Genomic DNA, 72,089 nt, shown 5'->3' with positions numbered 1-72,089 from the left:
TTCATTTCTTTTTTGCAAAAGCAGCCTTCCTTTTTATAAAATAGAATCAATATAGATTAAAAAAAAATTAACTAATTAATCTCACAAATCTCTAAAATGAATCGCGATTAATCTATCAATTGCATTTTTCTACTTAAGACTGAAGCTTAGCGAATATTTATCTATGTAAAATCATCAAATTAATGTAGAATAAACACAAAGACAGTATATTTAAATTCAAAAACTATTTTAATGGCTTAAAGTGCACATATGCACAATGCAAATACAAAAAAAACCAGGAACTATCCTGTAGAAAGTTCAAAACCATGAACATTTTTCACTCCATTGTTAATTCAGCTTAGTCCTCCTTTACACTCAGCCAGTTACACATATGCACAGTGCAAGTAAAAAAACAAGGAACTATCCTGTAGAAAGTTCAAAACCATGAACATTTTTCACTCCATAGAGTTAATTTGGCCTCCTCCGCTGTGCCCTCTCATCCGCATACAAAGTGTGTATTCTTGACACGACGGTTCCTCTCGAGGGTAAATTATAAGAGGTATCTCCCGATGCAACACGAATTACTTCTCTCAGTCCGTCATCCTCTACTGCGCTAACTGGGCGGCAGTTTTTAACAATCCAAGTAACCAAAGAATTGGTCAATTTTTCACTTACGGATTTAGTTATTCGCCCACGAGTGCCACACTCCCGTAGTGTAGACTGCCGAGTTCCCGTGGATGTAACTTCAGCAGGGTGTTTTGCTTTGAAGTGATACGCTAAAGACGTACTACTTCTGTGGTAATTAAATTCGCCTTTGCAAACTGTGCAAATTGCTTTGGTTTTGTCCGTTAAATTTTTTTAACGCGTTCAATTTTTAATATTAATCTCCAAAATTAACGCGTTAACTTTGACAGCACTAAATAAAATGTAATAATATTACATTTGCTTAGATTCAAATTTTGGCATGGGACAGGAAGTCTATTTGAGCATTAGCTCAAAGGTGGATTTACAGTTCTGCAAAGCTCTTAATGTTGTGAATGTTTCTGTGGATCTTTTTCTATGTAAAGCTTTTTTTCTTTTTAATAAAATGATAGGCTTGGACACCTGTCATTCATGTAAACATCTATCTTTAATCCTTTAAGCCATCTCTGTTTTTGGGCAGTAGAACAAGGTCTTAATGCAACACATCATTACATGTTTAGGGTGAAACATGAGCATATAGTGCTAGACAAAGGTCTGGCTGCACCAATTGTCGTTCTGGTATAGGGGGCCTGTTTGCATTTCTTTAAACCAATCACAGTTGTCTTGGGCGGCACTAACCCCAGGATGATGCAACCGTACACACTTTATTGTTGTTTTGAATGTGTGGTGGTGGGCCCTGGCATTAAAATGGCTAAATATCAAGTAGTAATAAGTAACAGCTGCTAGCTTGTTAAGGATCTTACCATTAGTGACCAGGTTAGGGTTCTAGTAACTTGCCATTTATAGCATTTGGTTGCTAGCTCGGAGGTTGTTGTTCTTTCAAGTAGAGAGGGGGATTTTAAAAACAGTAACCTGACTCGCAAATAGTTGTGTTTTAACAAATCCCACTGACATAGAGACACATTAGCATCTGTGATCAACTGATGATTGTGGGCCCTGACACACCAGGCCGACATCCAGCCATTGACTATCTGTCCCTCTAGTTGTTGCGATGAGTCCCACACTGTTGGCAATCATCGGTCCTTGTCGGTCCTTGTTGGCAGCTTTTAAACTGACTAAGCACAATGAGCCAGCAGTGGCCCTAGTCAGTGAGAGGAATTACTCTAATTGGCTGTTCAACTAAGCAAATCAATACATGAAAGGAGAAACGGAAAGAGAAAGGGAAGTAGTAGTAGTATTCATGATTTCACCCATTTAGTTACTTACTACGGTAAGCGTGTTACGTCATTGCTTCACTGCGTCATTTCCTGTTGTTGTGTTACTGATAGTGATAGCGTACCTGTGCTGCTCCGGCTCGTCCGAGCAGATTATTGTTATATTCCTTACTGCAGCGGCCGAATTCCCGCTTCCAATTAAGCACGTACTAGTCCACGAAAGCTTTCAACAGTACTCTGTGTTTATAGCTTAGTCGCTAAACTTGCTGCTGTTTGTAGCTCTCTTAGCTCTGCTAGCTAATCTATCGTATCCTAGCTTAGCCGCTATCAGCTAGCGATGGCTTCTCTCTCTCCCTCTCGCTCTCCTCTTTTCTCTTGCTCAGTGTGCCAGATGTTTAGTTACACCTCTGCCTCCCTTAGTGATACTGGTACATGTATTAAGTGTAGTTTATTTGTAGTGTTGGAGGCGAGGCTCAGTGAGTTGGAGCCTCACTGAGTGAGATCATAATACATGTCGGCGGTAATGACTCCCGGCTACGCCAGTCGGAAGTCACTAAGATTAATGTTGAGTCGGTGTGTACCTATGCCAAAACAATGTCGGACTCTGTAGTTTTCTCTGGGCCCCTGCCAAATCTAACCAGTGATGACATGTTTAGCCGCATGTCATCATTCAACCGCTGGCTGTCGCGGTGGTGTCCAGCAAACGATGTGGGCTTTGTTGATAATTGGCGGCCTTTCTGGGGAAAACCTGGTCTGATTAGGAGAGACAACATCCATCCCACTTTGGACGGAGCGGCTCTCATCTCTGGAAATCTGACCCATTTTATTAGCCAACCATCAACCTGACAACCCAGAGTTGAGAGGCAGAGCTGCAGTCTTACACGCTTCTCTGAGCTTCCATTAGATCAGTTGCACACCCAAAACTTTATTGAGACTGTGTCTGCCCCCCGACCACCTAAATTAATCAAATCAAAAGTCAGCAGAAGAGGAGTTGTGCATGAAAATCTAATAAAAATTAACAGCAACTCTGCAATTTCAAAACAAGACAAGAGAATTAAATGTGGACTCCTAAACATCAGATCCCTGTCGTCGAAAGCTGTATTAGTAAATGACTTAATGTCAGATTGTAATATTGATTTATTCTGTCTTACTGAAACCTGGCTGCATCCTGAAGAATATGTCAGCCTGAATGAATCCACTCCCCCTAGTCATATTAATACTCACATTCCTCAAGGCTCCGGCCGAGGAGGTGGTGTTGCAGCTATTTATGACTTAAGTCTGTCAATCAATCCTAAACCTAAATTAAATTATAACTCATTTGAAAGCCTTGCTCTTAGTCTTTCACATCCAACGTGGAAAACTTTACAGCCAGTTCTATTTGTTGTAGTGTATCGAGCACCTGGTCCTTACTCAGAATTTTTATCTGAATTCTCTGAGTTTTTATCAAGTCTAGTCCTCAAATCAGATAAAGTAATTATTGTAGGTGATTTTAATATACATGTGGATGTCGTTAATGATAGCCTTAGTACTGCATTTATCTCATTATTAGACTCCATTGGCTTCTCTCAGTGTGTACATAAACCAACTCACTGTTTTGACCACACCCTTGACCTTGTTCTAGCTTATGGTATCGAGATTGAAAATCTAACAGTTTCTCCACAGAATCCTCTTTTATCAGACCATCACTTAATAACTTTTGAAGTTCTATTACTGGACTACACACCATTAGGCAAAAACTCCTTCACTAGATGTCTTTCTGATAGTGCTGTAGCTAAATTTAAGGAAATTATACCGCTGGCACTTAATTCAATGCCGTGTCTTAATATAATAGAGGACTCCTCCGCTAACCTCAGTTCCTCACAAATTAATCATCTTGTTGATAGCACTGCAGGCTCATTGCGAACAACACTGGACTCTATTGCCCCTCTGAAAAAGAAACCCATAAAACACAGGAGGTTGGCACCTTGGTATAACTCGGATACCCGCAAATTGAAGCAAACATCATGGAAATTTGAAAGGAAATGGCGTTCCACCAATTTGGAAGAATCTCGCTTAGCCTGGAAAGATAGCCTTAAAATATATAGGAAGGTCCTCCGCAATGCCAGAGCAAGCTATTACTCGTCATTAATAGAGGAAAATAAAAACACCAGGTTTCTTTTCAGCACTGTAGCCAGGCTGACAGAGAGTCACAGCTCTACTGAACCATGTATTCCTACAACGCTCAGTAGCAATGACTTCATGAGCTTCTTTAATGATAAAATTTTAACTATTAGAGACAAAATCCATCATCGCTTGCCCTCAACTGGCACTATTGTATCTTTAAACACAGGAACCTCAGAAACAGTTGCAAATTCTGACTTATATTTAGACTGCTTCTCTCCCATTGACCTCCACCAACTAACTTCGATGATCTCTTCATCTAGACCAACAACTTGTCTCCTAGACCCCATCCCAACTAGGTTGCTGAAAGAAACTTTACCTTTAATTAGCTCATCTCTACTAGAAATGATCAACCTGTCTCTATTAACAGGATACGTACCACAGTCCTTTAGACTAGCTGTAATTAGACCGCTTCTTAAAAAGCCTAATCTTGATCCAGAAGCTTTAGCCAACTATAGACCTATATCCAACCTCCCTTTCCTCTCCAAGATCCTTGAGAAAGCAGTCGCCAACCAGCTATGTGACTTTCTTCATAACAATAGTTTATATGAGGATTTTCAATCAGGTTTTAGAGCACATCATAGCACAGAGATGGCACTGGTCAAAGTTACAAATGACCTCCTAATCGCTTCTGACAAAGGACTTGTCTCTGTCCTGGTCTTGCTAGATCTTAGTGTTGCATTTGATACCATTGATCATCACATTCTACTACAGAGACTGGAACACTTAATTGGCATTAAAGGACCCGCATTAAACTGGTTTAAGTCCTATTTATCGGATTGATTTCAGTTTGTACATGTTAATGATGAGTCATCCCTGTATACCAAGGTTAGTCATGGTGTTCCTCAAGGCTCCGTGCTTGGACCCATACTATTCACCTTATATATGCTCCCTCTAGGAAATATAATTCGGAAACACTCCATAAACTTTCATTGTTATGCAGATGATACCCAGTTATACTTATCAATAAAGCCAGATGAAACTAATCAGCTAACTAAACTCCATGCATGTCTCAAGGACATTAAGACCTGGATGACCTGCAATTTTCTGCTGTTAAATTCAGATAAAACCGAAGTTATAGTACTTGGTCCTAAACACCTTAGAGATGCATTATCTAATTTTATAGCTAGTTTGGATGGCATTAACTTGGCCTCCAGCACCACCGTCAGGAATCTGGGAGTTATCTTTGATCAAGATATGTCCTTCAACTCCCACATAAAACAAATTTCAAGGTCTGCATTTTTTCATCTACGTAACATTGCAAAAATCAGGCCCATCCTGTCTCAAAAAGACGCAGAAAAGCTAGTCCATGCATTTGTTACTTCCAGGCTGGACTATTGTAATTCTCTATTATCAGGCTGCCCTAACAAGTCTCTAAAGAGTCTCCAGCTGGTCCAGAATGCTGCAGCACGTGTACTGACAGGAACTAAGAAAAGAGATCATATTACTCCTGTATTGGCCTCTCTGCACTGGCTCCCTGTAAAATCAAGAATAGAGTTTAAAATCCTTCTCCTCACTTACAAAGCTTTTAATGGTCAGGCACCATCATATCTCAAGGAGCTCATCATACTACCCTATTACCCAACTAGAGCATTATGCTCCCAGAATGCAGGATTACTTGTAGTTCCTAAAGTCTCCAAAAGCAGAATGGGAGCCAGAGCCTTCAGTTACCAAGCTCCTCTTCTGTGGAACCATCTTCCTGTTTTGGTCCGGGAGGCGGTCACCCTCTCTACCTTTAAGATTAGACTTAAGACCTTCCTTTTTGATATAGCTTATAGTTAGGGCTGGCCCAGGCCTGTCTTGGACCAGCTCTTAGTTATGCTGCTATAGGCCCAGTCCGGGGGACAAATGATACACTGAGCTTCTCTCTCCTCCTCTCCTCTCCATCTGTATACATTATGCTTGTATACATGCCCCATCTCTGCATGTCACTGACTTCACTTCTTCCCCGGAGTCCTTGTGCTTTCTAGTCCTACAGGCTCTCATGGATCCTGACCGCGCCCGGGTCGTGGATCGTGGATGCGCCTACTGCCATGGCCCTGCCTGACACCCACCACTACTGTTGCTAATATTAGTCATATCTCTGTTACATACGTTTCACTACTATTATTGTAATGCATGAAAGTACTACATGATATCCTTACCGTTAACCACTACTACTGTTATTACTAGTAGTCACATTTCCATTATGTGCATTTCATTATTATTGTTGTAATACCTCTTTATGTACTTTCATTCCTGTCAACCATCTATTATAATTGTATACATTGTGATCTCGTTGATCTGCTCTGTACATGCGACATCTATTGCACGTCTATCCGTCCTGGGAGAGGGATCCCTCCTCTGTGGGATCAGGTTTCTTCCGCATTTTTTCCCTGTTAAAAGGGTTTTTTTGGGGGCAAGTTTTTCCTCACTCGAATCGAGGGTCGAAGGACAGAGGGTGTCGTCTCTGTACAGATTGTAAAGCCCTCTGAGGCAAACTGTGATTTGTGAATTTGGGCTATAAAAATAAAATTTGATTTGATTTGATTTGATTTGATTTAGTACAGTCTCTATTCTTGGCCTCTTTTTGGCCAACTTTTAATCAGATATAGTCTCAATTAAAAGGCTATTTTAGCATTGAGAGGTGAGAAAATGTTAGACAAATGCTACGTCATCATAGCAACACTTTGTATATCCGCAGCCCTGAGTCTTCTGGTTTTACTCTTTGAGTGACAAATGCATACTACCGGCAACTCATGGTATGAAGACTTATTTCCTTTCTGCTTTTAGCTCTTCTTTGGTGTCCAACAACTTCTCTGGGAAATATTTTGCACTTTAGTCGTAGACCACATTGTTTACTATTAAGGTGCTAACTTTAACTGTCTGCCATTTCGTGCTTGGCGGCTCATGCTTTCGAATGAGCAGTGAGTTCATCAGGGCTTTTTAACAAAGAACGCCGCAATAAAGTTGCCACCGTCTGCTAAAGGAAGCTAAAACACTGTAGAGCTGAGATAAAAACTCTGATCAGGTAATAATCATTAGTAGTCATTATTCTTGTCTTGTATTTATAAGTGCAGCTTTAAAAATGGAGCAGTCGACTGTAAAATTGCCATCTAGACGCGTTACAAATAGTTGAGACTTCCTGCTCGAAAACAAAAAATGCAATGATTTTGTGCTTCACTCAGTCTGAAGTTTACTCCTGCAACTGAAACACCCAAAAAGTGTATTTCTAGTACATATTTTATATAAACTGTTATATACAAATACTATAACAGTAAAATACGCAGTTACATAAAGACATTAAAACGCTACACATATCCTGGCTTTTTGACTTGTCTGACTATCCTGTTCATTTTGACCTGTGAGTGATATTCTGAAGTACTTCTTCTCTTTCATGTGGTTTTCAGGCTCCTCAGTCACTCTAGAAGATATTTATTTTTTCATCCACACCACCTTGCTGTAACATAGTGTAAACTGTCATCCTTGGTGCAGCATCTGGGTGGTTTGAGAGGGCGCGGCATAAACAATGTTTTAGAGGGATTCAGTTTGATTTGATTCCCTCCACGCTGGGATGACTGCTGCACAAGGGTGGACAGAGTGTTTTGAGTTCTGAAGCCAAATTGAAGAGATGGTTTGGCGAAGCCGCACGAACAACAGAGCAACTATAGACACTAACATTTATGCAGAGAAACCACACACAAGGATGCACATGTACTGGGTTACATGGTTACATCACATGAACAAACCACATACACACATCCACAAGAATATATATGGATTTGCGTACATTTACAACACAGGAAAGGAGAGATGCCAACATTTAGAAGGGAGAAAATTAATGCAAATGCACACACACAGATGTTGGTAGCAGGGCAGACCCCCTAGTCTGTCCACATATGGCTGCAATTGACCGGTAGGGTGGGTGGATAAATGGCAGCCGACCAACCGGTGGTATAATTATCTGACCAGCCTCTTTGTGTAGCCTTAAATAGCAGTCTTGTTTGCACTAAAAATAAACTGTCATTTCAGCCGACATTTGACCCCTGACACCTGACCCCGGGTCATAGAGGACAAAGGTCTGCCATCTTGGACTTGGCGCTAAAAATAGCAGATGGATCTCTTTTCACCCTTGAACCTGAGTCCTAAAGAAAGGTGTTTTGTTTTTCTTTTTAGCCCAAAAGAAGCAACCCACCATTTCAAAAATGTGTCACCTCCTCTTACACATTATCTGAAAACACAATGCTAAAAAAAAAGCTCTTTTAGCTCTTTTGGTAGATTACTTAAAAGAAATTTCTGTGAAATTACAGTGATCTGACAGCACCCTCGAAAAATCCAATATTCTCTGGTTGTGTCTATGTTTTTGCGGCAGCTGGTTTGTATTACAAACAGCCAGCTGTGGTGGTGATACAGCGGATTGCCAGATTGTACTGTCCCAAGAGAACATTTTGCTTCCTCAGCTAGCAAGCAGTGAGCTGCAAGCTCACTCAGCCTTGTCTGTGGCCCACAGACACCAGCCGACCCCAGCCTGTCCACTCTGCCCAGCCCACAGACTGTGGGCTGGGCAGAGTGGACAGGCTGGTGTCGGCATGGCGTACTGTCCCTCCACACGCACCGAGCTTGGACGCACGAAACTGGGCCTACCCTTCGGATGCTTGGCCTGTCTTCTCTCTCTAGTCCAGAGACATTCCAGCAGCTAAGAGTGGCTTCAGAGGAAGAGTGTAACCCAAGAAGAGCAGGTCGTTCAGGAGGGACTGGCATGTTTACTGGGGAAACTACAGATCATAATCCCTGTATTAGTACATCATAAATTCATAGGCTTAATTAACAACCAATCACAGCAGAGCACACAGCAGAATGCCTCTCCCCCTGTCCATCCATTCTAGCATTCCATTCACATTGGACACTGCTGTTGTCGAATCATCTGCCCCCTCGTGGTTGCCAGTTTGTTCAGTAGCTAACATTGGAATCGCCAGACAACGCTGCTAACTGGCAGTATAGTATGCTGTAAAGTAGAACTCAGAATTCTTACGTTTTTTTACGAAAAACCTGCTACTATCAAGTTGATTGCTGATAAAAACAGAGATACCACAACAAGACGTCCAACAATCCCTATGGACTTCACTCTTGAGGAGCCACCATTGTTGTTTTTTAAACAAACAGTTCTCTCGCTGGTTGTGTCGATGTAACACCTGTAGTTGCTAGTAGTTTGTCACTGGACGCCGATTGGTTCCAACCACCATGGGTCAGCCACGTAGCTTAAAGCCTGGCAAAATGGATTCTGCCGATCACATGATCTCCTGAATCTAGTTGCCTGAAGACTCTCCTGTGCATTGAAGCCATTTTTTTAACCAGAGCAAGTTGTACTCGTTTTTTCTCTTTCTACTCTGTCTTTCTGTCTTTGAACAGCAATTCACCACCTGTTCACCCTCAAAGTCCCCTCCTTCTCCGAGTCGCACTCACTCTCTCTCTCTCTCACACACACACACACACACACACACACAAAAGAGTTAATGACCATGACATGTGATTATGATAGCCTGTGGCATTCACCTGCAGCTCCGCTCCAGACACACACACACAAGCAGCGGCTGCAGAGAGCCAGTAGACCCCTGACCTCTGCAATAACACACCGCGCCAGATGTGGTGGCAAAAACTCATTCTTCATGCACACACAAATACGATGCATTGGATGGAGGATGTAAGTGTCAGTCTCACATGTAAACCTATGTTTTTTCAGGTTTTTTTTTAGTCATTTTCGGAATGGTGTTTTAGTTTGTATGGAACTCTATTGATCAGCAATGATTAAGACAATGAACTGATCAAATGTTGATGGGTTTTGTTTGCCTTGGGGTTTGTCCTAACCACAGCATTGACAGGAGAAACACAAAGGTGCAACATAAAGAAATGTTTCGTTTCAGCAGTGGTGTTGAAGATGCATACATTGCCAACTTTTGTCCTGCCAGTTTGTATGAGCATTTGGTTGAAATTGTGTTTCTGTCCAGCTGCCGGGTGGAGGTCCAAATATATGCCTTCTCTAAGCTCTGTTTAGGTCTTTGCGTATTTCTGAGATAAAATATCTGGATCTTTAGCTGCTACATTCTCCACTACGTCTACCAACTAGTTGCTATCTTTGTGCCTGGGTGTTGGGTACTGATCAAGCAGTGTACAATATATTTAACTTTTTTTTTTTTTTTTTTTTTACTGAGAGCTGTTTACAGAGTCATTATGAGAAATGCCTTTACCATTACAGTCATTTGATTTATTGATGCTATAAAGATAATTGTTAGTGCAGCTTTGATTGTTAACAAATCGACTGCTACCAGTTGTGCAGTCAATCATTATGTGACGAACTTAAGTTAATGCTTGCCTCCTTTTTGGTACTGTACACTTTTCTTGAGCCTTTGTATTTTCAGATGGCCCAAATCAAAATGGATGTAATAGCAACATGGTATGTGCACCAGAGCAGCAGAAGGAGGACCATTCTGTGTGTGCATAGTTCCAGCTAGGTCATGGAAGTGTACTGTATGTAGGGAAGTTTTACTAGCATATCGTCTGGGTAATAAACATATATGGTTTTTGGCGTGTGTCTCGTCTGTTTGATTTTCTTTGAGGAAACTGTTGCACACAATGTAAAGCAGCCCAGACAGAAGGGAGTGTGGGGTAAAGTACTCTTTCAACAACGTCACATTTGATCATATATGACATGGAAATTGCTCTTTACAATATCGCCGACCGGGCAAAGAGTTCATTACTCTACCACAACTCTGTTCTAAGGTTAAATATTTCTCTTCTTGCTCCTCTTCGCGAAGCCTTCTCGTATTTCACATAACCACACTCAGGTACACCCATATGCAATGTATATCTGAGAATCAATAACTTCTCCTTAGAATATGAAATATATATATAAATGTGTGTGTGTGTGTGTATTCTAAGTATTGTTTGTTAACAAAGTGTATACATACCAACATACCACTTGCTTTAGAGGAGAAAATAGCCTTCTAATCATCAGAAAAAGTCAGCTTAGTTTAGGACTTAAAATAAAATAAAAATGCGTTTTGGGCGCAACTTAATCTGTGAGTGAAATTATTTTTTTTTGTCTGCCCAGTTGTCTTCATTGGAAAAATTACCATGACGGTCAAAGCAGCTTATAACGACCCATATTTACGCATCTTGTTTGATGCCAACCTCTAGTGGCAGTCGTAATTATTACAGCAACAAATGAGGAAGTCAGACGCAGTAGTATAAAGAGTGACAAGGGGAGGAGGTCAGGGACTGATGGTTGGGTGAGACAAGCACAGAACCTTCACAGTAGTCTCATGGTGAAGTGTGAAAGAAAAAGTCAATGGTATGTTACATAACTGAAGTAATTCTAAGTGCTGTATCGTAGGCAGCTGGACTTGTTTCAGTGTCTTGAAGATGTTTCACCTCTCATCCAAGAGGTTAGTCAGAACTGAAGAGCCTCTTGGATGAGAGGTGAAACATCTTCAAGAAACTGAAACAAGTCCAGCTGCCTACGATACAGCACTTAGAATCACCATGACCTGGATGACTGAGAACCTTCATCAACATAACTGAAGTAACGAATGTAACCTAGTAACAAAGTTATTTTCAGCCAAATCACAGTGTTTTCCCCGAATCTAACAGAGTAATTTTAGTGCCTTAACATATCCAAGCTGCGAGCATGCACAAAGGTCTATATGGAACTGCTGATAACAAAGACTGTGCCTTATCTTTCATAACAGGGTCGTGATTTCTGGAAAGAGACATTGCTGTTGAGTTTTTCAACTCTTTTGGGCACCACAAGCCAAGTGGCATCTAGTTCCATAGAACAAAACTCAGACATCTAACGGACTGGACTGTAGATTTTCTTTTTTGTTTTTCATCATCATCATTCAGTGGGTCCAATTCCATGCAGCGTGCAGAAAATCAGGTTGAAAAGCTTCAGTTTTGGGACACAACTCTGACACTAAAGGACAGATGTCAACACACACACACACACACACACACACACACACACACACACAAACACACACACACACACACACACACAGACAGAGGAAGCTGGAAAACTAAAGGAAGCTATGGTGACAAACCATTTCCCCTGTTCAGCAATTACCAACCATTCAACTCTGCACTGAGACTCATTACATCCAGGCCTGGAATGACATTTGGAAACGGTTGAAGGGGGCCCATCGAGCGCTGCACTTTCTTGTTATTATTATTATTGTCTGTGCTGAGAGCAGCCCATTAGCACACACTCCGGTCCTCCCTCTGCCTTTCACCACCTGCACTTGTTAAAGAAGCTGATCAAACTGTTGACCCACATCAGATACAAATGTATTTGCTGTATTAACTGGGGATATCACAGCCCTGCAGAAACTGACAATATGTTTCGTGATATCTTTAAAAAGCAAAGAAATGGCCAGTGACAATTCAGTAAAAAAAAAAAAATATATTCACAGTATTTTAATACATTTTGAAAGGAACTCACTAGGCATATTAAGACTTAGTTCAAATTGTATTTATTAAATAATATTGAGTGTGATTAACCCACAATTTATCCAAGTGTGTCCAAGTCATTTGTCTATTTTTTTCCCCCAACAGTTTAATATTTTTACAAATGTTTTAACCCCCAAATTTTTTAGGATGCCTCATAATCATAATAGAGGAGGAATTAACTACAAATTAACATAGCTACAGGATACAGGATAGACATTTTTAAAGATCATTTCACAATTCCAGTGTGAACCCAAAATATGGGGACTAATTTAGTTTTGTTCTTTCTTACTGATCAGTCTAGGAAATACATTTTAAAACATCTATGGATTTTCTTCTTTCTAAATGTGAAACAATATTGCTGTGATATACACATATGTGTATGAAAAGACAAATGATCGGTGACGTTTGGTACAAAGCTAAATAACAAGCATATTTTCACTTGAAAAGCAGTGTTGCGTTCAGGTAAATTAGCATTAGCTTTAGTAACAGGCAGATTTAACAGTATCCTTGAAACTGTTATGATATTTAAGCAAGACTGAAAACAGTCCATTTAATGTTTAATTGCTTGATTAATGCTGACTTAAGGACTACAGTTTTCAATAAAAGTCCTTGGTAACACGTTATAATAATAATCATTATTAATAAGTAGTACATTATATTTAATTAAACTTTAGTTAATAGTTATTTGACTGTTAATAAACATTGACATGCTTTACAAACCATTAATTAAGAAATTGTGAAGGTTTATAAACATCAGTTGTGACTTATAAGCATTAGTTGCAAATTTACAATTATCAATTAAGTAAAGTTCAATAAAAAATTAATTTACCATTTGTTAAAGATGATTATTATAAAGTGTTACTAAGTCCTTCATTACTGTTTTTTGTAGCAGATTTCATGTCGGTTTGTGTCTTTGAGTAATATGAAGAGCACTATCCAGTTTTTATTTCAATTTTTTTAGACTTAAACTTTATTATACCCAGGGGAAATTCTTCTTCACAGCTACGTACCCAATCGGACAGACAGTACATAGAACAGACACACCATAAAAACACGCAGTACCGCACAGCCACACTTGGGTCAGTTCAGCGAGGCCTGTTATTTAGGGCAATTACAGCTGAGAGGATCCGACTCTTCCCAAAGTGAGCTCTTCTGCACCTCAGTGCTCTGTTCCTCCACCCTGAAGGCAGTGGGGTTTATCCAATTTTACTTGTTTCACCTCGTCAATCAGTGTTTTCCTGAAATAAAAAAATTAATTTGGTTCCAAGCAGTGACAGAATACGTCTTCAGATTCTGCATTCAAATTAAGTAAAACTGCTCGTTCTGCAGGAGATGATCGACTGGAGAGGGAAGAGAAAAAGTTTTGCTGCACATGCCAAGAAAACTTAAATCTTGGAATACCTTGTATTTTATAGGTTATCATGTGTTTTTTAAGGCTGCAATAATAATTGTCTTTTTTAAATGTATTTTATTTTTTATATATCTTCTGATCAATGTAATCTATGAAAACATAAAAAATGCCGACACATATTCCTAAAACCCAAAGTGACAACAAATTGACAACTAGCTTGCTTTACCCTAAATGCTAAAATTTTAAAATATAATAAGAGGAGACAAAAGCAGCAAATCCATTAAATTGAAAAAATGTTTGGCATTTAAATTGCCAAAATGATTGATCAATTATTAAAATTGACTATAAAACTCTGTTTATTGACTAATTGATTCAGCTCTAATCTGTTTGAAAGTACAATCTTAGTTTGAAAATTAACTACAGCCGTCAAATGTTCAGTGGATTCAAATGTTTCCACCTGAAACGCAGTGGAGTATAAAGCAGCATTGAATGAAAATACTCAGTTAAAGTACAAGTACCTTAATATAGCCCTAACATGTATTCAGTTGTTTTATATTGTGTCTTCCTCTTTCTGTAGCGTGAACTCACTACAAGACACGCAGCTGCAGATATCCAGCTGTGGTATAGTCGGGGTACAAACACTCTGGCACTGACTACTAATGACTTTCCCAACTGTTGAACTGTTGCCTCTGTTGGTGATAATTGATTTGTGTGGACAGCCTCTTGTTGGCTCTGATGTGCACATCACAAAAACACACTATTTTTTCAAACAGGTTAAAACCCAGGACTGGGTATTAACTATTTGTTTGCAGTCATCATACATGTAAACACCTTGACCTTCCTCCACTTCTTGTCTGTGCACCAAATATTAAATCGTATATTTGAGTCATGGTAAAATGTGTTCCTGGTGAAACCTTTTGTCACAGGAACTAATACTGAAATTGTTTTGAATATTTCGCCAGGTGTTCATGTGTGTCCGTCCGTGGACAGATTTTGTCACTATGATAGTGCCACATAGGTCAGAGCGTGATCATGTTGATGGGTGTCGCAGCTGGTGTGCAAGTCTAGTTTTTTTTTAATAATTGCTAATTCCAAAAACATTTCCATCCATCTGTATTACGTCAGCCTATTTTACCTACCCCTTTTTTTTAATTCAAAAATGTTTAAAAAGCACACTGTGACAGAATTGAGCTTTATTACTTATTTTAGTCTTCCTGAGATCAAGATCTCAGTGCCCCTCCAGCTCAGCCTGTATGTTTCAATGGGAGCTGGAGTTTAGTAGGTGCTAAAAAAGCAAACATTGTTGACATTTAAAAAAAATAAAAATAAACCTCTGGACCACTGATGAAAAGAGAGACAGCTACCACTAGTTAGATCCATTCATTTTTGTAGTGCATGACGACACTGAGGGCCCTAGACCTGATCTGACCTGATCGTGTTTGCTGAAGGAAAGGGATGTGGTCCTCAGCTGCTGGACCCTCTGCCCCACCGTTTCACAATCATCATCTCAACAACTATCATCCTGATCAATAACGGATGGGATGAGAGGGGTGAAAGACATCCTTAATGAGAAAAATATTAATAAAATTAATGGCATTCCGACATCCCAAAACTCCGACATACCGCCTTTCCGACATGTCACCATTCCAACATACCACTATTCCGACATGCAAACGTCCCGGCATTCCGACAAAGTTCAACCATAATCCGCAACCCATAACCCTAACCCTAACCCTTTTAAAAGATGTGTCGGAATGGCAAGACATTTAAAAAAGAAATAAATACCACCATTCCAACCTTAGGAGGCAAAAAATGTCGGAATGATGGGATGTTTCATTAAAGGTTTAAGTGTTGCCTTTCCGACAATTAGGGCCTAATGTCGGAATGGCATTATGTCAGAATGGCGGTTGCCTCCCGCACATTTGTGCACGCAGAACAGCTGATAAACTTCAAAGATTATTTAAAACTCCAGACTCGCCGACAGGATCGGTTATTGTTTAATGTTAATTAATGTTCTATGTTCTTCTAAACAAAGAATGGTCACACACAGTCCAGATTCATACAGTAAAATGGTTTGGCGTGAAGCAGCTGTCCTGATAAAGCCTGAGATTCTGTCCACATATCTATTTTAGAATCTAAAAGTTGAGTTCTGTTTCCTTTGGAGAGTTTATAACTACAGCTTTTAGTTTTGCTGATTAAATGTGCCATGATATTTGTTTCAGTGGCATTACTATGTGCATGGAAATGTTTAAAATAACTGAAAGCAGCCTCTCAAATCATATAATTCAGAGCATATGTAGGTGTGAACCCGCCTGTGTAGGCGCTTGTTACTGTTTGAATAATGCCCTCTTTAAATAGCAGGAAACAGACTGCACCTTTCACTTTAGACCAGCTTTTTGTTGGTCTATGGCGCTGTCCGCTGCCTTAAGATAGCAATCGGCCATCAGTGCGCCTGACCACACCTCACCTTAAGACCAACACGCCCAGGGGCGCACAGATGGGCGCAAGTACATTTGCTATTTACACAACGTGGGTACTGGGCTGCGTCCGTCTGAAACTAGCAATGACACTTGCACTGTGCTAGGAGCAGCTGAGGAATTAGACCATATTCACATGGCAGCCATTTTCCTCTGACATTACGCTCAGGGTGGGAAGATCAAATGATATACTGCTGCATTCTAGGTCGCAACTCATATAAACATATAGGGAATCTGACAAATTGTTGTCATTTCATTGCTTCTTGATTGATCTACAACTGAAAAGTGATGGGCAGTGATAATCCTGAGGGACATCGGGCCATATTTCAATGTAAAACAAATATGTAACAACCCAACAGACATTTACATTAGCATTCAACCACTTCATAGCTAACATGATTGATAGTGTAACACAATAAAGTCATATAACTAAACATGGATGTGATTAAATGTTAATGTTAACTAGGGAGAGGTTGCGTGTAACATTAGCTAATGGGCTATCAGTGTTAGGGTTAGCTTTCCACCCTGAGCCTGATGTCAGAGGAAAATGGCTGACATGTGAATAAAGTCTATGCTGTTGAAAAACCTGAGAGAAAATGTACATTCAGGGGCATCAGTGTGAGTGTGAGCAAGCTGGGTTAGCTACCTTCCACTTTCTGATGGTAAGCTAGTTAGCCTAGCTGGTCAGCTTCCACCCTCCAAGTGGACTGCAATCTCGACAGCACAAGGGGGCATAAGTCTTCCCAAAGGTTTAATGATATAAAGTGACAGATTACTTAAAATGCTAACAATACATTACCAACACTATGTGGTTATGTATTGTCTCCTAACATCACCAGCTGTTTGACGTCAGTCAGCAGCTGCCATAGAAACACTCACCCACTGGCCTGGAGCTTAGACCCCTTTATACAAAAATGGTACGATCCTCTAAAAAAAAAACTAAAAAAAACACCCCAGAAGTATTTCTGTAGCTTACGTATATCCTTGCGCAAGAAGTGTGAAGAACATTAAAACTTTCTACCAAAGAAAATAAATTTAATGAAAACTGCTGACACTGTGTTCTGTGGATCATTAGGAGTAACAGGGTTGCTGTGTCTGGGATGTTGCTGATGAGAATTTGGAAAAACAAATAAAAGTTTGTGGCAGCAGAATCCTCCATGGCAGATATAACCCCCCGCATGGCCAGATTCCACCAGAGGTAAGTGAGAAAATATGTTTTTGTTATTTGGGTGAACCGACCCTTTATAAGACAGACACACTCAGCATAACCTCAGGAGGGAGGTAGAGGCTTCCAGGTCTCACAGCCTCTTTTATGGAAGGAAAAGTGTCAAAATTTCCCCCAGCTCTTTCCACTGCAGACGCACTGCAACCAGAGCAACCACAGACACTCACACACACACACACACACACACACACACACACACACACACACGCCTGTTAGAGCTTCTCGAGAATGTTGTCAAAGACACTGAAAAATCTCAACAGCAGTTGTTTGTGAAGACAATGAGGAGGGCAAGGCAGAGGTTGGAACAGCCAATATGGCTCTCCATGTGAGCATGCCAACGTGTGTGTGTGTGTGTGTGTGTGTGTGTGTGCTGGGGGATGGTAGAGACCGTGAAGCTTTGGCGAGGAATAAAGACCAGTGTTTACATCATGGTAATATACATAACAGCTCGGCTTTGTTTGCTAATTCTGTGAGATTATAAATGAATTCACTTTGTTGTGTGATTGTTGGTGAATTTAAATTTTTAAGTCAGGCGTATTCGGACCGCCACAAACAACCATCAAAGTCCCACAAGTTAAGTCAGGGCCTGTGTCCTGGGGCCTCATCCAGAAAAAGGATCTCATTTTGTTGATCCTGAGATGAGGAAAACTCAACTGTGTGATCCTGGTCGACCTTCAGTGAGGATGTTTACATCACAATAAGGGTCACGAGCAAGGAGGCTCACAGCAGCACCAATCTGACCCAAATCTGTTTGTGATTGGTTAAATGGTCTTTTCTGTAAATGATATTGCACGATTTTGTACCAATGTAGATTAAATACACTTTTAATTTTCTCTTGTTGCTGGCTGGTGTCTTGTCATTTGGACTGCTACGGTTGCCCCTCCTGGTCTCATCCTGTCACTCTCTTGTTCTTCCCACCTCAGCATATCATGTTCTTCTCCTTCATCGCATCTCTGCACATTTCTCAGTTCCCCTCCTGCCAACTCCTTGCTTCCTGTGTCTCTTTTTGTTCAGTATTTTGGCTCTTCCCGTCCCTCCTCTCAGCCGCACATTGGATCCCTGCAGTATCTTTTTTGCATCTGAGTGGTTTATGGCATCATGAAGGGCAGAGCTCAACAGGTGCAGGTGATTTGGGTCACATCACTGGCAGGAAGTTAACAAAAACGGGGACACAAACCTCAAGCATTGACTAAAAACCCAACACAGCAACGATAACACTAAGTTATTAAACACAAGATAAAGTCATGCACATAAAAAACACCAATGGATAAAAACATGCACAAAAAGATTTAGAATAAGAGTGAGAATTTAAATTTGTAGATTATTTGGTTTATGGCCAAAGAGGTGAGTCCCATTTTTAATTTCCCTCTGGTTTCGTCACAACACTCCAGTATTTCTCCACCTTTCCCCTCTCCTGTACAGCATGCAGTCTTTACAAAATACAAAATATATAATAAAATTCAGGACTCATAAGAGAGTGTCAACTAAACAGAACTTTTTTTCAACCTGGTGTCTATTTTCTCTTGTCAAAATAGACAGCTATTTTTGAATTGGTCCAGTATTAAGCGAGACTGCATTTATTTTCCATTTTACACTCAAATCAGCCGTGTGGACAACATTTTTTAATATGCAGTAAACAGAGGAGGGAGGTCTGCCTTTTGTGTGTCAAATAAGTGAAGCTGATTACCTGAAGTCACCAGTTTCACCAAGTAGCACCTAATTTATCATCAGTGACAAACCAGCTCCATCATGTATGAGTCAATATCCAGATGTGTTTGGAAGCTGCATCGGAGCGTTCTTCTGATAGCTGAGGCTTTATGTAAATGATGTGAAAAGCTACCTTAACATATACCCTCCTATAATCAGCTGATAGTATCCTATTCAGACTGACAGTTTTCAGACTGAAGGAATCAAATCATAGTTCTGAGAACTTAATTCTAAGAACCCCCCTTTTTATCACATTCGCACAGATGGAACTGTGAACAATCGTAGTTCTTAGAGCTCTGTTTAGAGGAACTTCTTTAGCTACTACTACAGAGCAGGTACTCTCCGAGCATCATAGGAACTTGACAACAGCTCATAAAGCGGTGCAAAAGACATCAGAATAAACGCCCTTAAATGTGTATAGTTCCTGGGGAAGTCCCCAGTGGACAATCTCAGGGAGTCCCCAGAACTGTTTATGCCTACAGGTTAGTAAAACACTACTCTATAATAGAGGTGAAGAACCAGAACTATTTTTAAAAAGCACCTAATCATCTCACCATGGTGTGGTTTATTGTCCTCCAGTACAGTACAGCACAGAGAGAGACAGTCCATACTCACACACATACACAGAGCTGTAGGCAGCAGAATCAGCGCGCCACATCAGGAGTGTACTCTCAGATCTGATCTCAGCTCTGCAGTGTAGTTCTGGTCTGCTGACTTTATGGAGAGGGGGGGACATGTCTGTGTATGTGTGTGTGTGTCTGTGTGTGTGTGTGTGTGTGTCTGTGTGATCCATCTGGGTGGTCAGCCAATACATTAACCAGCGCAGATATAAACAGCAACCAGCTAATGAGGCACAGTGGCCGTGAACCTGATGTTTATTTTAATAGTGATACACCAAAAAAATGATGTAGCTGCAGAATCATATTTTATTTTGTTTTGTTTTTTTGGTCTGCAACCCAAATGTTATGGGTTTTTACTGCCTGAGAAATAACTGAAAAAATGATTTGCTCTCTCCCGTAACTGTACAATGAAAATAACTTTTTTTCATTATACGGTCGCGTGCAGTGGTCATGCCCAAGAGCATTTAGTTTTTCGGGTTTTACGGTCCATGCTTAACTTCTGTATGTCCCGTGATATCTCAGGAAAACCGTGAGGGAGTTTCATCAAATTTGGCACAAACATCCATTTGGACTTAAGGATGAACTGATTAGAATTCACAGGTCAAAGGTTACTGTGACCTCACAGAACACGTAGTTGTACACTTTGACATGTATCGTAATGTTTTCTGGTAATTATTCAATGCCAAAACTCTGGAACAGAAGGGGAGATTGTGAAAGAATGTCACATTTGCTCTGATACTAACTTTCGTGCTGCTAATCTTTGCTGTCCACCTTGAAAACTGTGGTGATTGTCGAGATCTTCTGTGCTGTCAGGTTGAACACGTGTGTGAAATATCCACGTTTTTAGAATTTGTTGTTTCCAGTGAGCAACCGTGATTTGGTGACCTCAATTTCGTGTATTAAAGCTCTGGTCTACGATCTGAGAAAGGTTTGAAAAAAGCATCCCCCCCACACACACTCCTCCAAGCTCGTATCGCTCTCCCCTCGGAGCCCCGCGACACACCCCCTCCCGCAACAAGCATTTTTTTTTTTTTTTTTTTTCTCTTCAACGAACTTTATACCGCAACCAGCACCAAGAGCAACAAGCTGGCAGAAACCAAATACAGCCCAGCTTTGAATGCGGAGTAACGATGTCGGATTCACAGGTAAAGTTACTACAATGCACGTTGAAACTCACGTAAATCTTGTAAGTCGTTACAATGTCCACAGCTAAGCTCCACAGCCAAGCTACAAACGTGTCCGTAAACCGTAATCTCTTGTTTATGACAGATAAGACACACAAATACACACATCATAACGCCTATATGATAATCCATCATATTGATTTAGCAAAGGCTTCGTTGAAAACAAACGGACAAGACCGGGAGAAGGGTTAGCAAAACAGCTGAGTAGTGACCGGCGAGAGGTAGTTATGGAGACATAAATCTGGACAAATAAGATAAAAATCTGGAAATAAATGCGAAACTCCTCCGCTTCGCGTTGGGATTTCATCCATCCCTTCATTCATCTTACTTGCTGCTTCATTTAGCTGCCACGAGCAAATACATAGGCTAATTTGGTGTAAACATGTTAGCAATGTTAGCTTGTTGTTAGCTTACAATGCTAGCATAGAGGCTAACGTCTCCGTCGAACAAGTAAACAAGTGTTGACAATACTGCAGAGACAGACACCGTCTAATAACACAGAAACAAACTAACGGCAGCTTTCACAGTCATCAGCCAGCATCGGCATGAAAGTTATCTGTCACAACGTCCACAATAGAGACGAAGGTTACCTGCTCAACAGAAACGCCGCTGTATCAGCATCGGGTCCATATCTTCACGGACCTTTCGCCACCGTTGATGTGATGACCCGATGTTTATTCGGTTTGAGCCCTCTTTGTTTCACATCTCCGCTTTGTGTCTTTTCAGTGACAGACTTTCTTTCTTTGACTCTTTGTCAGTGGGGCAAGCAGAGGCAGCTGAACTGCTCAGGGCAAAACAAACCTCTTGTCTGCGTGTAGTTTCAAATGTGGAAGTGGGTCAGGACCAGACGTGAGCAGGAGCAGGAGAGTGAGCGAGGATTGGATCGGAAAATTGATCCAATAGGAGCCATCCGGGCCGGATGGTTCCTATTGGTCAATTTCTTTTCAGTTTTACAGACACTAGAGAGAATGGATTTATGTGGTTCCTTTTACTCTTCACATTGTGTAGGTGGTACTATTGGGTCAAAACCACCATCTAAATTATGTTAATGATAATAACAAATCTTTCAAATCGTAGACCATAGCTTTAACTTGTGTTATTGTATTTCAGCCCACTGATTTGGCCACTCACCAGCACAGTCAGCAGTTGCAGCCTGTATCACAGCTCAGGGAAACAACAGAGCACACAGGATACGCTATCATTGTCTCTGAGCGAATTAACTTCCACACACATGCTTAGAAATTACAGTGAAAAACACTCCTGCAAAACCTGCCAGGGAATCGTCATGTTTTTAAGTGTATTCAATATAAAAGTAATCTAGTGATAGTTGTCTGTAAATCCATGGCTACATGACAAATCGGACTAGTTCATTTGGCACTTGTTATTTTTACTGGCAAATAAAAACAAGGTTCAAGTGACTGATAACCCTTATGGCTGTGTATAATTCACATACTACTGTCCATGTTAAAGCTGTTAGGGTCTGTGTATTAACTGGGATGCTGTGTCGGGAAACTACTGTTGCATTTTTGCAGTGTAATGTTTACATGGCTTTGAGCAGCATTACAGTAGTATCTTAAATCCTGATGGCATAAATGTGATGATCATTTTACAAAACAGCTGTTGTGCATATTCATTTTGATGTATTTATTGTGTCTGACGAAAGGCTAATATCTGTCTTTCTGAAAATCTAACTCACCGGGACCAAACTGCAAATGGATCTGGTTGGTTGTGGAATGACTGACATTTATTTCCCACAGCCAGTTTGACTGTGACACTGAGGGGATGAGAGAGAAGTTCAAGAGAGGAAGAGCACAACAGAGCTTGAGTGGGTAGGGGAAGGTAGATAAAGGAAGTCCTCTCTTTCACTCTCTCTCTCTCTCTCTCACTCGCTGCATAAATTGTTGAATTAAGAGATTAGCGAAAGAACGCTGAGATTACCGGAGAGACACTGAGGATTAGGCTGCTCAAACATGACCATTAACCAAACGCAGGATTTTTCCAAGCATCACACAGCCAGTAATGGAGAACCTTTCCAGCCTGCAAACTGTAGAAAGAAAAACTTGAAATAATTTACTTTAATGGGATTCTTTATTAAGACAAATTTAAATAAGTGACTCTCCCAACATCCCTGGTATTGCAAGTTGCTTGTTACGACTAAACTTGTTTTCTTGTTTGACTGAGTTTAGATACAACTCAAAGACTGATTGAAATAAGTTGAAGAAAGTTTAGTTTTTGTCAAGTATGTCTTAGAACATACTATGTGCTACTTTCAAATTGAATGCATACGAGGCTGGAAAAAGTGAATATCGTCATGACAACAGAAATCTTGCTAATTTGTGGTCAGTCATGTAAATCTAAGAAGTGCTTTCCTTCAAAACATGTCTTTTTTCTATAAGCAAGCCTCCATAAAGACACCTAAAAGTAGTTTTCACAGAACAACTAGCATGTCTATCTAAGCATACCCAATGTTATAGACAATCATAAATAACAGAGCAAATGACAATCATTTACCATTTTTATAATACTTACCTCATGTCATTATGTTCTCTGCAGTTGTATCATCGAGATATATCCAGTATCGTTCCTGCACCCGGCAGTGATAATGATGAGAACTGCAGCTGTAGCTGATTTTTTAAAATGATAACGGTGATATTAAAAGGTCCTGTTTGTAAGAAGTTGATTTTTGAGTCTTATTCCCAACTAGTCAAATACTGACTCTTTGGGGTGGCGACTGTCCCAACCCACCATCCCAGAAGCATCAGTATTTAACCAGTTGGGAAACCCAAGCGTCAGTCCTTGACGAATTGGGAATGAGACTCAAAAATCTACTTTTCTTACAAATAGGACCTTTCAGAAGAGCAGCTCGATCACCTGGCAGGCTGAGTCTTGTCTCCTCCGTCTCTCCACCCTTCAGTCTGATTTGAAACTCACACACACACACGCACATCTTTGCAGTGCACTGAGCTTTGGTGCCAAAACACTTTAAAAAATAAATGGTGTTGTATTAATGTGATGACTGATGAGGCTGTCTAAGGCTGAAATGATTTTTTTTTTTTTTTTTTGCATATGGCAAAGCAATAACACAATATGTTTACCATAAGAAAATGGGAGATAACAAAGGTGACTATTTTTTACAGGTAAGTTTATAGTTTAAGTTTATAATTAAACTTTAGCTAATTGTTATTTCACTGATTACAAACAATGGTATGCTCTCTAAACCATTTATTATTGTTTATTGTTAAGTTGCAACAGATGTTTACAACACTTTATAAAAGGTTAATAAATACTGTGTAGTTCATCCATAAACATTATCTACTACTTATCTGAACTATAAATGTCACATTTATTAATCATGGTTATTATAAAGTGTTACTAAAATCTCGATGACCACAGAAATTAGTTGTTGAACTCTTGTCAACGAGACCTGATTTTTAAAAATTGCTTCACTGTGACCATATTTTTGACTCCTGACACTACAACATAATGACCTTCATAACCATTAAACAACAAAATACATCATCGGTCAACCCTGTATTATAAAAACATCACATTTATATGCTACTAATTTACAAAAAAATGGACTGGATTATGTGTTTGATCAGCAGTATATGAGGAAATTATATGGTTAATTAAACGAAGCTGCAGAGCTGCAAAATGTTCATGATGAGTATATGGATATGGATGGATATGTTTTGACACAAACAGCACTTAGTTATGATAAGAGTAAAAGACACAACGTCGAGTCAAAGGTGACTTCAAGCTCCAGACACGTTTAGTTTATTAACATTAAATCAGAACCAGCTTTTTCCTGAACCTCAAACAACATACTTTTTAACCATGACAGGTTCACCCCAAACTGAAATATCTCAACCATTATTGCACAGATTGCCCTGAAATTTGGAACACATATTCAAGTCTGCTAGAGGTATACATTCTAGTCTTTTAATTATTTATTGCCAAGAAGTAAAAGTACCATTCATTTTTTACGACAGACAGCGTTACACCACTCACAGTTGGAGCACCTCAACATCCTAGATCTGTATGAAACTCTTTTTTTTTTTTGAGAAAAAGTTGCTCTGACTGAGGCTCATGGGTATTGTGGTATTTGACTTGTCCCCCATGCTAATATGATGGACAGAACATGTTTTTGTTTTGTTTTTTCAGGAAAGAAAAACTGATGTGGAACCACCTTCCTGTTTTGGTCCGGGAGGCGGACACCCTCTCTACCTTTAAGAGTAGACTTAAGACCTTCCTTTTCGATAGAGCTTATAGTTAGAGCTGGTCCAGGACAGGCCCAGGCCTGTCCTGGACCAGCTCTTAGTTATGCTGCTATAGGCCTGGTCCGGGGGACAATGACACACTGAGCTTCTCTCTCCTCCCCTCTCCTCTCCTCTCCTCTCCTCTCCATCTGTATACATTATGCCTGTATACATGCCCCATCTCTGCATGTCACTGACTTACTTCTTCCCCGGAGTCCTTGTGCTTTCTAGTCCTACAGGCTCCCATGGATCCTGGCCGCGCCCGGGTCGTGGATCGTGGATGCGCCCACTGCTATGGCCCTGCCTGATCGTGGATGCGCCTACTGCTATGGCCCTGCCTGATCGTGGATGCGCCTACTGCCATGACCCTGCCTGACACCCACCACTACTGTCACTAATATTAGTCACATCTGTTACATACGTTCCACTACTATTATTGTAATGCATTACTACATACTATCCTTACCATTAATCACTACTACTGTTATCACTAGTAATCACATTTCCATGTGCATTTCATTATTATTGCTGTAATACATCTTTATGTACTTTCACTCCTGTCAACCATCGCTTATAATTGAATACATTGTGATCTCGTTGATCTGCTCTGTACATGCGACATCTATTGCACGTCTGTCCGTCCTGGGAGAGGGATCCCTCCTCTGTGGCTCTCCCTGAGGTTTCTTCCGCATTTTTTTCCCTGTTAAAAGGGCCTTTTTTTGGGGGGCAAGTTTTTCCTCACTCGAATCGAGGGTCGAAGGACAGAGGGTGTCGTCTCTGTACAGATTGTAAAGCCCTCTGAGGCAAACTGTGATTTGTGAATTTGGGCTATACAAATAAAATTTGATTTGATTTGATTTGATTTGATGTGCAGACCATAAACCTATACGCTCCTTACATTAACAGGGGAGTCCCATATTTGTATGAGAAGTAACACTGAAGATGTTGTTAAACACTCAGTGTGTAATTTTCTGCTGCTGGAGCTCTCTCAATCAAAACAAAAAGACATAAGTATGGGAGTTGTTGTCTTCATTGTTAAACGACCATCATTGCAGACAAAAATCTATCACGTTATGTTTAGTCACATCTTCCAACTTCCTTCCTCTCTCCTCCAGACTCTCTCCAAGAAGTTATATTGACAAGCAAATACATGAAACACAATGTTACCTTAATTACAACTCTATTGGATGATTACTGTGAAATTGGACATTCGTCGTCTCCAGAAGATGAATTGCATTACCTTTGATCCTCTGAATGTTCATCCAGCACCATCATCATCAACATTTCGGCCATGTTAGACGCCTATGCTAACACAGTAAACTAAGATGGTGAACATAGTAAACGTCAGCATGTTAGCACGCTGGTGTAGCTGCAGGCTCACAGAGCTTCTAGCCTGGCTGTAGGGCCTTGTTTTGTCTGAACTTAAACACACACAGGAGTACAGATGTGAACTCCAGTAATGCAGTTTGCCACCAGTCCACCATGACCACCTCCTTTAGACTTCACTGAGGTATAAAAATGCAGCGCTGCACATAATCCTACAGAACTGGTGCAAGTGGAAAAACAAATTAGTAGCAAATAAACGTAATTTCTGGGAGACCGGGTTGGATCTGGTTTGTTTTTATTATGACAACAGAAGCATAACAAGCATGTTAACAGCAAAACTATAATCATAATCACATGCACAACCAGTTTTGATTGATTATTTCCATGACATTGTCTGTCGAAAGACTAAACAATAATAAAAGGTGTGTCTCTGCATGTGCACGTCATGTTTTTACGTAGCTGCAAGTGGACACGCACACACACACGCGCACACACCCCAAATCTTTAACACTGTTCACATTTCAACCAAGCTGTTCCTCACAGCCTCGCCTTATTTTTCCCTACGCCCCCTCATATACGTGACTTCAGCACAAACTCGTTTCAAAAAGGAAAATTTCACCGCTGTGTCTTTTCATGTCAGGAAGAGCATCTTGTAACCCAACTTTTGCAAGATACCTCATGATGATGCCAACATTGTTCAGCACATTTCATTGCTTATTTTCCCTACTAATTGCATTCACTTTACCAGTTCATTCATGACCCAGTTCATTTTACAACCATATACCTAACTGTATTATCCTCTACCTCTCAGGTCAAAGATTCTTCTCTAATGCTCAACTGAAAAGTGAGAAACCTCACTCTTGAGCTTGGAAGCAGACAATACAGCAAAATGTCGACTTAAAGCTGTTGTACGTGTTGCGTTTTAGCAAATTTCCTGTCTGTTTTGGAGTTAGCGATCCCCTCCCTTCTCTTAATGTCACCATGTGAACGTGCAGCGGTAATCACAAGACATGGCAGCAAACAGCATTCTCTGAGCGTTCAGGAGCAGACAGGACCGCCTCTGTATGGAGCTCTCTGTCCTGATTGGATAAAGTGGGCAGGGACACCAGAAAATGCATTTTCTATAACATTGACTTCTGTTGTATAGAGCTATTTAATATAATTTAAATAAAAAACACTAACAGCAGCTTTAAGGTCCACTAACAAGCATTTTTCAAAGATTTTACTTCACTTCAGTTTGTCTGTGTCTAAACTTTGAGCAAATTTGAAAAGCATTGGGAGTTTAGCCACAGCAGAAACACCTTGAGTTAAGGGCTTTTTCTGTCTAATGAGCGTGTTATTGTTACTGCCAAAAAACAATGGTAATGTATTGAGTGGAGGGTAAAACATTCACTTGCTGCGTGGCTGGTGGATAAAAAAGTTTAACTGGCACTAATCTTGTAAAAACAAAAAAGAAAATAAACAAAAAACTAATTCTGTTCAAATGTCTCTTTTTTTTAGCACAAAATGCCATTATATATGTGTGCTTTGTACAAAAGACAATTGAAAAAACATGGAAAATATTGGCTCCCACTGACTCTTACCTGACAGTATGGGAGTCAGTCTGATTGTGTCTGATCCGTAAGCCTCGGAGTTCAACTCTAGACAGGCTGATAGATGACAGCAATTAAAGCTTTCTTGTCAATGTTGTTTTTAATTTAATCCATCCACACAGGGTATTCATCATTTCCCTTTAGTACTGTGCATACATGTGCATGTGTTTGTTTATGTGCGTAGTGAAAAAGACACGGAGACAGACAGTCAAACTCCTCGGCCTGTTTCTTTTGGCTTGATGCTGCTGTTACAGGACTGGAGCGGGATAAAGGAAGTGAATTGCTCAATTTGAACACATACGCATGCAAGATGTTTAACGTCTGCACACACACAGGTCCAGCTGAGGTTTTTAGTTTTCTTCTTCATTCGTCATTTTTCAGTCACTTGGCAAAGTGACAAAGGTAAAGCTATTTCTTCTAAGGAACTTATGGGATTTATAAAATATTATTGTGATTAGTATCTTGAATAATGATGATGATGATGATGATGATGATGATGATGATGACTGAAATGGTGATGTTGTTTTAAAAGAAAAGGCATGAAATACGGAGACATGTTGAAGACAATAATGAAAATTAATCATGAGCAGTGCCTGGTACTTAGTGTAAAGGATTAGAACTTTTGAGAGGTGGCAGCGGGCTGAGAAACGGAAAGCAATGGAATAAGTTGTGAATCACTACTGCAACTTAGTAATTAGTGAAGTAATGTGTAATTAGTAACTTAGTAACAGGCAAAGAACATGATGGTCTTTTGCCTGTTGTCATTATCAGATGCCTGTTTGAAATTTAAAGCCATCAGAAGCAAAGCCTGGTCGCTCCAGAAATCAGAAGTGTCAGGTAGCTCTACCTGAAAGTAACTTGAAAATTTACAAGATTATATCCATTAGAAAGTGACTTCTTATGTTACAGCATGACCCACTAAGAAAAGCAACTCGTTACCAAAAATGAAACCCCTTTGACCTTTACGCTCTGCACATGTTGCTGCTTATATGGTCCAGAGGAAGCACATCTTCCTGTAAATGTATTGACTCTACACACACTGAATATCATACTTTATGAGCCATCATACCATCGACCCCATCTGTAACTCTGCAGGCTAATAATAACTGGAATGAAAGACGCAATATCCCCTCCACAGCTCCTTGTTAATCTTTTATGTTTGATTACAAAACATGAAATCGAGTGGGTACAGGGGTGCATGTAGCCTTACAAGCTCCTACATGCAATTCAGCAAACTTAGCGGAAACATACAGTTTTAACCGTTGCCTCTATGTAAACAAGAAAACTCATTTTGTTTCATTGCTTTGAATATCATCAGGTCTTTAAGATGCACATTTAAGTCTGACTTTGCAAATTGTGAAGCACATTCCTTGAGATATCTACTGTCGCTGTGGTCGATGATTTAATTATCCTCCTTACAAAGACATCTCTGCACAGCCGTCAACTGAGTGTTGTCACTGAAGGAAAGACAGACCTTTTCCACTCCAGTCCTCAACAGCGGGAGCCCCCCAGGGCTATGTGCTCAGCCCTCTCCTGTTCACGCTGTACACCCATGACTGCACTCCCAGACATCAAGAGAACTAAATTGTTAAGTATGCAGTCGACCACCGTCACTGGTCGCATTGCAAACAACGATGAGAGTTCATATCAAGAGGAAATCAACAATCTTGCAGAGTGGTGCACAGAGAACAATCTACTGCTCAACGTCAGCAAAACCAAGGAGCTCATTGTTCATTATAGAAAGAAGGAGGCAAAGACTCCTGTCTACATAACTGGACATGAGTTAGAGAAGGTGTTTTAGGTACCTTGGATTTACCATCACTAGGGAACCGGTCATGGTAAACAAAAAAACAAAAAAAAAACCACAAGAATGTCTCTATTTCTTAAGGATATTTAGGAGGGCTAAATTCTGAAGCCAGATTCTGGTCAACTGTTTATATACAAAGGCTTTTTGTCAGGAGTTGAAATGAGCCGAAACTCCTGGAGCAGAACTAAGGACCAAATGGCGCTCCAGCTGAGATTTTAAATATCTAGACAAATCTCATGGAACTGTTTAGTATAGTTACAGTGTGTGTGTGAAAGGATTATTTCTCGAGCTGCACACATTGTTTTCATTCTAAAGTGACAAATCATCATATCAACCTCAATATGATCTAAAATCACCTGTTGTATTGACATTTTGTGGATTAAGGAAAGGTGGAAGACTAAAACACTTTATTGTTGATCAAACAAATAAATAAATATCTTATTTACATTTGTTGTGTTCTCCCAATGTCTACTTTAAGTTACAGTCATAACAGTATGTTACCACAGATGGGCCATTTGCACTATTGTTTCTGTCTTGTCAAACATTCGCCTTCTAGCTCACTGTAACAGCTTCCTTGTTATTTCTGCAGCAGCAAACAAGTACCTGCACCAGATCAATAGCTGTATTTGTATAAAAAAAACTATAGCATTTTAAGGTTATTCTTTAAACTCAAGTTTAGTTTTCAATATGCTGTTGCCGTAATACTATAATATAATACAGGGGTTCTTAAACTTTCTACACCAAGGTCCACATCTGATTTTGGAACATCATCTGCATAATCAGCATGTTTTTGTAACTACATCCAGAGGTGGGTAGTGATGAGTTACATTTACTAAATTGTACTTTTTGGAGTAGTTTTAATGCAGCATAGTTTTACTTTTACTTGAGTAGATTTTGAGTAGACGATGGCACTTCTAATGGCACTACATTTATTTGTTATGTTATGCATTCATGCACATTCGGTTAAGAGGCAGGTGGTCTGCTGATCCCAGGTCTTAGCGATCTTAACTCAGCCATAACTCCAAATGACTCAAAGCGGCAGAATGCTTTCAAATGGCGCTATCTGCTAATATTTACGGATGAATACGGGCACAGCGCAGCAGGCTGCAGTAGTATGAAATCAGTAGAACATCAGAGAATCAATTGCTGACAGTGTAAGTGTGTCTGTGGCTCACACCTGATTGTGATGAGAACTGAGACATCTGTACTGAAATGACTGAACTTTAAGGACACTGTAACACGTGGACACTCACTTGACATAACAGACATAGTCTATTATACACAAGATTTGCTGATTTACTTGCCAGATCATAATATAAAAATAGGAGACAGCAACCAAAAAATGTTACAATGCAACTTCATTTATAATAGTGTATATTAATGTAATATTTTGTGATCATATCTGAGAGATACAGACAGAGAATATTGTCCTGGTGTGAATGTGGCAGATCATCTAATCAGGAGATGATGAATATTATTGTGTCATGAATAAACACAGGTGTCTGCTCATTTCTTTACCTTAAGTCCAGTCAGACCCACTCAATGTTTTTTTTAGTACTTTTGCACTCTTCCTCAAGTAGTTTTTTGATGAGTACCTTTACTTCTAGTTTAACTGTTTATGAAAAGTAACAGTACTTTTACCTGAGTACAGTTTTAGGCTACTCTGCCTACCTCTGATGACATTTAAATTAGCTGTTGAAACTGTGCAGCCTGCCAGAAACGAACAATAGCTGATAGTGAATTCTCCGCTGCGACGTTAATGAAGGAATTCAGTTGCAAAAACACATAACACTCTCTCCAGCTGTTAACAACGCAACGATGTTAACAACAGGGAAATAAGCTAGATTCAAACACATTCATCTGTGATCAGGGCCGCTAAATGATCTCCAACTTCAGGTTTCACTTCAGTTTCTTCAACGTAATTCACAACTTATTGATCAAAGGGAAACCCGTATTGTGGTCTTCATAACAGGAGGTGCGGGCTGGGTCCGGACTGACTTCTTGTTTGGTCCGGATATGGACTGGAGTCTGAACTTTGCGAAGCCCTGCCATAATATACCGCACAAAACAATATAATATAATGATACCTGATGACAATAGTTTGCGGCCCATGTACGATAATGATTATGTTGTTTTTTTAACTGAAGGAATTGCTTTTGCTCTCTGTTAAACCATATGCATTAATGTAAATCTTGTAAAAGAACCTTTATTTTATTGTAGGTGACAGAAGTGTCAACAAAGCCCTCATCATTTCTGCACGTACACATCTCATTCATAATGTTGTTACAGTACATATACTTTATAGCTGTGCACTCGTAAACATAAACGGTGTTTAACTCCATAACCGCACCATTTGTCTCGGCCCTTTCACCGTCTGAATACACTGTGCTGTGGAATGTCTTGTTTTTATCTTGTCCTCAGACAGGCAAGCTAAATCTCCTCCTCAAAGTTGGCCCGCCCACCGCACCCCTCTGGCAACCAGCATAGTTCAGAGGGCACACACACACACACACACACACACACACACACACACACACAGGTGCTCTACGAGGAACAAAGCACTGACATCCACACATAAAAGTTTGCAGATAAAAACATATGCCCGTTAAAGCACACTCAAAGACACACGCCTACAGACAATCAAGGCTAGCATGCAAATAAACAACAGACCTGTGCGCACACACCTTGGAATAACAAAAACAGGGTGTGAAAATGAAATACAAAACAAAGATGGGATGGCATGCACACACAGGAAAAACAAGTACACACATTCTCGTAGGTCAAACTTGGCTGTCACATCTAAGAAATTTAAGGATTTTAGCTTCAAGTCATATTTCATGTCTCAAGAGATCGCCGAGTTTGAGTATGTAGTACTGCAGGTGACTAGTATCTGGTGACAGGTGAGATCTCAATCTACCTGCCTCAGGTGTCAAAGTGCTCATACCTGTAAACGATGTTCAATTAGCTGGCTTATCCCGAGCCTCGCTCCCTTAAACCCCGCTGGTCTGCTTAAAACACTTGTTTATTAGTTTTCCAATCCATTGTGCATGTGCGTCATGCTTTCCACATCAAAGTGTAGCTGTTTACAACTGTTGCCAGGAAACAATGTGGCACCCGTTTTGATATACTGTATGCTGGGAGTACTGCCAACAATGTACAGGCAGCAGGAGTTGAAAAGGAGTGCAACCTCAAAGAACCCCACTTCTCATTCACTCCTGGAAAGTGAGATATCAAGTAGAATCAGATTGGCTTGATTGACAGCCTTTGCCCTAAATGTATACAAAACATGTGAATATGCACACTGGGAGCAACTGAGCATGAAACATACGTCAGTCATATCTACACCACATTCAGTTCAGGTCACAGTGCCATTGTCAGGTGAAGTGTTCTTCCGATTTCGATGACATTGCCAAAAGTGATAATTACGCCAAAGTGCACAATGGATACAAATTATTTAACTTGCACTACAGCTGCTAGCCAGATTGTTTGTTACATAGAACCTTCTGGGAATGCGCTGCTAAAAACTGATCGAAAAAGGACAAGTGATTGGATGAACCATCCAAAAGGGCAGGTGATTGGTTGCATCTGAGTTGTGGAACGGCTCCGCTGCAGTTTTGCTCTGTGCTCCGTCATCCATCAAACGACACGGGCTGCATTTTGAGTGCAGCACGGCGCAGCACTCGCGGACAGCTGGAGTTGCGAGGCCGAGGGGTTTCCATGATAATTACAGAATCACGCGTGACCGCAGATATACATATGTGTATAAACACAACAACAAACAGACAAAAACTTGGTGTTCCCAACCTAAGGATTAGAAAGAGGGCTTGGATTTGTCTCCTTTTTGAGAGTGTTTCATTATGAAAATTAACCGGATGTTTTGTTGTTGTTTCAGTGTCTGACTTCTTGTCTGCTCTGTGCTGAACTCGGCTGAATTGTTGCACCGTGCTCTGGCATCCGGCAGAAATAGAAGCCTTGCGTATCTGCTACGGAAGGGTTCGGACTGCTGGAGCTACAAGTAGATACGCAACGCAGCGGAGCCAGTGGAAGTACACACATTGACGGATTGGTGGAATTTAGGGGTTACCGAAGCCAGTGAAGAGAAGAGTAAAAACATCTTTTCCATCAAGAAAAGCCTTCAGTGCCATTTTTTCCTCTTCTTTCATTGAAGACCGCTCTCCAGTTCTGATATAACTGATGCATTAGCAGCTAACCACTTCAAGAGCTGCCATAGTTGTACTCAAACAAACGGTTAATTTTCTTGCTGTTGTCACTGTCTCTATCTGCCAGTATTCCTCATAGGACCCCGATTGGTTCAACGCCTGTGTGTACAGTAACAAGGGCAAATTAAAATCAGGCTTAATCTGTACAATGTCTGCTCAGATTTAGAGTCAACACCATATATTTAAAAAAAAATGCAGATAAAGGCTGGTTGCTGAGTTAAAATGCAACTGCTGTAAAGTTAGCTCATCACTCAAGTCAGCCACCTTGAATGAAAGTGTTTCTTGAAATAACGTGATACTATGTTGTCTAGAAACAAGTCCCTATATCTGACTCTAAAGCTACTTTTAGAGTTCTCTTTTACTATTGTGTCTAATATTGATATTTTAAGAGACAACTTTTGGCAGTAGAGTTCAATAAATTAGATGTATTTTGAACTTGAGATTTGAACAAATCCCTTTTGTGTTTATGCCGTCTCATTTCTAGGACTATAGAAAAAAAATAGCTCTATATCATAGAACCTGGGTTCGTAGCACATCAGTGTAAGTGTTCTTGAGCAAAACAATGAATACCCAGCTCCAGGGGTTCTGTATGAAAAAACTAAAGGATTTGTTTCTAGCCTCACTCCTCATACCACTTCAACACAGTTTGACCACAGTGGTGATAATGATAATTACGAGGTATTTCATTGTTTTGAAGTGGTTCGGCAGGGTTTAACAGAAATAATTTACAGGCAATTTCTCTGAGTAATCCTCAGGACTATTCAAGGATTACCAGATTCCTTTTGTACACACGCTACAGATGAATGAAGCATGTAGAAACATGTACATGGCTGCATTCTTTTGCACAATGGAAAATGTGTCCATCCTAAGTATTTTGGCAAGTGTTATGTAGTGTTATGAATTCATACCATAAGTACAGGCTTTCCTTTAAACAAACAAGTATCAAGCCTTTAAGCAAATACGGTTAAGTCACACATGAATAGCAAAGAGGAAACTATGGCTGAAATATACTAAATGCATATCTGCCTACTGATTTATGTGTCACGCCACACAGAAGCACCTTCTACTGAACACAGTTTCACTGACAGTCGAAGCACCCATGGGTTGGGCTGATCACAGTCGGCACTTCCACTCTTCAACAGATAATGGTCAACTGTGTCCCTGGCTGTCTTCTTTGTGGCCAAGAAACGCAATGTTATTAAAAACGGAGTAGTGGCTTTTAGCTATGCAAGCAGCTCCATGGATGCCACTGTTGGGTCTGTGGGACAATCAGTTGTTTGGTTGGTCCACCACTTTGATCCAGGCTAGAATATCTCAAAAACTATTGGATGAATTGTCATGAAATTGTGTTCAGACATTCATGTTCCATAGAGAATTAGACCCTCTGACTTTGGTGATCCTGTGACTTTTTATCTAGTGCCACCATTATGTCAAAATTTGAATTTGTCCAATACTTTAGTTTACGATGAAGCACCTGCAAAACTAATGGTGTGTAGTATTTTCTACTACACCTGGACATATTTATTGGCAAAACGTGCAAAAGCGGTTTACAAGCTGAAATCCTTCACATGTGTGCTAGTCGGATGATTATAATGCTGTCTAGTTGCCTTATTTACATTGCATTTTTTAATGTAGTAGCTTGAATCACACATTTTCCTTTTTTTACACTGCCTTTTTTTGGGGGGGGCTTTGTTTACACTGAATGGCAGCAGTGTGAGATTTTGAATAACATGCCAGCACTCCGCAAGTGAAAGATGGGTGATGTGTGACAGCACTGGTGTCTAATGTGATGCTTTACCTATGCATCATGGCAGCACTTTCTAAACAGCAACAACAGTAACAACCATTAACCGTCCATGTTGTGACAGTTGATCATCCTCTATTCAGAGGAACTCCCAGACCTGTTTTGAGTTAGCTGCTGCTAACTGCTGCTAGCTGCTTCTTATATCTCCCAGCTGGAGGTCGCAAACACAACACATAACCAAAATGTGACACCTCTTTCCCCGTCCTGTGGCAGCTCACTCTTTTTACGCGGACATTGATTTGGTAATTATTCCATTTCCGCTTCTACCTAAGAGGCAGAACAACACTGACCTGCCATTCTGCCTTTGTACCATATATACAGAACAGTGAGGCCAAATAGAGGTACAAACAACTAACTCAATCTGATTATTTCTGCCCACAGAGCTGCTTTGTCTGAAGACATGTTTTGCAGAAATAATTGCCTGCTCAGCCTCTGAAAATGTCCGCAGGCGAAGCTGTAAGCCACGATGAAAAAAATTACACTGCAGTGTCACTGCATCTGGTGTTGGCAGATTAGTTTAAATGGGATGATAAATACTTTGGGGTCAACTGGAGGATAAGGGCAAGATCTAAGAACACAGCTGCTGAAACCGCTATCATCTGTTCTTTCATCTCATTTTCTTTTTCTTATGCAGGATGTGAAGTTCACGTAGCGGTCACACAATTTTAGTAAGTCTGCGCATATAAATATGAGAATTGCTCATTCACTGAGAATTTAGTTCATGAATTTACTCAACCTGTTTTGCTACTGGTTCCCCAATAGGCCAGGGGGAAAAAACAGTTTTCTGTATGGATAAATTGTTTTGTAAAAAGACAAAATGTTGTGTGAAAGAAACTTGTCCTATTTGTAAAATGAATGATGGATTTATAGGATCTAAAGAAAGCTGATAGAGGTCTACTGAGTGTGAGTACAGGTAACTGACACTTTCTATTCTATTCAGAAAATTTGAAATTATATAAAATCGATAATTAATTGAAAATCAGAATTGTTTGACTAGTCAAGTTAGAATTAATTTCTCACAGCACAAAGTTATAACACTGTAAAATGAAACCTTTTGATCACCATTATTTATTTTGGAACATGAAAACCATCAGCTGGCAGCAAGGTTTTTTCAACACTTTAAACAGAGTGTCAGCTATGCAAGCAATAAAATTAGAGTAAAGGACATGTAATCCCTTCAGTTAACATTAAGTCAATATGATGGTGGCTGTTTGAAAAGATTACATATGTCAGTAGAAACTCTTGGAAGGTTAAACAGGTGATACAAAACAATTTTGATAAAACTCTGCTCTGCTCTCTCAATCAAAACAAAACAGAAGACATTTCCCCAGCTCTGCACTAGAAAGTCGGGTGCAGAACCATAACTTCTGGAGGAATAAACACTCGGAGTGACTTTGGTTTCTACTCAAATGGTCCTGTTTCCCAAGTTCCCAACACAAAGAAAATGTAAGTGATTTTGTCCCAGTCTTGTTAGTGCACCAGTGAAATATTGGTTTGACTTGTTTCAATTGTCCATGCAAAAAATTGCTATTATGTGCATTAATGAAAACCTTCTTACCATCAACAAAATACTTATCCTCAGCGGCCCGTGTATTTTGTTGTGTACCACTCTGGCATTCTGAACTCGTCATACTACATAACACCGTGTCTATGATGCAATATAATATATATATAATAACTCATGAGGTCACCATAAAGATCAGCTTTATGTGTGCTTAGAAAAAAAGCAGAGGAGCAGAATTAACTTTAAAGTCATAAAAGAGACTTTTCGTGATATAAATAAGAATAGGAGAAGCACCTCAGGGTTTAAAAGTATTAATCAGCCAATTAATTGTCTGCATAAGTACAACCAGCCACACTGATAGTCTAACAGACATCAGTCTTGTTTTTTTTACTTTATAGTAGATGAATGTTTTTCCAAAGACCTTTCAAATATTTGTTCACTTTAATGAGGTCTTTACTGACTGAAATGTTATTCGTAATACCTGTGCATTTCCTGCCATGATGACCTTTCACATAATCTTTCCATGAAAAACAGAATTCAAATACATCTTAAACAATTTATTCAGTCTGTATTGCTGGATATGGTGTGTATGCATCTTTGAGAGGTGAAAGCCCATACCACATAGTGATTTTAAATCATTAGAGAAGTTGTCTTAAGGGCATTTTTAAGTGTAATTTGTAGAATATGGCCAGAATTTGTAAGGTTGCTCCAAAAATATAGGGGGCAGCATATAACCACAGACAACTGCTGCTCTTTGCTAGCTATCCTTGACTGCAGCCAGCTACCGTTAGCTTATTAGCTCATAGTTCTTATTGGCTCATGGTTAGCTTTGGAAATAATACATAGCAGTCAGGTACATCCAAAAACTTGTTAAGGCAGGTGCTGGACTATTAAAAGATTAAGATATAGTCAACTTGAAAAAAGTCTGCACACTGTAGTTGCCATTTACGAGCAATTAACTGGCACATCCACAAGTTAACAAGTGATGTTTCCAGCTATTGTTCTTCTTCGGACTTAGCATACATACAGAGCAGCCATTTTTAAATACACCTGTTTGAATTACATGAAGGTCACATGATGATACCGAATGAAAATACCAAAAGAAGATATATACAAAAAAACATCAACAACCAGTGATATTGCATAGTTACACATCATAAATACATTGATTATCAGTTATTTGTGGAGCCATTGGCTCTAGAGTTTGCCAGGACTGGGACCTCAGATCACAGGGGGAGTCACCATGGGCAACAGGGTTCAGCTGAACTGGCTTTGACAGCCTGACGGTGAGAGGCTGGACACCAAAGTGGGACCGAACCCAACCTCCAAGACCGACATGAGGTCAGTTTGACAACAGGGGATACAGTATGGTGGTGATACAGTGGCTCTGACTAGGACCATGACTTCAGAAATGACAAGACATGACAGGTGGGGATGGGAGAAGCTACAGAAATTGGATATCAGCAGCAGGTGAGTGTCAAGCCAGAATTTTTTCACATCTTACTCTGGGATGTGAGGATTTATAACTCCAGTAGATATTTTTGCAACACACTACTAGATGTCTTTGACATAACATCACCACTGTTGTTTCTTTACACTCGGTTGATAACGTTTGTTCATTGGTTGAATGTTCTTGTATGTTCTCCACAAACCAACCTTGCCGGTTGGTTGATGTGTCATTGAAATAAAATTACACTCAGGCTAATTGTCCGTGACAAAACATCCTCTTTCTCTCAATATAAGAGGATGATTGGCTCATTTCACGGATGAACATGTCTTAGTAAACCACACAGTACACGGATGATGGAGATGTACTTCAATCCTTGACTTGTCCAATAACGGTCTCGGGTATGTGTCCAAAGTAAGCAACGTACGAACATGCACGCCCGTCACAGTCTCTCTCTCTTTGTCTCACACACACCCTTTCCCCTCCCTCCCCTGTTTTTATGCACACATACACACACGCAAGGAGACACACGTGGGAGGGTTGACGCCGCACTGTCTGCACTGCGTTGAGGAGTATTGTTATTAACTGCGGTGTGAATAGAGGCAGCAGTACATCCCCTGCTCTCTGGCTGCTGCAGGGCTGCAGGGCTTGCCTTTGTTCTGCACTCCATAATGGCACGCCATAATTACAGTCTTAGCAGAGAAGGCACACAGGCAGTGTCTACCTTACCCCTTGCCTCACCTCACCTCAACTTGCATGGCAACACAGGCACACACAGGCGAATATCTCTTTCATGTGTGTACTCAAGTTAAATATGTCAGTCCATGATGTGTGTCACTGTCACAGGAACAGGTTCCCATGCATTTGTTGATCTGGCTTATTCTAAACGTACCCACTGACTTCAGACAAGACATGAGTGGGCAGACAAGCCCACTCATATTGCCCACTGATTGGCTATTGATGATGACATCACATGCGTAGGACAAATAAGATGTAAAAAAAGAGTGTCTCCCATAGGCCTCACCCCAATATTCCATAGGGCAGGGGTCTCAAACTCAAATTAGCCAGGGGCCACTGCTGGTATTGTCATCTCGTAGCAGGGTCACAACAGCATACAAGTACTACAAGAAGGCGCAGTATTTCTGAAAATGTATTTTTTTCCATTATTAATGTAATAATACAAAAATGCAAACAGCAGTTAGCTGTATATATCGTTATATAAACAGTGCAATTTTTTTTCCCCCTACTTTTAAATGACTTATTGAAACTAAACTCACTGAACTGACTAATGAAATACATTAGTACTTTATTTCTTTCCAGACACCTGGCAGCACTTCTGCTCATATTTTATTTATATTTAAACAAGAAAATGCTAACAGAAGTATACATCTTCATGCACATTAGTTTTTAACAATGCAAATCTTTTTTTCCTTATAAATAACTTATTGAAACCTCGCGCTACATACATTACTTGGCCACAGCTACCACCGTCGTTCTGCTTTTTAATAAATCAATAGTGTAACAATCTGTAGGTGTTCGTAACAGGACCCAAAAGCGGACAATCAGACTGGGGAAAGGTTTAAAGGAGTTAAGTAACCAAACTCAAGCAGAGTGCAGAGGTAGTAATTGCTGGCTCGGACTGTCGCGGCACTCACAGCGGCGTCGGCAGCAGCTCAGTGGGGACACAGGAGGAGGAGACACAGGTGGAATGCAGGGGAACACAGGTGGAGGAGACACAGGTGTAGCTGGGCTCACAGTGACATCAGCTGTGGCTTGAGAGGAGACGCTGGTGGAATTAGGAGAGTCAGTACAGGGGGCAACCAAGGGTGCCAAGACTGGTGCCAAAGGCCCTCTGGAGGCCGGCAGCAAAGGCAGAGACCCACTGGAGGCTTAGCTGGAGGTCCAGCGGGTACCACTGGCTGGTGGCGGCCGGACCGCCTACTGGGAACTACTAGCTGGTGTCAGTCGGACCACCGACTGGGAACCAATGGCTGGAGTCGGCCGGACCACTGACTGGGAACCACTGGCTGGTGTCGGCCGGACTGTCAACGCTGGAGCTGGGGCGCTGAGCAGGCTTGGCTCAGGGGCGCTGAGCAGAGGTGAAGATGAGCACCCAGGCAGCAGTGAAGAACACCAGACCAGGAAACCAGATATCAGGGAGTCAGGATGTGGTCAGGGGTCTCGCTTTTTCGTGGGGGGCACTTTGTAGGCGAAGAGGATTCCCCAGAAAGGAAACACTTTGGGCCTGTTGGAGGTGTCAACTGTCTTAGGCTGGGGAATAGCAGGCCCTGGAGCTGACCAGAGGCTAGCTAACACTGGAGCTGACGGGAGACAAGCAGGCTGGCGGCTAGCAGACACTTGAGCCAACAGCTGAGGCATGGGGGGTGTTGACCATGAAACAAGTCCATGAAACAAGATGGTACCTTGCCTCTCAGCCAGGGCTGAAAAGGAAGGAAGGAAATCCTTTTGCTAGCAAAAGAAATGATGGACTCTTCATGTCCCGCATAGGTGGGACTCATCCACATATCTTCTGAATCCTGAATTAGCTCCAGTAGTTTGTCTGTGATGTCTGGTGGGTTCATTTTGACCAGATGGTTCTGTGACGATTTGTAGGTGTTTGTAGCAGGACCCAAAAGCAGACAACCAGACTGGGGAAAGGTTTAATTGGAGTGCAGAGGTAGTAGTCACTGGCTCGGGCTGTGGTAGCAGGTGGAGTCGCGGGGCTCACAGCGGAGTTGGCAGTGGCTCAGTGGGGAAACAGGAGGAGACACAGGTGTAGACTCAGGCTGTGGGTCAGCTGGCGTGGTAGCTGGGCTCACCGCAACATCAGCTGGAATGAAGCACGGACGGTCCAAGGTGGAGTCAAGGCTGGGTGGTAGGGTGGTAAGGTGGCTTGTGGCGCTGGGACTCTGAGATAAACCACCACGTTGTGGAGTCGAAAACAATCTGGAAGTGAGTGGAGAGCAGAGTTTAAGCTGGAGCTGATGATAAGATGAGCTGCAGGTGTGAGAGATGGCTCCAGCCATCAGGGAAGTCACGCCCAGCCTCTGCAGAGCACCTCTGAAAACACAAAACCACAAAAAACACAAAAACAGCCACACCAGAATCCCAATCATGACAAATAGTCCAACGATGGACGCTCAGCCAGAAGTATCTACTCCATGCAGCAGTGGGGTCGGCAACAGAGCTGCAGCACAGGTGTCACATTTAGCTTTTAGCGTGGTGAGAACTAACTGACAAGACGATGGTGGAGGGTTTGTTGTCAAAGTGAAAAGCAAACTGTTCGGCAATATGTTGGATTTCAACTCACAACAGGTAACCTGATAACGTTAATGAAGCATAAAGAGTTGTGACCTCTCTGATAAATTGGAGGTGTGTAGCTCGGGGGCAAGCAGTTTATGACCCCTGGCATAGGGCATGTCTGCATTGCGTTTTGGCTGTGACGTGGCTGCCGGTGCTCATTGCAGGCATAGGGTGGAAGGATAGGTGCAGGAGAGGAAGACCAAGAGTTACCTCTGCTGCAGAGGATACGTTCATTAGTTACCAGCCTCAGAAATTAACAGCACCTCAGATTAGAGCCCACGTAAATGCTTCATAGAGTTCAAGTAGCAGACACATCTCAACATCAACTGTTCAGAGGAGACTGTGTGAATCAGGCCTTCATGGACGAATTGCTGCAAAGAAGCCACTGCTGAGGAAGAACAACAAGAAGAAGAGAGGTGTTTGGGCCAAGAAATACAATGAATGGACATTAGACCATTAGAACTCCGAACTTTGGTCTGATGAGTCCAAATTTGGGATTTTTGGTTCCATCCGTTGTATTTTTGTGGGACGCAGAAAACGTGAGTGGATGGTTTCTACATGTGTGGTTCCCACCATGAAGCACAGAGGAGGAGGTGTGATGGTGTGGGGGTGCTTTGCTGATGACACTGTTGGTGATTTATTCAAAATTCTAGGCACACTTACCCCAGCATGGCTACCACAGCATTCAGCAGCGACTGGTGGTGTACATTGAAAAAATGACACAAAATAGACGTCCTGATTGGTTGGATGCATTCCTGTTGCTGATTAAAAGTTGGGAAAAAAATGACCTTTCATGTGGTGAAATTTCATCATTGATGTTAAAGACTTCACTGACAAGATATTGGTTCGGAAAATATTATTGATATGTGCCAAAATTACACAAAAAATGCCTTTTGTGTGTGAAGACCTTTAGAGTCACAACCTGTCAATGACAATGAAAGTTAATGAATTAGTTGTCTGGCCTTAAAAGAAAAAATCATTTTCTTTTTTTACAACCTGGGTCTTGTTGTCAAAGATTTGTTCATCATTGCTACCTGTCAATAAATTCAAACAACTGCTAAACTGAGAACTGGGGAGATTTTGTCAAACTGGAGTCCAACAGGTTGTGAACACACCTCCAGTTTTACCAACCTTATTTGGAAATCCACATCCATTACACTAGCAGATTTGTTTTTACTGTGGTCGCATGCACACACATTCTCTCTACCCAGTGAGTGCTGATTACTGATATTTCAGGTGGGATGACTTTTGGTGTCACACAAAATTGGGTGGTTCATATAATCTTGCCAAACTGGATGTTCCAACCTGTCATAATCCAGCCAGTCTTGCCTTGAGCTCTTTTGTAACTTGATTGTCATGTACCCAGATCTCAGCAATTAATGTAACTAGAGACGGAGAGTTAAATACAATATTACAATATTATAGAATCAACAGCCAAAATGACAGAATAAGACCCAGACTGAACAAAAAAAGCATTTTCTTTTAGGTGAAGAACGTGGCTATAATTTACCAACAAATGGGTACATTATTGTCCAATATCAGCTCAAAAAGCTTGATGATCTCAGTCAAGTCCAGTGCACTTTTACATCTGTAAGCCTTCCTTGTGTTTTTTTCCTTCCTCTCTTGAGCTCTCTTTAGTTAGTATTTGAGAAGTCCTCTCATATTTCAACACAATCCAGCAGATTCACATTATGGGGAGTGTCCTGCTGAGGAAATGCCCAAGAAAAATTAATCATTTAAAATTCTTACAAGAGGGAAAGAGATGCAGAGAAGAAAGGACATTGTAAGAGATAGGAGGAGGTAGTTTTAGATTTGGTTTGGTTCAAAATGCATTTTGTCTGTGAAATAAGCCTCTTTCTTAAAGGGGCAATTTGTAAGATATGGTCAGAAATTTTGTTGAAAGCATAATAAAAAAAACCCATTATGAACTGAGTGTGAAAGAAGTGACAGTGATCGCGTGAATGACGTCTGTGTAATGTGTTGAAGTCTTCGAAGGTTAGCATGCTAACCAGTTAGCACTGGCCCAGCCCATCCTGTCACTCGACTTGGTACCGGAGGAGGCGATAACCTGATAGCCACTCGTAGTTTCAGCTGGGAGTTGTAAAAGTGGCAAGTTTATCTTTAGGAGATATTTTTACATCTAGTTTCCTTATTAAACAGAAAATGAACGTGAACGTTTGAAGCTCCAAAGCTCTCTTGCTAACAGCAGCTAATCACTACAGCCAAAGATAGCCACAGCAAAGAGTATAATGAACAGCAGTTAGTCGTTATGCTGCCCCCTATAGTTTTGGGGCTACCTCTGAATTTTGGCTGTTTAATACAGATCACAGCTTTAACTAAAAGACACAGGCACAAACAGAAACCGTACAGTCAAAATAAGGAGATGACACCAGGGTTCAAGCTACGTGGGAGCCGGTGGGAGCCGAGCTCCCATAAGGTAGGCTCTGAGTCCACATGAAAGCAGTAAAATCACACATCTGTGGGGTCTCTAATACATTACCAACAACCATTACTTTAATCACAAATAATGAGTTTCTCAATATAATGAGTATTCTTAACATTAACGAGATAAATAGGTGAAGTGAAACATGTTTTCCAGTGGAACAACCCATCTTATTCTTGGTGAGCGACAGTGAAAAAGATACATACATACCTCTGTCTCCGGGGTGTGTGCTGTCACACCTTTAATAGGCTTATTTCAATTAAACAACTGTTGTTGTGATCATCTTGACACAATTGTTGCAATAAGTGGCTGCTGTGTGTGTGAAAATCATGGACATGGGCCACCTAATGAAGTGAAGTACACATGTCAAATCTTACAAATACAGTAAAATGTAACTAATATAGACTTCTTTCGAGAAAGAAGAAAGTGAAGAAAATCACCAGATTCCCTTCCGGGTTTAAGGTCAGGTGTGAATTGGTGGACTTGAAGCTGTCAACTTATGATCGGATCACTCGGGATGGAGGGTAGAACCAGACGTAAACAGTCCCTCTCTCAGAACACACCTATTAGCCTATTTATCTATGTTTATCTATAATTTAGAGACCCCCACAAACTCTTATAACTCAAACCCTGGATCACACATACTGTTCATTACTGTTCTTGAATACAGCATTTGCTTTTCCAATTTTCCAGAAATGTATGGAGTCCATAAAGAGGGAATGGTGGGCCCAAACTTTACAGGCTCATGCGTCATTCAGTGCTAATGTAGTGCTATAGCAAGTAGAATGAAAAATGACATGGAGAGCATATATAACCGGATGTGTTTCCTCTGAAATAGTGGGTCACGGCTCTCATCAATCTTGCTTGTTCTTGTTCTGCGGCCCACCAATTGCCCCCCACCCCCACGCCCCCAGTTTTGTTGCCACTAACATGGCTGGATATTTCCCAGTTAAATGTTGAGACACCGTCTCGAAAGGTTGTCTCTGTAACAACTTCTCTGTAACTTCTGTTTCTGCCCATCACTACAGTTACCGGCACCAAGGCATGTTGTCTGACAGTGACCTACACACACTGCTGGATTCTTCAGCCTGACAGCAGAAGTGCAGGTTTGTCGCCTGATAGGACTAGTTTGAGCTACAATAAACTGTTGCAGTTTTTAGCAGATGTACTAACAGTAATATTGCTATGTATTTGGCTTACAAGTAACCCTGAATCTGTAATGTTTTACAGATCATCTGAGTGACCACATGAAGATTGGGTGTTCCTGCTGGACCCAACAGAGGAGGAAGTTATTGCTTGGCAGGTGGCATACCTCAGTCAGGTAAAAATCAGCATCAGAAAAAGTCTGGGTATCTGCAGAAAGATGCATCAGGACGAGCACTGTGACCTGAGAGCTCCATTACCAGCTGACACTTTAGTATACAAAAACCCTTAATCTCAATGGAGGACATGATCTGGACAGTTTACATTAAAGTTGGCTGTGGTACTTTGTGCATTTTATATACATAAAAATTAAGATATATACATTAACAAATTTCCATTTCATTGGCTATGAATAATGTGCTTTATTTTTAAGGCTGGTTGGACCAACGACTCTGATACTCAGACAGGGCTCGACAATATAAATGGCCTGGTGGCCCAGACGTACTTTTAAAACCGTCAGGGCCAAAATATGCCTTGAAAAAAAAGGTTTGGTGAAAAAGATCTAATTTCACATTAATTCCCTGTGGTATTGTGTTTTGCAGTGATTTCTGTGAAATCGTCTCGGTTATCACCGCTATCACAGAGTGTTACGTGATCCCGATCAAAGACAGCCAGCGCTGTGCTCTCCCTGGGACGTAAACACACCACCTGCACAGCTCGCTCTTTCCCGCGTGCCGCTCGCTCATTGCTGCTGATAGTTGACAAGGACTTTCTCACCGGCACTGTTCTCCGACATCAGTAATGTTTCTAAAACCCCCAGTACCCGGCCAAACAAAGAAAAGAAAAGAAAGGCACTGGAGGAGTTGATCGAGAATGAGAGGAATTATGAAAAGAAAAGGGAAAGAAAGTTCCAGCCTCAGTGGCGAGACCGCTGGAATTGGCTGGGGTATGTCGAGGAAAAAAATGAGGTCTATTGTGAACTGTGCAGGTCAATGCCCACGTTTGCGGACAAGTAAGTTAGAGAAAAGTTGAAGTGTATGAACAGAAGTGTATGATAACGCATTGCTGTGTAACTACGGAGAAAATAACGGTCTCGCTTGAAAACGCAGATCTGCAAGCACACGTGTCCCATTTGTGACACAGATCGGCGTTTGAATTATTATTGTTATTATATTATTAATAATAACTTGGAATTATTATGATACAATTATTTTAATAATATAATGATAAACACTTGCTTTATAGAAATTATAGTAGCTAGTTTTTTATATTTATGATGAATACAGGCAGGAGATGTGAGTTGTGAGGTTTTTTTTTGCTTGTTTATTTGAGGAATTCTCCACTCTACAAGGGCCATGTGGCAGAAAGGGCTAGTGGCTTTGACCCTCATGAAAAAAGCGCTTCACATCAGGTCTGCCTGAAGAGGAAGAAGTCAGAGAGTACTCAGTACTACAGTATTAAAATAAATGTTATTAAATCAAATAGGGTTTTTTTTCGTTATTATGGGGATCGATTCCTGGGCCGGTGGTTACAATGGTGGGGCCAGTGATCTTCAAATTTCCCTTATTGTCTACCCCTGTCGGAGCTCACACGTGTCCTTAAAGACTCTGTAAGAACACACCCACACAGAGTTAAAAAAAAAAAAAAGCCTGCCAACTCCTCTCTAGTTAGTTAGAACTGAAGAAGCCTCTTGGATGAGAGGTGAATCGTCTACAAGTAACTGAAACAAGTCCAGCTGCCTACGGTACAGCACCTAGATATATTTTTTTTTTAAATATTGTTCTTGTAGCAGTAAGGGTTCTGTCACATTAAAGAAATATGTTCTTTACAAAGGTCTAATATCATTTCACTGTTTAGAAAGGCGATAAAACCGTGCATTTAGGAGGGCCAAAAGGCCTGGTTCATTTAATCCTGGCTATGGAGATGTTTTGCTAGTTATCCTTTGATACAGGTAGTAAGCAACAAAAAACGTTCCAGTTCTACAGTCAAACTTAATTACTGGGTTGACAGATCACAAAACAAGTTTTAAAAAATTCTCTACAGCATTTTATAAAGTATATTAAGCATGTCATCTGCAGCTTTGACAAACATTTTAAAGCATTAATATGGTAATAACAGTCTGACAGGTAAAAACTTCAAGTGAAATGATCAAATTTACGCTAAGTCATGGACACAGTCTTCACAGTAGCTGCAGATACTAAAGTTACTGTGCATGTTTGTCCACTACATATGCAAGTCAATATATATGTCACTACAGTAGGTTTATTGTCTCTCTTTTTTTTCCTTTTATTTTTTCCCCCTAGAAATCATTTCAGAAATCAATGTGTCACATTGTCTGTTGTTTCAATGCTGTGCTAAATGTGCATGCTAACATGTTACCAATGGAGTTCCTCACATCAAATACTATAATCACTCACACCATATCACTCACAAATGAACCTGTGAAAGACAAACGTAAACAGTGTATGTTTAGTATGTATGTATGATGCAGATTTGCTGTTGTGAACAACCGTTGGCTACCTTATGATACGGTGCCTTTAAAAAGTAGTTTAGTCAGTCAAGTCAGTATTTAGTAGATGCACCTTTTTGCTGCAATCACAGCACTGAGTCTGTGTGGATAGGTCTCAATCAGTCCTGCACATCTAGACACTATAACTTTACTCCATTCTTCTTTGCAAAACTGCTCCAGCTGTCAGGTTGCACAGGGATCGGGCATGATCAGCCCTTTTCAAGTCCAGCCACAACTTCTCTCTCGGATCAAGGTGAGACTCGGCCACTCCAGAACATTCACCTTGTGGTCTTTAAACCAACTCTTTGTAGCTTTCGCTGTATGCTTCGGGTCATCGTCTTTCTGGAAAATAAATCTTCTCTCAAGTCGTAGTTCTCTTGCAGACTGAATCAGGTTGTCCTCCAGGATTTTCCTACATTTTGCTCCATTTATTTTACCCTCCACCTTTACAAGCCTTCCAGGGCCGGCTGCCGAGAAGCATCCCCATAGCATGATGCTGCCACCACCATGCTTCACAGTGGGGATGATGTGTTTGTGGTGATGTGCAGTGTTTGGTGTCTGCCAAACATAGCATCTAGTCTGATGGCCAAAAAGCTCCATTTTGGTCTCATCAGACCAAAGAACCTTCTTCCAGTTGACCTTGAAGTCTCCCACATGCCTTTGGGTGAACTCTCTACCCAGGCAACAGTTGTTGTATGCAGAGTCTATCCTATCTCAGCTGCTGAATTTTTTACTCCTTCAGAGTAATCATAGGTGTCTTGGTGGCCTCCCTGACTAGTCTCCCTCTTGCACGGTCACTCATTTTGTGAGGACGGCCTGCTTTAGGCAGATTTACACATGTACCATATTCCTCCCATTTCTTAAGGATGGATTTAACTGAACTGTATTCCTGTAAAATCCTCCCCACTCTGATCTCTCTATCGATTACTAATTATCCTGTGTGGCCTGCCCTCTTTCAGGTCACCATGTTGGACAGGAGGTCGTGTGGCTCGGGCACCACCTGGCGATGCCTCGTCCCGCTCAGTCATCTCCTGGATCCACACACTTATATAATTTGTATCAGATTTTCTGTCAATGCAACCTGTAAACTGTGATTTGCTGTTCTTTCTGTACATGCGACATCTATTGCATGTCTGTCCGTCCTGGAAGAGGGATCCCTCCTCTGTGGCTCTTCCTGAGGTTTCTTCCATCGTCTTTTTTTTCCCCCTGTTAAAAGGGTTGTTTTTCCTCTCTCGAATCGAGGGTCTAAGGACAGAGGATGTCACTCACTGTACAGACTGTAAAGCCCATTGAGGCAATGTGATTGTGAATTTGGGCTATATAAATAAAATTTGATTTGATTTGATTTTAACTCCAGGGGATGTTCAGTGACTTGGAAATGTTTTTGTATCCATCCCCTGACTTATACTTGTCAATAACCTTTTCACAGAGTTGCTTGGAGTGTTCTTTTGTCTTTATGGTGTAATTGTAGCCAGGAGTACGGTTTAATGACCACGATTCTATTTATAAAAGCCATAAAGGGAGAAAGCAATTAAGGGGGTGAATACTTTTTATAGGCACTGTATATATGACATGTACAATGTTTAGCATATCCTTATTTTGCAGACATGTCAAATGGCAACATTTTATAGACTGGGCTAGACCATATTGTTTATTGTCCCGGTTGGGTTCATCAATCAAATCTTGTGACTCTGGGTTCCATAACAATATAATCTCAGTTTAATAAATAAATTCAATAATGATGTAGTTAAGCAGAGACTGAACATGGTGAGGTTAAATTCAAACTAATATTGGATAAGGGGCATGGAAAGAGCGCCAGGGCACTTCATGAGCTCTTAAAGAATAAGAATAGAATATCCACTCTTTTTCTTTTTGCCAATTACTCTCATGAAAAGACCAAAACCAACAGTCAACCAAGTCCATCTCTCTGTATTTTCCCACTTCCCCACCCTTTTTGTGGTACTCAGCTTCGAGCCGGTTTGAGACATCAGTCTTTAAATACGGGTCACATATAGTTTGAAAAAGGATAATTTATTTTCAAAAAAAGCTGAGCACTGTAGTTTTTAGCGAACATTATTCAACAAGTAAAATGTGCAGTTGTTTGGAACTATTTTCAGCCACAGATTACTCCACATGAGGTGCTCGAGTGAGTATTTCCTGCAGCAGTACGGTGTGTGTGAAATTGTCTTGGTGTGTGCGCTGATGGCAATAATGGAACATGACACCTAGTGCAAGAAGCTCTGTAGCACAGAAGAATACGATATATCAGGCTTAACTTGTTAGTTGAATCAAAGATTCATTTTCTATCACATCTTTTGCTTATTTTGTTACAGAACAAAACAAGTATCAGTTTAGAACTTCAAAAGTCAATTCTGAACATTACATTTCAAGCTCACTGAGAGTGGCTGATTTTACCTTTGCTCTTTCTTCTCCTCTCTATCTCGTTTGCTCCCTAAAGGTGTAAACTGACCTGTACGTGTTCCTACAAGCTACTGTGCATGAGCTCCGTCTCATTGCTGTCAGACGGTAACTCATCTCCAGTTGATAGCGGATGACAAATTGCCTCCCTGCAGGCCAACAAATCAGTGTAGTTGTCTGAACGCAGTCATTAGCCTATGTTACTTGTTGAATCAGAGAGTTCAGCAATGTGCTAAGTCGTAAATTCATCCATATTTGTTCCTCACTGTAATGCGGCAGCCAAAAAGACATCAGAACAAACAACCAGTGCAACATGAATAAAAACTTTGGCCAGGTTTGTGTTAAATGTGACAAAAATTATATGAAGTCTTGCATTCGTTTCAATTTCGAGAGCGATTCCTCATGTTGAGCACTTTACATTCCAGATCAAGTACTGGAGATTGAAATGTTGGAGACTTGGAACCCTTGGCCTAAATGCCTAAGAGAACCCTCAATTTTATGTCTTGCACAATTGAGTTTTAAAAGAGCGATAATTTTCTCCAATGTTGTGCTTCTCTCCAGCCCCGCCGACTGACCGCTTTGCCTTTTTTCAGTCGGCGTTAAAAAAAGCAGAAAGAAAATTTTGACGACTTAGCCAGATTGTGCCACTAAATAACAGCATTGACACAGCAAAGGAGGGTGTGCCTGGCGCTCACAGAGGTGTAGTCAGGGAGGGGAGGAATGTTGGCTGCACATGAAAGCAGGAGTGCAGGCTGGGATGTGTAGTAACTCTCCACACATCAGCCTGTTGGTATAATAAGCCGGATCCTAGAGGCAGGAGACGAGAAAGGAGGACGAAACATGCCAAAACATCTCTCACTCTGCTGTGTGTGTGTGTGTGTGTGTGTGTGTGTGTGTGTGTGTGTGTGTGTGTGTGTGTGTGTGTGCGTGCGTGTGTGTGTCTGTGTGTGTGTGAGCGCGCTCTCCTCTATGCCGACAGTACGTTCAAACTACAATTTTGTCCGGTCGGTGTGACAAGAGTTATGCTGTCAAAGCTAATACTGATGGGAGTAGCTGACTGTCATTGATTCATTCATACTTCAACTTCAATTCAGTCAACTTCATTGGCACAAACATCTGTATTTCAGAGAGTCAAATCATGTCTGTCTCTTTTTCTTTCTGTGTGTGTGTGCTTGTGTATGACAGCAGAGGCTTTAAAGGAGCTGTCAAAGCTAAGATTAGAGACTAAAGAGGGACCTCAGGCCTCCAGGGCCGGTCTGAAAGCATTGCTATAGCCTTACTTTTAGCTCCAACTGGTAGGATGGTAAATCCTCCAGGAGCACCAACAGTAATGGTTGTGTGGTTCTGTGTTCAGTTCAAACTTTTAACTGGCTACAAAACAGTTTCAGTTTAACACTGATGCATCTTTATAACCTACATAAGCAAACAAGACCATCAGCGAGAGGACTAGCTTTTTTTGAATTAATATTTTAATTATTCTTAATGACTGTCACCAGGTCCGATTCAACTTTAGGACAAGTCATTGAATTAAAACTGTTTGTTCTGGCGGAGTGCTGAGGATGAATTGAGAAGGCTCACAGCCTGAGAAAGAAGCTGCTCTGTAGTCTGCTGGTGCTAAAGCAAAGTTTACTTTGATTCACCATTGTCATCTTCCATGCACAGGCGCCGTCAGGATCAACAAAAAAATGAAATTTTCTTGTAGTGGCCTAAAGTAGAAGTAGCAATACAACCCCGTTAACATTCATCATTACAAAATAATGTTCTGCATTCAAAACCTTACTCAAAAAGTACAGAATTACCATGAACTTTTAGAAAACCTAGGACTGATTGCTAATACTGATGCATTGATGCGTAAGCAGCTGTGTTTGCATTGTAGCTATTAGAGATGGAGTTATATTAAGTACTTCATATACTGTTAGTTTAGTCCAGTGGGCCCAGACTTAAGGCTCTGGGTCACAAGATAAATGAGAGGGGTCATGATGCGATGAAAAAAGCAGAAATACTGCCATACAAATGTATTTAATTTTTTAAAATATTTTGTCTAGTGGCAATGCAGATAGCTCATAGTAGATAGAGTTCGGGATATGCCTTTAAAGTAATGTGATACTTTTTTTGCTACATTGGTATACACAATATATATGTCAATATTTCGAAATCCTCTCAAAAGCACTTGTGTTAAGCTAGGACTGGGAAAAAAAAAAGTCAATTATCACAATATTTTTTACCAAATAAGGGTCGGAAATGTGTTTAATCTTTGCAATTTCATAGAAGCTTGTCATGTGATTTTAAGTATAGCTGTCAGATATATGTGGTGGAGGAAAAAGCACATTCCCTATAAAGTAGCAGAAAATGGGAAACTCGAAATCATACCAAGTTATTTGACTATCTGAAGCTGTACTTCCTCCAGCTGAGCACCAGAGTACTCCCACACCATCAGTGTGACTCTATGACGTTGGCTTCTCAGACTCAACCTAATGTCTAGAAGTCAGATTGCATCTCGTGTTTATTGCCGCATCGTGATAGAAGTAATGATGCGTTCCAAATGCGTCTCTGGTTTCCTTACATTAATGTTACTGAAACTATAAAGCCACTTTGAGACAAATAAACTCAACGGTAACACTGTTACAACCATCATTAATGAATGGTAAACTAGTTAATTGAACTTTAGTTGATAGTTCTCTCACTGTTAGGAAACAATAAAAAGCTTTATAAACCATTTATTAAGCAGTTGTTAAGGTTTATAAAGATCAACTTTACAATAACCAACTGCTTTAATGGTTTATAAAGCATTTAGTTGTTTGTTAACAGTTAAAAAACTATTAACTAAAGCTTTATTAACTATAAATTCACCATGTATTAATGATGGTGATTCAAAGTGTGTACCAGGGCTATACAGTCTAGACTACAAACATGAAGTTGCAGTTATTCGCAGCAGCATCCTCCAACATCTTTACATTGTGTGTTATATTTATTTACAGTGATGTGTCCATGTCTAATAATTCCACTGCGATGACTTCATCCTACAGGGTTTTTTACATTTAATCTGGTAATGCTGTGGATTTTTTTAGTTTAATTTGAAAGTAGGCCCTACAGTCCGGGATTTCCACCACAGATGAGCATAATGACCGAGAGCTGAGTGAAATTACAGTGTCCGAGCCTCTGCTCTGCCAAAATCACAAGTTTAGGGTTTCTCCAGAAGGGCGATGTTTGTTGTAATTGTCCCTCGTGTGGGACCACAGGCGGTGCCCTCAGTGTGTGTGTGTGTGTGTGTGTGTGTGTGTGTGTGTTGTTATTACGTTGGCGTAAAATCAAGCTGATCTCGATCAAGGGCCTGCCTTATCACTTCAGCTCTTTTTAGACAAAAGGAGAAAAAAAGGAAAAATAGAACAATATGGTGTTTTTGGGAAATCGGATTCTTGTGGATTAGTGTAAGTGTGTGTTTAATCAAATAATTTGGATAATAAGGTCTGCGGCCTTTCACCAGCCGCTCGTGAAGATAATTTGGTTTGATCCGCCTTATTTTTCTTTTGGCAGGCGGGAAGAATTTCATTTTGGAAAAGCCGGTGGGTTTCATGAGTCAACCTGCCGCTGTCGCTTTTTATGAAATAAGGCACGGCTTTAATGGAGAGTTGCTTTTGAATATGAATTATTATAGTCTGTATGTAGACACGCTGGTGATTTTATTTAATTTTATGCGAGAAACGAGATATTTTAACCTTAAGTTGCGTCTATACCGATTTATTATTAGCTTTTTAATTATTTTTTTTATCATGATGCAAAGGATCGAGTGACTCAGAGGCCACAGGCAGTCATCTGTCGCCTCATAGATACATAATAGATGAGCTCAAATCACTCTAAACCTATTTTATGTATCATCATAATAAACCCAATATTTTAGCAGTTATCATGACTTATTTATTTGTTGGTTGAGTCATTTATTTGCTCATTTAATCCGTCAGTCAGCTACTTAATTTGAATAAAGCGGTGACCTTGAATTGTATTCAGACGAGGCTTTTGTGGATATTTAAACCGGAATTTCACACTTGCGGAATCATATTTGAATGGTTAAAATGGCTCCTAGTGTGCATTAAGGCCTTTTTGTCCGCCAAAACCCAGAGCAGCCGGTGCTGATTGTGATTTGTGTGACACGGTGGAGCGCCGCAGCCAATGAGCGCGCCGTGTGTGCCAAGTGGAGGCAGAGAATGGTGCGTGAGGACGCACAGTGCGCTCCGAAGAGGAGGAACACACTCCGCTCATGTGTGCTGCCAAGCGCCTCTTCACAACACGGGAGCGAACGAGTAACCGGACTGATTATTTTGGACGGAGAGAAGGAGGAAAATAACCCGAGCTGAAGGATATTAAATCACTTTTACGGCCGCCATTTGTCAGGAGTTCCTGCTTTGTTTTCTTTCTTTTTCCTCCAAGTGCCGCGCGTTGGCCTCACACGCGCCCTGTCTTTGTCAATGGTTTTAAGCACTGCGCGTCACGTTTCTGGACCCTTCGGTCGGGATGTAGCGGAGGACAAAGCCTCCTAAACCCGCTGTACCGTCGCCTTCTCATTCAAGAGGAATATAGTGACTTTTATCGCAGGTGAACTGAACGGCTGCTGTCGGTTTATGGAAAGCGAAAAGCAAAGTCTCCAGACTTTGTTAACATTGATGGTGGGTTGTCTTATGATGACCCCCGCCCGGAGGTCATAGCTGACTCTTCTTGTTTCCCACCACATCACTGCCCCTCAACCCAATGATGACTATGAGCTCTATATCGGACACTTTAGTCCCGCCCGATCCGTCCAAATCGGCGTTTTTGGAGTTCGGCGGCCACGGATACCCCGGACACCAGCAGCCCTCCCCCGGCCTGTCCCACAACCATTATCCGGTCCACGGTCTGCACGCCGTCGGGCCCTCGCAGCACGACGGGCCCTTCTCTTCCGGCGCATCCTCGTACGGTCGCCCGCTGGGATACCCGTCCTATCACAGCCCGGTGAGCGCGCATCATCCCGGGGCCTACCTCCCCTATCAGCACGGCGGTCACGGCGGCGCGCTCGGACACACCAGACTGGAGGATGCAGGTAGGTTTACTTACGAATATTCATGTTAACATTTTTCTTTTGAAAGTCGCAGTTTGATATTAATATTTCAGATATTGGCCATGTGGAGTCGTAGCACAGTGACATCGGTCATTAATTTCAGGTCTTTTCGGCCGCTTTTGGTTCTTTTTCGAAACATGCCGGAGAAAAGACACCAGCAGGAGCTTTAGTTTCACAGAGTCGTGGGTTATTTGATTTTTACATGCTGCTAGAAATATGTTTTTCATTCACGACGCTGTGTGTCTCCCGAATAAAGACTGACGTAACTGTCCAAGTCAAGATGATGCTGATTGTCCCATCACAGAGGACATTAAACGCAACAGTACGCACGGAGGGAGGAAGACAAAAAATAAAAAATTCTTCACAGATGTCTCAGTCCGCCCCATTAAAATACTTGAACTGGGTCTACATTGTTTTAAAAACACGAAAATAAGTCAGACAATAATTGGATCCACACACAGGTCGGCCACAGTCATGTTCAGTGTACTTTGGGGTTGGACGGGAGATGAGTTTAAGGCCTGCACACACTGTGCGCCTCTCCACAAGAAGCAGCCGACACCGGCCCTGTGGTGTCCCGCAGCGGCCCGCGAGGCTGCAGCGCTCCAAAACCCAAAGCCTCAAAACTGAGCCCATCATCTCCAAATAACATCATCCAGTGTGTCTGCTGTCTGCTGTCTGCACACACACTCACAGGACACTCACATAAGACTACTACTAATGATAATGATAACCACTACAAAACATTATAATGATAATAGCAAAATGTCTTTCCTGTGTTATAGATTTAACTGTCTTTCAAAATAAAATAATATAATAATCATTAGAATAAATACTCAACATTACTTTTAAATACTATATATTTTTTTGTGGTTATCCAATTTATAAAAGCTTTACCAACAAGGCCCATTGTTAGGAAAATGTATATGTAATTTGTATATGTAAATATCCATGAATGAGAGGTGTTATATTTGTTAACGTGCTGTATGTTTAAAACATGTTACATTGCTTCAGTGCAATATGCCACTAAAAACATACAATTCCCCAGTTTAATTTAATGATATCAAGAGCACCAGTCCTGTTTACACTGACAGAAACTACAATAAAAGATGTTAAATTTATGTGTTCGGCTCATTTTATAATATCAGATGTTTGGCGGTGAAGAACAGCGATCACATATATACATTTTGTTGATCATATATGTTTAATTAATTGTAAAGGGATGAAGAGTCTGACCATTCATAACTACTTATAATAATACAGGTCCTTCTGTACATATTCAATTAAATGAATACTTAACTAACCCTTTCTGTCAGAACTGTTTCTTTCTTTCTTTCTTTCTTTCTTTCTTTCTTTCTTTCTTTCCACCTCCCATTCTCAGAACAAACTCGGCTTTAAATTCACTTTTCATCTTGTCAATTTAATACGTCACCTATAAAGTACAAAAATGTGCAGCTCTTCAGTGATAGTTACAAAGATAAGAAATTAAAGTATAACACAATATAATAATATACTGTATTATACTGTAGAATATTCAATTCTAAATTCTGTACATCATTGTAAATCTATAAAAATAACTCTCAGCTTGATTCAATTTCAGTGACTTTAAGAAAAGTGTTTTTGTGTTGTCTTATCTGCAGACATAAATCAGATGAAGAGGTGAAAGTGTCACATCAGCACTTTAAACTGTTTTTTTCATCTCTACATGATATAATAATTAAAGTGTTTTAGCAGAAATAAAGCATCCTCCGATGAATACACTGACTCCAGACACACACGTGGCATTGTTTTATCACTGTTATACTTCATGACATTTACTGACCTTATGAGAGTTGCCTATAAACGTGATTTTGAACTGATGACATATTGGCACATTACTGTACAACATAGTTAAACACAATAGATTACTTCTTTGTGTCTGTGATTGGCGGTAGGATTTTAGCAATATGTCCCCCTTAAATAAGTTATTTTTATTTATCTAATTTGAGTTTTATTTATTTATTTTTCATAAGAGGTCAAACAGAGAGTTCAACCCCTCCGGTGTGTAACTGACCTCAAACATAAGTCGGATAACATATTGTACATGTGTTTGTCTTTGTTTGACAGTTTTTGGAAACGATTAATTCAAACATGCAGCCCACATCACAGATAGAGATTACATATTTGCATATTTGGTTGGATTAACAATTTCTTATTGTTGGTTTACCAGTTTGTGGTAAAGTTAAGTGTTACCACCTCAATATTATTCTACATATGGAGTAATGTTAGACCCCGTTGGAAAAAAGGTTGGAAAGAAACAACAGTTAATTTGACAAGCGTTTTTATTATTTTCATATATACAAATTAAAGCTAATGTCAACAAATCATGAAGTGTAAAACCTTGCTGCGCAAGTCGTAAATTTAAGTTCAGGTTTTCTTCCAGTGTTGATGTATTTGAGTGCGGCGGTGCTCAGTTACAGAATCTGAACATCTTGTGGGGCCTTGACTCGTCCGCAGCTGTTCTCTCCTGCCACAGCAGGCTATAAGCTCATGTCATAACACAGATCAGTGTGGGCGCATATACACTGTCGTATAGCTTTCTTCAAAAAAAAAAAAGAAGAAGAAGAAGAAAAAGGCTCCCAGGTTTGGGGAGGACAAAGAGGATTCATCTTTTATATCTGAATCCTTTGACAGCCATTATACTTAATTTACAGCATTCTCATTATACCATATTTAACTGTGTGCTGGTTGTGGACTTTTTTCCTTGAGCTCTTAGCACTGTTAAATCAACCACCGAATGATTATGATCACAGAATTATAATGATATTCTATCACACAATATCAGAAAAGGGAAAAGCTTTTAAAATACAATAAAAACATTTTATTTTTTTAAATCATAAGCACAAATTGCCTGTGAAATTCAGTTTAGTCTTACTGACTCCCATCACACTGGAGGAGACATTCATAGGCTACTGCATACAAACAGAACTAATTCCTTAATTTCAGTTTAAACATTTAAATCTACATAATACTGACATTCTTCTTTCCTCATCATTTATGTGGAAAATACATTTGGATTTGTCAGGAAAAACCCCACATTGTTTTTTGTATTTTTTTAAATGGGACAGACCTGAAAAGATCTTTGAGCTAAAAACTACAATATATATCCAGAAGCAGGATTTTAGTGGTTTTCTCGTGAGAATTTGTATTTTTCCCGACTTCTTGAAGCTTCAATGTGTTATTAATGGACATGTAAGATGAATCACTGCGACTGATCTTGTTATCTTTCCAGGAAGGCCAAAAGTCTGTCCCTACAGAAATCCCCCCGTTGATATTTATCTTTGTAAAATTCAGCTCTCCTCCTCCTCCTATTCCTCATTTCCTGCAGAACACGAGAAGCCCACGGCGGTGATAGAGAACGGAGAGGTGAGGCTCAACGGGAAGGGGAAGAAGATCAGGAAGCCTCGGACCATTTACTCCAGCCTGCAACTCCAGGCGCTTAACCAGCGCTTCCAGCAGACCCAGTACCTCGCCCTGCCCGAGAGGGCCGACCTGGCAGCCAAACTGGGCCTAACGCAGACCCAGGTACTATGATGGATAACACACACACACACACACACACACACACACACACAGAAATAGACACAAAATAAACCAACATGGGCATGAATATTTTATACTAATGTGAGGAATTCAAAAATATATATATATATATTGTTGTTGGTCAAAACATAAATATTTTAAATATGAAGTGTTGGCTAATTTCTCTAATTGAGGACATACGCACATCACCTCACCCTAATTTCCAAAGAATATATGACACACTGTGAGGGAGACACCTAATTAATCACTGGAATTCATGACCAGAACATAGATATGTACACAACAAATGAACATGTTGTTTGTTTAATTATGGTAATTACAGAAAGAAGCCCAATTTATTCTAGAGTCTGTATCTCTAAATTATTAAGTGGAATTGTAATTGAATAATTAAAGTTGTCCTTTGTCCATGGTGAAAGGGTAACAGTGTCAGTATAAAACAGGCACCGGTGCATTCTTGTTAACTGTTGTCACCTCACGTTCCTCTTTGTGTCATTACATACCGGTATGTATTCATGTCATGTGAAGTTTAGTCACGGATTGATTGTCATGAAATGGTAGCACGAAGGATGTAAAACCAATGACGCTGAAAAGAGAATTAAACAAAGAGCCGTGAAATGCACAGGAGAAGTTCAGAGCACGTGTGTTAGTGTGCACGTGTTGGGTGTAACGGTGATCGTCCATTTAAGACTTGTCCTGTCACTGGTCATTTTTTACACTCCAAATGCTTTTTATTTGTCTCTTTTGTTTCTCAGAACACACACACACACACATACACACACACATGCAGTCACAGGCAAATAAATGCCTAATGGCAGCCATTTTGTCTGTTACATGAAGTCAGTGAACCATTGGATGCTGTCACATTTGAACAAGTTATGTTTTTTAGCCTCTTGTTGAATATATATATTTAATTCATGTAGTTTTTTATGAGACGCTTTAGGATTCTATAATAGTCCACAACATTTTATTTGTCAGAATCTGATTAAAGCTCTGATATTTGCTGATCTAAACAGTCTGGGAACATTCCCCTGATATCACAGGGCAGATCTTGATAATGCATATTTTGTTTTTTGCAGCCGTCTTACCGTCTGCAATTTTTTTAATCCCTCTTCTTTTCCCTTTATGAATGACAAACATGTTTTAAAAAAAGGGTTCTAACCTGTGAGGGGATTCAGGTTGAGGTTTTGGACGGCCAAAGCTGTCATAACCCTGCTGTGCTTACCATTTACATGGTTCATGTTCTAGACTACTCAACAAAGGCAGAGAGCAGTAAATACAGAAGGCCCAAAGTAGAGAAAAGATTGTATCAGGTTTTTCAGGATGGAAAAACCATGGTTTCACAAAAATTATACATTTCTATGAAACAATACATTTTAAAACAGCCTTTAAAAAGGTCAGATTCAGGTCTTATATTTGACCAAACCTGTCAACATATCCTCATACCAAAACAAGTGATTAGGTCAATTGCCAGTGATAGAGCTCAATGACATCCATTTAATTTTTTTCCAAATACCATTTTTTCTGTTCGCTTTTTACACAAATTTTATCAGCAGAAGGTGTTTAATAGGCTACTTGCACTTTCGGACAAGGGGAAGTCACACAGCCACAAAGTCCTGAACAAACTCTCATCTTGAATCTGCTGACGGGCTTGCAGCAGTGCTGGTTGTTAATCCTTGTTCTTCACATTTTTTTAGACGACTTGTTCATCTCAGACAGCCGCCTCATCATTGCTGTGACATAACGTGAGGCTGGTCCCATGTGTGAGAGGCCCCTCAGAACATTGTCCACCAACAAAACGCTCTGTTTTCCACCCTAAAACGGGAATGTCAGTCAAATTGTGGAAAATTCTGCAACTTTCGCATTTTACAGTTGATTCCATTTCCATTGCCCAATTTCCACGATTCCGTCCGTGTTTTCCACATTGCGGAAATCATAGGACCCTACATTGACTACTAAAAAAACATATGTATATTACCATTCCTAAAATTACATTGTTGCAGCGCAACAGGGGCCATGGTACGGTCACAGATTGGTTAGGTTTAAGCACTTTAATTACTTGGTTAAGTTCAGGTACTCATGTACTTCTTGGCTAGGTTGGGAAAAGATTTTGGTTAGGGTTTAAATAAGTACATTTCTTATTTAACTTAACTTACATATTTACGTTACGTCTTAAGTGACATTGTGTATGTGGCATGAGTAAACTACATTCCTGAGTTAATTTAACTCACCCTCGAGTTTTGGTTTCGGACGGGACACAAACAGCAGTTTGCTGGGTTACAGTCAGTGTTTGACCTCACTGTCCACCCCGTTGTCCTCCCTATACTACTCTCACTCTTTATACTCTGTGACCTGACTTCCTCCTTTGCTGCTGTAATAATTATTACAGCCACTAGAGGTCGCCGCCTAAGAAGGAACATAAATATGGTTAGAAGAACGCTGCTTTCCCAGTTGACCCATACAGTTGGGTTTTGATGCGGATGGGCTGATGCTTGTAACAGTGTTCTGGCTTTGTAGGGCAGTGTAGTTATTATTCAGCAGGTATCATCCGGGCTTTGACTGTTGGCCTAATCATTGTTCATGTGTGACAGAAGGAAAAGAGAGGGCGGCACATTTAGCAGCATCTTTGTGTCAGAAAATAACTGGTTTAGTGACCTATAAATGGTTAATTTGTAAGATGACAAAATGCTGTGTGTACTGAAGCATTATCAAAAAAAACAATATACATGTTGAAATTGTTCGGGATAACCTCATTTGAAATATGATACCTGCATGTGTGTGTGTGTGTGTGTGTGTGTGTGTGTGTGTGTGTGTGTACTGAGTATACATAAGCAGCTGATGTCATCAGATACACTCTACTAATCCTGTATGAAATAACTACCACAGCCATGTTTACACTGGGAGTAAGAGATGATCTGTTCGTTTGCCTTTGTCTTTTCTAGTGGCAAAGTGGTTTTGAATGTGGTCTGCTGAAAGTCAGACTCAAATGAATGATTACCAGATAACCCCCTTTTTTTATGGATCAGAGAAAGTGGGCTTTAACTGATTGTATTACAGTTTTTACAGTATTTCATCGTTGGGCTGATACTGTAGTGCAATTAAAGGATATCTCCGGCTATAGTTTGTGGAGTGCAGACAATGTAGTTGCATTTTTTTAAGCAGCTGATTCTTTCTTGCAAGTACTTGACCAGATTTAGTTTCTTTTATATAAACGAGTCAGTGGCAAGGTGAGACCCCTCTAGACACAGCAACACTGCAAAAGGTATTCCCACAGTTTTCCTGTTAAGAAATGTTTTGGTTCAACGTCATGACGTCATTGTGAATTACACGTTATTTAAACTTCTAAATGCTAAACTTAGTCTTGAAGTCCTGTCATTAGCGTCACTGCTCCCAACCAAGTAATAGTCCACAACGCGATTCTTTTACACCTTGACTTTTGTACAGATTAAAACAAAAAAAAAAATAGAATATGTGAATTGATGCGCTTTAGAGGTGCTGTTGTTGGATTCTGCTTTGGACAAGGCCAGGATAGCTGTTCCAGTCTTTATGCTAAGCTAAGCAAACCAGCTGCTGGCTCTGGCCTTACATTTAACATACAGAGGTGAGAGTGGTATAGATTTTCTAATCAAGCTGATTGAACAAGCATAATTGCAAAACGTTTTCTTTAAGCAAAGCATTTGAGCTGTCTAACTTGCCTTACCTCGTCCACAGTTTAGTCACTATAACCACAATCTCTGACTTACCTGTAACCCAAGTGCTGCAATGTCAGAATGCAGCAACATCATTTAAAATAAGTCAGACTAGTGAAAAGTTGAACCAGGAAGTCAAGGTGCATTGCTGCATTGATTCTGCCAAGGAATGCATTACAAGAAGGCAACCCATTAAGTTTCTCAGAAGTGTTTTACCTCTACACACAACCACATCGACACAATACATGTTGGCAATACATTCTGCAAGCCACAGATATGTTGAAACTTCACATTTCTTTATGTTGCAACTTTACATTTTTGTACTTTCAAATGTGTCTTATGACAACCTTGTCCTGTGCTTATGGACTGGTTAGGTTTAGGCACTTGGTTAGGTTTAGGAAAAGATCAAGTTGCGGCTTAAAATAGCTAGTGGTTGCCACAATCACAGATGGAGATTGACTTCCTATCAAAAGTCTTTTTTTTGGTTGCCTCACCAACAACTGGAAATTGTCTTGAAGTCACTTACAGATGACAATCCCCTCCACCTCCTGATATGAAACTGAGGTTATAAACATGTAATGTGAACTTGATATGACGAGATTTGCAAAAATGTCAATATGGTGGGTTGCCTATTATAGTACAAACGTGATCATATCAGTGGTTTGCAGAAACCAGAACCCGAAGATTATTACCTGCCAATATTTTTTCTGACTGGGTTGCTACACATCTCTTCCATTTTCCAAATAAATCTGACTAACCTTAGGGTTTGCTTGCAACCTATATGATTGTCTGACCACCTGTGTTTGTTGCCCTCATTGCAAATGTCACACCTTACTGCTAACCATTCAATGTGCCGTATGAGGATAACATAATCCGGGGTTAAGCAATATCTCTCTGGTGATAGGGTTGGTGCTGGAGCCTAACCTGTAGTATTCAAGTGCTAAATCCAGAGTAAATGCATTAGAGCTCAACTAAACTGCTGTAAATATTTACATTTGGGTAGAAATTATTTTCTATTATTCAAAATATGACACACTGTTGTTTTTTGCAAGCTTTTTGCTCTCCTTTGGTCAAACAGCTTGTATTGAAACACACAGTCATGCTACTCTCAGTCAGCTGTAATGAGCCTGGTCTGCATATGTTACTGTACAAGCACATACAGTATGTAATGCGCACATACACACATTCATGACATGCATGGATGCAGTTTAGTCCAGACGGACACACACACACACACACACACACACACACACACACACATACATACACCCATGTATCTACTGAAACACATGTAGCTTGTGTGCATTTTCATACACATATACAGATAGAAACATAAACACATGCACTTGAAGATAGTGATCATACACCACATCTCTGTCCTGCCTTCATGCCATTAGGCCGGCAGCCAACCGCTGACCACTTTCCATCTGAATCACTAATGTTCCCAGACGCAGCTGAGAAATGGCACGTAGCAGCTTTTCCTTCAAAACTCGAACTCTCTCACACACGCACACACACACACACGCACGCACACACACACTCAAACTAACTCGTGCAGCTTAAACCACCCACCAAATAGAAGTTTCGAGAAAATGCAGACACACACTGCAAGTTATATCATATTCACACACTTACTGTACACACACACACACACACACACACACTCAGTGGCACCTGGCCTGCCTCTCAGCCACCCTCCTCCGCTAATGTCGGTGTCATTAGTCGCGCTCTCAGGGAAGCTGTCAGCTCCATGTTGCTGCTGGAATATGAAACCAATAATTACAGCAGAAATCCTCTCACTGAGGCTGCATTAACTTAACGTGCTGTTGATTGACTCCCGGGCTCATAAGCGTCGTTCCACATACTCACTTAAGGTTTTTTATCCGTGAGCAGCTACTACTGTTTAACACTGCAGGTAATTTTTTATACAGCAGGCGCTGCTGTTTGCTGGCTGTAATTTTTAATTACATTAGATCATCGTGAGGAGTAGCTTAAAATACGCATGCCTGTAACAACTAGAAGGACAACAAAGTTCTTAAGATTTCAGATAGTTTATTTTATATCTGTAGATTATTACAATTTAAATAAATAGTTATATACTCAGAATTGGCACGCTCGCAGTAAGATTTTAAAGTGCAAGTTGATTTCTTAATAACAGCATTGCGTGCTGTAATTATCATGGTATTGCAGATTTATTGAGTGATACTTTGATTTTATGTATTTGCCACCATACATACTAACTTCTAACAGGCTGTTATTGACGTCAGCAGATACACTGGAACAATAGAGATCAAATTAAATGTCAAATTTCACTCTGCATGACTTCTTGGCTGTTGGAGCTGAAAGCTGTGTGTAAAAAGCTGGGTGCCTTGTTTGATTATTGGGTAAAGGGATAATTTTTTCCACATATTCAGAGTCAATTAGGCCAGTCTGAAATTAGATTTTTATAGAATCCAATATCTCCCATAAACCACTTCAACCATCTTCATAAATACCTATAAAATCCCAGGGTAATAATTCCCAGGACTGTCAGTTGAGAGGAGAAAACTATTTTAGCGCCAAGAGTGTTTTATCTCCTTTTCTTTTCACTTTTATCCTTCTCTCCACTGTTGCCAGCCAGAACATTTTTCTCCACGCAGCACAAGTCCTTTGGGCGTTCGCTTTTTCATTTGCGGCGCAGTTAAAACCTGTTTGAGACAAAAGTATCCTTCAATGACTGTGTGTAATTATTTATGATTCATGCGTTCCCGCTAAGATGACAGGTTGCCCGAGAGGCATATTCGTGTAATTTGATGCTCAATTTGCAAGCACGCTGGAAACTGAGACCATGCCAGTTATATCAACAACAAAACAACAGAATCATCTCTGACCCCAGAAAAACGATCAGAGGGACAATAGGTTCAATATTTTCAGATATTCTAGTACACACACATCATATTCACACGTACCTTATCAGGACAGTATCACTTCATATTAAGTAGACGCTTCAGTGTTGAACCCATTGAATTATATCCTGCAAGTTTTACATTTAACATCTATAATGTTTTAGAAAAAGCCTATTGGGACGAACCATGTGTCTATAGAAAACACTTTGTGTTGCAATAATCTTATCATACTGAATGTGATGTTAGTTTTAGCTCCTTTGGTATCACAATAACATTACAGTATATGCTTAACATTATGTAGGGGTCAAAAGGTAAAGTTACGTTATGAAGGCACACCTATAGTAATGGTTCTGTCTGCTTCGTTGCTGCCTGCTTGTTGCTCTGTGTCTTTTTACAATCACTTGTTCATCTGTATGCTTTATTTTTAATGAATTGTAATCTTCTTAATTGCATTGTTGGTAGAGACAACAAAGACACTAATGGTATTCCCAGAATTTGTCTCTGTGGTTGGTGTACAATAGAGAGTACGACCTCATCATAAAAAAAAATATTTTAATCTTTTTGATATTCAGAATATTTATTTAGGTTGTACTATTAACTTCTCTTAGAACTAAAACTTATCCGTTATACTGCTAATTTCGCTTTTTGTGTTTCATGGAAGCTGAATTCACAGACTTGTTTTCAAGAAAAACTGTTCACTTGCTGGTTTTAGCTTGAGAAGAATATCTTAAACATTAACGCAGTATTAAATAAATGGAGCCTTTAAAAAATATCCAGAGGATTATAGCTGACAGCCAATATAATGCACTACTGATTGGCTTTACAGATGAAAAACTGTGCTGAGTGAAAGCATCATTATATTTGCATGCTGTAGGGCACTTGATAATGGTACATTTATGTTGACTTACCTTTTTATAAATGTCTGTTAAATGGTGGATACGTTTTTTGAGCATCGCAAGCCCCACGAAATGACTCGATTCCCCTTTTATAATTTGAGCCATTCAGTCCAATAACATTTGGAAAGTCTAGAAGAGCTTAATTATTTAAATTATTTTTAAAAATTATTTTTATTTTTCATTCAAGTTAGCCAGGCATTAAACAGGAAGTTAGCCGGCTCGGTCGGCGGAAGTCTCTAGTGCGCACGCTCTAAAGGGCCACACAATGCGGGAGCTATGAGGAAGAACCCGGCCAGAGCATGGCCGGAAGTCGAGTGTTTTTGGCTTCATGCCACAGCTTTCATAGGATGAATGGGGCTCCGCCTCAAGGGCTGTGTCCACTAGTTACAGGTCCATGCTTATAACTGGTAACATTAGCTAACATTGCTGGCTAAGACTCCAGAACCATTAGCCAGCGTTACTGGCCATTCAATAAGACATTATAATTTTTGCATTCTTTTGAACTTGTTCATCGTTAAGTTACTCTTTGTTGGTGAATGAAGTACACTTGGTCATAGTTTTTGTTATCAAAGGTAGTTTATTTTGTTTCAGTCTTTTTTATCCAGGTTATTTTTTTGTCAAACATTTCTATTGATGAAAACACATTCTCCTTCCTATGTCAAGGGAAAAAAAGAACCTGATAAATCAATGATAGACAAGCATTAGCTACACGATGATATTTAATATACAATACGTTCACTGAGCCATAGCTTAAAAATACAACACAGGTCATTAACAGGGGCGTCCATGTTGGGCATGAAAACACTGACCATAATCAAAGGGCAGTTTAAGTCTGGCTGGGGATGTGGACCTTTACTGTATTTGTCTCCTTTACCACAGTTTTCAATCTATTCTTTCAATTTGCTCCCTTTCACTTGTACTGCAGGTGAAAATATGGTTCCAAAACAAACGATCCAAATACAAGAAGATCATGAAGAACGGGCCCTGTGGACCTGAAGGAGACCACCTCGCCCCTCCACCGCCATCCTCCTCTTCTCCGTGCTCCCTGTGGGACATCAGCATGGCCGCCAAAGGCGCGCCGGTGCACTCTGGAGGATACATGAACAATTTTGCTCACTGGTACCCCGGGCACCAGCAGGACTCCATGCCGAGGACTCAGATGATGTGACAGACAGGAGGAGTAATGACTTCCAGGACAAATAATGGATTTATACCAGCAAGCTGAGTGGAGCTGTCAGGGACATAGACATTGTTAAGAGTCTGAGCTGCTCTGGAGGCAAAAAATATAACTGGCAGACATCAATTGCAGCAAACGGATATGTGGCAAGTTACTATAGGCTGAAAAAGGCAAGGGTAAAGCTAAAAATATAATTTTATTAAGTATAGCTAAGATAATTAAAAAATCAATAGAAAGTGTTCCTTTGAATTTACTTTGTTCCCAGCATTCACAAAATACAGTATGTCATCAGGACAGTAACCATAGCAACGGAGTAGTAACGGACCCGGCTACACGATAGCACCATTGCAACCAAAGCATTATAAGTAAGCCTGGTAAAACTGCTATTGAACTTCCAACCTGATTGATTGAACACTTAGATAGCCTGTTGATCTGAGAACTGAGCTTTTGGTTCCATGCAAAGCTTAGCTCTCGCTAGCTACAAGAGTATGCATAGTTAGCCTAGCAGACCTTCCAAACACAAGTAAAGGTGCAGACACACAGAATCTGGCCGGATGTATCTGGACGCACCGGAACACTAAGGGTTTAGGCCAATGGGTTACGTAACTGTAAATCGGGTTTTTGCTTGTCAGAATGGAAGCCGGGTCAAAAACGTTCTTCAATTGCAGCTAAAAAGCACACTAACATATATTTCTGGAAACAGGTGAGGTGAGAAATAGGCAATGCAGTAACAGAATCTTGATTCATATTTGATCAGCAGTGCATAGTTTGAAGATATGATCTAATTGTTTGTGTCACGCTGGAAGTTGAGGTTAACATCACGCCATATCCATTATGCACAACGTGGCCAGATCTTCTGTTCTCCATACAAAATGTAAAGGATCTCTTAATCTTTCCACTGATCCAGTGTGTCTGTACCTTAAGCTATGCTAGTCTACGGCTGCGTGAGGCTGGTTTATTTGATATCCCCATGTTGGTGTTGTTCCAGGACCATCATTGAAACTGACCAAGCATGCTGTTGTGATGTCATAGCTTTGCGACTGGTGTTGGTGGTGTTCCTGGAACATCATAATGAATGTTTGCTCATTTCAACTTATGTAACAGCGATGAAAACTGCATCTGGAGCAAGCTGTTCAGGCTGAGTGGGTGGGTAAGTACAGGTCTTGCACTCAGTAGACATATTATTATACTGTTCACTTATTTTCAGTTTCTTTTAAGTTTTCTGTCATGGTTTGGTTAGGTTTAGGGAAATAAAATATTTGGTTATAGGTTTAGGAAAACATGGTTTAGGTTAAAATGGCCTCTTACACAATGTAAAACACGTGTTACAATGGATAACTTATCCCGTGTGCATGATATTCAGGTCTTTTTTCCTGAATCGCTAAGCAGTGACAATGTGATTGGTCAGTTTCAATGATGGTCCAGGGGCAACATGAGTCAAGATGTTCCAGTAAGAACACAAACATGGCGATTGCTAGTTTACAATTCTGTTTTGTAATGTCCTGAGTTCCACAAAAAAACAATGGGGTTTAATGATTTTATTTCTAGTCTGTTATTTCACTGTATTCACTGTTTTCAATGTTTTTACTGTTTGTTTTCCCAGTTAGCTAAGTTGCAAATGTGTATATTTGACTTCACCCATAAAGTGAGACTGTGTTACTTTTGCTGAACACCATCCTTACAAGGCTACAAGTCACACTTACAAGATATTTGAAAATGCCAAGTTTTTTAACGTTAGCTCATATTAACGATCATAAACTACTGGTCATCCCTGACTATCTGAGGCTTTTCGCTTGGAGTGTGTACTGAATGGAGTACATTTTTTATCATTTGTTTTATTTTTTATTACAAAAGTTAACATAGTCCCACTTTAAGACAGACAGTCAAGTTATTTGTCTCCAGGGGCTCTGCCTGCCAAGAAATGTTTGATAAAGCTACAACTCAAAACTAATACCAGTCCTGCATCTTTGTTTCTGGTTCTAAAGGGTTTCTTCAAAGTTGTTTTTTATGGAACTTTTCTGATTTAAAGGACCCTCTGGCTTGTTAACGTTAAAATACAGATCAAATTAAAGAAATAAAGAAAAGGAGAAAAGTTAGTTTTATGCACGTTTTATAAATTCTGACAGGGTGTAACTTAAGGTCCTGTGTAGCATATGGAGTGCTGCAGGGATGATGTGTTCTTCTAGGCTAACCCGGAAGTTAGCATCGCTCTGGTTCCCTTGAAAAGCCTTGAGGGATTTTTCAGCTGGATTTTGGATTAGCGCAGAAAATAAGCTCTGTGGCAAAGTTTATGATACTACATGTTTTGTTCAGCAAGATAATCTTCACAGATGAACACCACTGTTATGATTTTTTTTTAAGCATACAGTTAATGCGATCCCCAGAAATAAAAACGTTAGGCTATAAACAAACTACATCACAGTCGCATGACTTCGGTGTCACCAACAGTAGGCATATAAATTGATCAATATAAATTGATCAGTCAAAAAGTTGGAAAGTGAGAGTTACAGTAGTTTGTAACTAAACAGTGAGTAGATGAGTCAATGACGTTTGAAGGTCTTTTTTGTAAGAAAAGTAGATTTTTGAGTCTCACTCGTCAAATTCCGACACTTTGGGATTGCAGGACGGGTCGGCCGCCATCACAAAGAGTCGGTTTTTGACGAGTGAGACTCAAAAACAATTTTTCGTACAAGGCCTTTAATGCCTCTGGCAACTTTTGAAGTCTCAATTAGCCACTTGTTTGCAACTGCCCTTTTAAAGACACAAACGCTTTATAATTCAAACATGGGGTATTTACTGACGTATTTTATGACATCTCCTCAACTTGTGTTAACCACAGACCTTTTTCAGGTATTTAACTGAAAGCTCATTTAAAAAAAACCCATTGATGTCAGGTTAAGCAAAGCCAAAGTGCAAAAATTCTAACCTATTTCCCAGCTTTAGAACTTGCTCCTGCAGCACTCCATAGACCGTTAGAGAGCCCAAATGAAACAGTTGATCACAGTACCAACATGGGCTGATAACGAATATGAACAAGCAGCCATTTTATGGTTCTTACAGTATGTTCTGAATGTATGTTTTACTGTATGAGTCAAATTTTACATTAATATATATATGTATATATATATACATATATATATATATACATATTAATAAAAGATGTAAACTAGTTCAAGCCAAAATGAAAGTTCCAGAATGAAAGCCATATATTAAAAGCAAATGAGTGTGCTGTTTTTGTCTTTTGCATAATTAATGCTTGAATTCATTTCAGTTGTGTCCAGAGAAAGTTGTTTTAATTGGTTTGGAGTCTTTGGTGGAGAATGATGAGCTGTCAGACACAGGGATGCTACAAAACAGGGTTTTTATTCATTGCAGGTCTTATGATTGTGAACTTTACAATTTTATTTCCTTTTTATTTTCTGGTGGATTTAAATTTTTTGTTTCGTCCTGAATGTTTGTTTTTCTGCTCCCCTTTTTGAGACCCTCCTGAACTTCTCATGACCTGCAGTGTACTGGAATTTATTCAACAACGTCTTAAAATACTGAATTAATATTTTGCCAATGATATTTTGGCTGTGGGTCAGGTTGCACTATGTTATTTGAAATAAACCAAAACCAATGATCATTGCCACCCTATTTGATTCTGTTTATTCAACTTACATTCAACAGTGGACAGAATTTGTTTTTGCAATTTTAACAGGTAATATCAAATTCAGGTCTCAGTGTAAAATAACATATTCCTTCTCAGTGTGCCCCAGTGCCCTGGAGCCATTTTCTCTTAAGTCATAAATCAGAAGGAGCAGGTCACGTCTTTCACCCGCAAACATCTGGAAAAGCGAAAAGAGTCGTCAAACATCATCAATGATTTTATAAAATGACCACGTCAATTATAGGTAATTTAGGACACAGCTTGTTAAATAAAGCTTTCACTCCAACGTTGTAATTATGTGTAATTGTCAGTC

General features: G+C 40.3%; 1 protein-coding gene across 1 annotated transcript; it reads left to right on the top strand.

Moving 5' to 3' along the window:
- Window positions 1-55,558: 55,558 nt before the first annotated feature.
- On the top strand, window positions 55,559-68,118 carry LOC311267846 (homeobox protein Dlx4a-like; the record flags this gene model as incomplete). The annotated part of the gene is made up of 3 exons (XM_084371088.1): window positions 55,559-55,886; window positions 59,269-59,465; window positions 67,876-68,118. The coding sequence occupies 3 exons, from the start codon at window positions 55,559-55,561 to the stop codon at window positions 68,116-68,118; spliced, it is 768 nt and encodes a 255-aa protein (XP_084227214.1).
- Window positions 68,119-72,089: the final 3,971 nt, after the last annotated feature.

Source organism: Pagrus pagrus (genome assembly GCF_965226575.1).
Source record: "Pagrus pagrus genome assembly, chromosome: 13".
In the NCBI taxonomy this organism is placed as follows: domain Eukaryota; kingdom Metazoa; phylum Chordata; class Actinopteri; order Spariformes; family Sparidae; genus Pagrus; species Pagrus pagrus.
This window is presented reverse-complemented; position numbering and strand designations above follow the sequence as displayed.